At 49.4% G+C, this 70,961-nt stretch overlaps 1 protein-coding gene and 1 long non-coding RNA gene across 5 annotated transcripts; one reads left to right on the top strand and one right to left on the bottom strand.

Moving 5' to 3' along the window:
* Positions 1-38,215: 38,215 nt before the first annotated feature.
* On the bottom strand, positions 38,216-59,251 carry Map2k3 (mitogen-activated protein kinase kinase 3). 2 transcript variants are annotated; one of them, XM_040748789.1, is made up of 12 exons: positions 59,147-59,251; positions 48,997-49,063; positions 48,592-48,640; positions 47,682-47,795; positions 47,355-47,474; positions 46,113-46,229; positions 45,303-45,354; positions 44,133-44,260; positions 43,707-43,784; positions 40,774-40,913; positions 39,833-39,878; positions 38,216-39,270 (listed from the first exon to the last, which is right to left on the bottom strand). In XM_040748789.1, the coding sequence occupies exons 1-12, from the start codon at positions 59,172-59,174 to the stop codon at positions 39,187-39,189; spliced, it is 1,023 nt and encodes a 340-aa protein (XP_040604723.1). In that variant the 5' UTR covers positions 59,175-59,251; the 3' UTR covers positions 38,216-39,186. The 2 variants fall into 2 exon arrangements, with proteins under 2 accessions (XP_040604723.1, XP_040604722.1); XM_040748788.1 differs by lacking the exon at positions 59,147-59,251 and adding an exon at positions 58,232-58,419.
* On the top strand, positions 58,486-67,669 carry LOC110340459. Of its 3 annotated transcripts, none has more exons than XR_005878241.1 (3): positions 58,486-58,930; positions 65,985-66,132; positions 67,175-67,669. It is a non-coding gene; the product is annotated as an uncharacterized LOC110340459 (long non-coding RNA). The 3 variants fall into 3 exon arrangements; XR_005878243.1 differs by having other exon boundaries at positions 67,140-67,669; XR_005878242.1 differs by lacking the exon at positions 58,486-58,930 and adding an exon at positions 59,205-59,293.
* Positions 67,670-70,961: the final 3,292 nt, after the last annotated feature.

The following is a 70,961-nucleotide window of genomic DNA, read 5'->3' as shown; positions in this document are numbered from 1 at the left end:
CTGATGCAGACAGAAACCATAGAGGGGTTCTGCTTACTGGCTTACTCTTCATGGCTTGCTCAGCTTGCCTCCTTATAGAACCCAGGATTGCCGGGCGGTGGTGGCGCATGCCTTTAATCCCAGCACTTGGGAGGCAGAGGCAGGCGGATCTCTGTGAGTTCGAGTCCAGGCTAGACCGACAGCCTCCAAAACAATACAGAGAAACTCTGTCTCGAAAAACCAAAAAAAAAAAAAAAAAAAAAAAAAGAACCCAGGATCACCAGCCTAGGGATGGCACCACCCACAACGGCACCATCTGTGAGAAAGTATTTAAACACGTGAGCCTGTGGATGACATTTCACATTTAAACCACAACCTATGGGTAGCTGCACCAGACCAAGCCAGTCAGCATTCCAGCATGGGTGGGAAAGGGACTCCTGAGGCTCTACAGTAAGCTGAGGAGCTACTGGGAATTGCAGGGGAGACATTTTTTTCTTTGGGAATGTGTCCACTGATGGGTGACCCACGCTCTGATAGATGACCCCACACCCGTGTGCATGCAGACAGTGGAAATTGCACTCCGTGAGTTATAAAAATGAGAAGGAGAGGGCAGAAAGTGGGAAAGAGCGTGTTGGAAGAGTCCAGGGCAAATAGAAGAGTAGGAGATATGATCAAGATACATGTACAAAGTCATCAAAGAATACATTTAAAGCACCCTTTTAAAAAGGAGTCAGACTCTAGTGACCCAGTCTTCCCCTCCATGATCCCACGAAGGGAGAAGTAACAGATGAAGGTCCTTCTGGGTAGTGGTGGTGCACACCTTTAATTCCAGAACATGGGAGGCAGAGGCAGGCGGATCTCTGTGAGTTTGAGGTCAGCCTGTTCCACAGCACAAACTCCAGGTCAGCCAGGACTATTGTAATTTAAGAAAAGCAGTGTGCACAAAAGCAACAGGTTCAAGCAGAAGGGTTTTTATTAGGGGAAAAGGATCATTAAAAAAAGGGCAAGGGGAAGGGGGAAACTGGCCTCTGGGGACAGGAGCAGGAAAGAGGGGGGACAGACAGACAGAGAGAGGGAGAGAAAGAGGGAGAGAGGAAATGGGAAGTAGGCAGGGACCTTTTAAAAGGGAACATAGTGAATGTGCACAGGCGGTGCTCTTAGGGGCTGCAGCTGAGGGTGTATCCTGTCAGAACCCCAAGGACAGGCCAGTACAGATGCTTGAATACTAACAAGGACTGTACAGAGAAACCCTTTCTTGAAAAACCAAAGAGAGAGGAAGAGGAAGAGGAAGACCCACATAGCTGCTCAGCAACTGCAGAGGGGATGTCAGAGCTCATCCTTCACCATTCCAGGTCTCAACCCCTTCTCCAGCCTAGGAGCAGGGAGCTTGGCCCTCATGGGCAGAGTCACCAAAGGGCCTGGAGTTGGACCAGCTCAAAGGAATGTTCAAGGTAAGGAACTGACCCTCCACGACACCATGGATTTCCAAATTGACCCTGTATGTTCCTGATGCAGTGATGCGAAGTGACATGATCAGGTGTGACATCACCAAAAGTATCCTAGTATCTCCACTGGTTACTCCATGTGGGGCCTGGAAGATCCATGCGTCGTCCCCCATCCCTTTTATCTCCACAAAGAGGCACTACCCTGCAGTAGGCGGGACATTAGAGTTAGCCAGCCTTGGCCCTGCCACCTTCTGTACCATCAAATGAGCTCTGGTCTGACAAAAAGAGAACCCAGGCTCCCCCATCCTGGAAGAGTGACCGAACACACTGGTAGATACATGTGATGTCAGGGTCATATGGAAGCCTGGCACCTGGCACTTTGTCCCTTCCCTGATTTCTCACACCCAGGAGATTGGGATGTTTTGCCTCAGAGACAAGAGTTCATTGAGGAACCAACTCCTAGTGCCTGGCAGATTTCACTCAGCCCCTCAGCACTCACCAGCCATAGGCTGGATGCCTGGTTCAGGAGGCATTTAAGTATCTATGCAAATGTATTCTGTGCCTGGTGTTCTTGTGGACTGCCCAAATTTAAGGGCCAAATGGTATACCAGGGCTTCAGGAAAGGCTGAGGAAGAATGCCAGGCATTCAAGAAAGGGTAAGGATAGAGGACACTAACTAAAATCATGGAGATGATGACATTGAAGGTCTGGTGTTTGCCCTAAAGACAAGATAAGCCTGTTTTTGAAAATCCGCTGTCTATAGGGTCCCTGCAAGGATGAACCATGGGCTCTGGCAGGAAGGAAGCACTGATGGAGGACCCTTTATGTCCCTGACTTGGCTTCCATGCAGACATTCAGTCCTCCTCCCTTAACTTCCCAGCATCCCTGGTCCTCAGGCCTTGGACTGGGAGTATAGGAGGAGGATTCAACTCCATTGTGGACAGTCCACAGCTGTCAGAGCTGGATTTTTTTCCCATAAAGCAGTTTTACTTGAATAAACCAGAGCAGAGATGAAGCCACAGCATAGCCACTCTCAAGCCAGGCCTCTGAGTGTCTGCTACAGATCCAAAGTTGTGGTTCTGGTACTCAGGCCATCTTATGGGGCCCTTCAGCTGGCATGGCATGGTTTTGGGGCCCCATTATTCAAGGCCTTGCAGTCCCATCACCATCACCACCTGGCTCTGCATGCTATTCTATCACTCTGAGGGTCATCAGCCAGAAATGGAGGATGGAGAAGCATAGGGCTCCGTCTTGTAGATGTTCAGATGCCGTATCTTGGTTAGGATCTGAAACGCTAGTCGATTAGTGTTAGGAACACGGTGTGAGATGAATATGGTGGGACCACACTCTGTCCTGCAGCCTCCTGAACTCTAACACCAGCACCCTGCCTGGACTAGGCACCAGTGGCCAGGCCAGGCCAGGTGAGCTGCAGCCCGGTACCCAGGTGGCTTCTCCTACTCTGGTGCCATCACTCACTCTCAAAAACAGTCTGCTAGTTGAAATTGTAAGGCTCTCCTGGCAGCTAAGTCACCAAAGGCAAATTGACTGGACCAAGTCCTGAAAGTCCCTCCAAGGAGCTGAGCATTGCTAATCGCTCCTGGAAAGCTAGTTTCCCAGAACCCCCCACGAGCGTACTTTCCCTAGGTGTGTGGTCACACTGATCTTCCCTGAGGCCCTCCCGAAGTCCTCTGCTTGACCTCCTTTATGCTTCCTGGGTCACTCACCTCTCCCTGTCTCCACTCACTCACCTCTCCCTGTCTCCACTCACTCACCTCTCCCTGCTCTCCATCACCTCTCCCTGTCTCCACTCACTCACCTCTCCCTGTCTCCACTCACTCACCTCTCCCTGTCTCCACTCACTCACCTCTCCCTGTCTCCACTCACCTCTCCCTGTCTCCACTCACCTCTCCCTGCTCTCCACTCACCTCTCCCTGTCTCCACTCACCTCTCCCTGTCTCCACTCACCTCTCCCTGCTCTCCACTCACCTCTCCCTGTCTCCACTCACTCACCTCTCCCTGTCTCCACTCACCTCTCCCTGTCTCCACTCACCTCTCCCTGCTCTCCACTCACCTCTCCCTGTCTCCACTCACCTCTCCCTGTCTCCACTCACTCACCTCTCCCTGTCTCCACTCACCTCTCCCTGTCTCCACTCACTCACCTCTCCCTGCTCTCCACTCACCTCTCCCTGTCTCCACTCACCTCTCCCTGTCTCCACTCACCTCTCCCTGCTCTCCACTCACCTCTCCCTGTCTCCACTCACTCACCTCTCCCTGTCTCCACTCACTCACCTCTCCCTGTCTCCACTCACCTCTCCCTGCTCTGCACTCACCTCTCCCTGTCTCCACTCACCTCTCCCTGTCTCCACTCACTCACCTCTCCCTGTCTCCACTCACCTCTCCCTGCTCTGCACTCACCTCTCCCTGTCTCCACTCACCTCTCCCTGTCTCCACTCACCTCTCCCTGCTCTCCATCACCTCTCCCTGCTCTCCATCACCTCTCCCTGCTCTCCACTCACTCACCTCTCCCTGCTCTCCATCACCTCTCCCTGCTCTCCATCACCTCTCCCTGCTCTCCATCACCTCTCCCTGCTCTCCACTCACTCACCTCTCCCTGCTCTCCATCACCTCTCCCTGCTCTCCATCACCTCTCCCTGTCTCCACTCACCTCTCCCTGCTCTCCATCACCTCTCCCTGCTCTCCACTCACTCACCTCTCCCTGCTCTCCATGCTAGTGTCGTCTAGAATCATTCCTGCTGAAGACATCAGCCCAGCGTGAGGAGTCCTGGAATGTCTGGAGTACACATGATGATTGATGCTTTATTACTGGGTCATTCAGTACTTCAGGATCCTAGGATATGTTCCTGTGGATAGCAATAATCTAGGACTACAATATGCAATGGCATTGGACCCAGGGAGGCAGCCTGAGATTCAACAGAAGGAGTCAAGTGGGTTGGCCAACTCACCCCTACCACGCAAACTGGGTAGAAACTCTCGGAACCATCACCCCACTAAGGATTCAATTTCCTCACCTGTGCAGTTACTGCCTGCAAATGCCATAGCCGAGGGCTCTTACGATTTCCCAAGAGGACCACCATTGCCTGCCGGACCAGGTTGTGAGTAGTGAGAGGACAGAGATATAGTACCACACTGCCAAGCTCAGCTACTCAAGGATGTTCACTAATCCCTTAAGGGTCAAACCAGGATTGGTGGCTTTGATACCAAAAAAGAATTTTGGGGCTAGCCAGTGTGATGAAGCAGACTTGGAGATTTCATTGAAGAGAGTGTATGAAGGTATTTTAATATAGGCATGTCTTCACTACTTTTCTGTTGCTGTGATAAAACACCAGGACCAAGCAATTTACAGAAGAATGAGATTATTTGGGACTTATAGACTCAAAGAGTTAGAATCCATGACTATCGCAGTAGGAACATGGCAGCAGGAAGGCATGGACTGGGGCAGTAGCTGAGAACTCACAACCATGGAGCAGAGAGAGCTAACTAGGAATGGCATGATCTTTTGAAACTTCAAAGCCCACCTCCAATGACACAACTCATCCAACAAGGCCACACCCCTCAATCCTTCCCAAACTGTTCCATCAACTGGGGACAAAGTATACAAGCTTATGTGCTTATGGAAGCCATTCTCATTCAAACCACACATTCCACTCCTTGGTTCCCAAAGGCCATGGCCATGTCATAATGTAAAATACATTTAGTGCAACTTCAAAGGCCCCCATAGTCTTTCATAGTCTTAGCACTCTTTAATTAAAAAGTCAAAAGTCTCTTCTGAGACTCCAAGTAATCTCTTAATTGTCAATCCCTACAAATTCAAAATTAAAAAACAAATTGCATGCTTCCAACATATAATGGTACAGAATATATACAGCCACTACAAAAGAGAAGAACTGGGGCATAGTAAGGAAATACTGAATCAAAGAAGGACCACAACTCAGCAGGGAAAACTCCAAATCCTATACCTATACATAAGAAGTTTTAGATGGCCGGGCAGCAGGTGGTGCACTCTTTTAATCCCAGCACTCAGGAGGCAGAGGCAGGTGGATCTCTGTGAGTTCGAGACCAGCATGATCTACAAAAGCTAGTTCTAGAACAGCCTCCAAAGCCACAGAGAAACCCTGTCTTGGAAAAAAAAAAAAAGAAGAAGAAGTTGTCGTTGTTGTTTTGGTTTTTACGAGACAGGGTTTCTCTGTATTGTTTTGGAGGCTGTCGGACCACAGAGATCTGCCTGCCTCTGCCTCCTGAGTGCTGGGATTAAAGGCGTGCACCACCACCCCCAGCAAAAAAGAAGTTTTTAGATGGCTCCATCCTCCGGCTTTGTTGATTACAACATACTTCTCTCTCTTAGGCTGAATCTATTTCCTGTCTGTAGCTACCTGCTGTTTTTCATTATAGGCCTATATAAGAGAGATTACTAATAACCATAATACAGGGCTAATTTTACATTATCTTGAAACTCCTCTGCAAAGGAAAGTAATCCAACATTTTTCAATTTACCCTCTGATAGATTCTTAGGACATGAGCAAAAGGCAGCCATGTTATTTGCCTAAATGTAACAAGAATGGCCTTTAGCCCAGTTTGTATACCCTCTGAAACATTTGAATTGGGCCCCCCATAGTCCACATTGCTGTCAGTACTATTGTCTTCCAAGCTCCTACTGGGATGGCCTGCTAAATAAACCCTGCTGGCAGAGTTCGGCAGTTTTCCTGTCCAAGGTCCTGAAGACTTCCACAGTCATCCAAAAATCCCAATGTGATCAGGCCTGCCACAGTAATAACCCACTCCATGGTAGCAATGTCTGTCTTAGTTACTTTTCTATTGCTGTGATAAGACATGATGACAAAGGCAATTTATAGAAGAGAGAGATTATTTGAGGCTTACAGTTTCAGAGAGTGAGTCCACGAGCATTGTAGCGGGTAAGCATGGACTGGAGTGGTAGCTGAGAGCTCACATCTTGAGACACAAGCACAAGGCAAAAACAGATGATTGGGAATGGCAAGGACTTTCTGAAACCTCAAAGCCTGTCCCCCATGACTCCAACAAGAACACATCTTCTTCTTTTCTCCCTTGTAAATGGGATTACAGGGAGGGTTGGTGATGCCTTAGATGGAGACAGATCTAATCTGAGAAGATGCACAAGGGGTTCAGTGTACATCCTTTCTGCAGCAGCTGTGGAGTTGAGTGGGCCTGATCCTGAGATGGGCTGTGCTGTGCTGCGCCGTGCTGTGGATGGCAGAGCTGGAGAGCTGGGCTGTCTAAGGCCTTTGGAGCAGAGGATCATGCGTAGGTCCCAGACGCTGAGCTTTACACTGTCGGAACTTGACTATAGTTGTGTCCTGGTTCTCCCCTCCTGGAGTAGAAAGTACGTGATTTCTTTTGATTTTACCGAAACCCACAGCTGAGAGACTTTGAACTTTTAAGGAAACTGGGGAGTTTCAGAGAGACTTTGGGATTTTAGAAAGACTTTAGATATTTTAAAGAGACTGAACTTTTTAAATATTTGAATTTTTAAAGACTGTAGGACCTTTTGAAGTTGGGGTGTTTTATTTTGTGCAAGCGATGTTGGTATATAAGATCTCTGGAGCAAACGAGAAAGGAAGTTTGTGGTTTAATAGTGATGTGTTTATACATCCAGTTCACACAAGCTAGACTCATTTGGGAATAGGGAACTGCAATTGAGACTATAGCCCCACCAGATTAGCCTCTGAAAGACTGATGGCATTTTCTCAATAACAATTGATGTGGGAGGGGCCCAGACCACTCTGGGTGGTGCCAACCCCGGGCAGATGGTCCTGGGTCCTATAAGAAAGCAGGCTGAGCAAGTCATGGGGAGCAAGCCAGTAAGCAGCACTCCTCCATGGCCTCTGCATCAGCTCCTGCCTCAGGTTCCTGCCCTGCTTGAGTTTCTGCTCTGACTTCCCTCGGTGACAGAGTGTGACCTGAGACCTGTAAGATAAAATAAATCTTTTCTTTCCCAAGTTGATTTTGGTCACTGTATTTATCACAGCATTAGAAATCAAACTAAGACATCCACCTAGATATCCACTACAGAAGCTGGCAGGGAGCTGTGACAACATTGTGCTCCTGAGCAGCAAGGAGTTGGTAGGTGAGGGTAAGGTCTCATATATTGAACACACCCCACTAAGGGAGACAATGCATATATAGTCAGCAAAGTCTATCTAGGATTGTTCTCACAGGCCCCGCCCAGATCTTCTAGGAAAACTAGTCTCCAGTAAGATGAGTTGTGTGTCACCTGTGACTTGGCCTTCCTGGGGGTGGGGTCCCCATTGAGGGGCCTGACACAAGTGGGGTCCAGCTTCTACTTGTCTGTGAGTCACTAGGCCAGGCCCACTCCCCTTTGATCTTGATTTCCCCTTTTGGACGTTGTCCAGGGGGCTTCAGGCCTTGGCTGGAACGCCAGGTAACAAAGGGAGACTAACAGATGGAGAGAAGTGTACAGCGGAGGCAGCCCTGGGGTAGACACATTCAGTGCAGGGAGCAGGGTGCAGCTTTCTGACTCAACAGGGCCCAGGGAGGGAGGGAGGGCAGTGGGTCTCCTTAGGATTGTTGTAAGACTTCAGTCAGAAAGAAAACAATCCCTCATAACATCAGGACTGTGACCCACAACTCCATTTGAAGGTCTCTGTTTAGGAGAACTAAAACACATATTCAGAGAAAATGCGGGCCCCAGCTTTGGTAACAGAGCCATGCATAGCAGCCAGAAAGCAAAATAAGCTCCGTCTATCCATGATGAGGCACGAGGAGAACATCGTGTCTGTCTACAGGGCAGAGTCATTCAGTCTTGGAAAGGAGTGAGCGGTGTGCTCACCACAAAAATGACAAGTGTATGTGGTCACGCTGTGTTGCTCAGCTGGAAGCAGCCATTCCACGAGTTGTGCATTCCAGCACCCTGAGCTGGGTGTGGTAGCACACGCCTACAATCCCAACGCTCACGAGGTAGAGGTAGCAGGGAACTGAGTTCCAGGCTAATTCCTGCTATACACCAAGTGTGAAGTTAGCCTGGGCTACATGAGACCCTGTCTCAAAACAGAGGCCAATGACAACTAAATTAACCAATTAATTAAAAAGTGGCGAAGGCTGAAAACAGACGAGGCAGAATACCAAAAGACCCACCTAGCATGTGAGAGACCTGAGTCCCAACTCCAGGGCTATAAGGACAAAAGAAGGGGAGGGCTGGGAGGGGAGATGACCCACCAGGACCATGGCAGCAACAGCAGCTTAATAGTGAAGCAACCCGACCCCCTCACACACCCACTCACCTTCACACGCTCATTCACTCTCACACACACCCTCACACGGAGAAAGAACCTCCAGGGTGGGGGTGGGGCGGTGTGCCATGTGCTGGGGGCGGTTTCAGCCTTGCCAGCCACACTTTATAAATTTTGCATCATCTTGGCTATGAATAGCTCCTTCTGCAGCAAGGCAGACAGATCAAAGGGAGGAGAAGGGCCCAAGGAAAGCTGGGGGAGGGTCAAGATGCACACTGAAACGCTACAGAAGGTTTTGGAGCCAGAGGGGGGGCGGTGTGGTGAGATGGTGTTGGAGGAGGGGAAGGTCTCCCTCCCACCCCACCAGGTGTACTCCCAAAGCCAGTAGGTAAAGCTTCACAGAAGTCCCCAGCAGGGGCCTGGCGAACCCGTGTGCTCCAAAGGTCATTTCATAGGGAGCCTGGAGTCATACTTGAGCTGACCTGAGCCCCAAACCTTCGGCCAAGTAGAGGTTATTTTAGGATGAGCGCCGTGAGCTCCTTGGCCAGTCAACGGGAATGCATGATGGGGCACAGGTGGCCTGTCAGAAAGCTGTAACAGGCAGTGTGGGCGCGAAGGTACAGGCCGGGGGTCAGGAAGGCCAGGCAAGACTGATGGCTTCATAGCCACTTCCATAGCATCTGGGGCCGGGGAGCCTCGGTTCAAATCCTGGCTCTGTCCTTTCCTAGTTGTTTGGCTTTTGGCAAAATAAATGATGTCTGTACCTCAGCCTCCCCAGGGTTAGCTCGGAAGAAAGTCACAGAAGCGCCCGAGCTGGGCAGTGGTCAAGTGAAGCCCCCGCTGATGTCTACCTGAGGCCTCCTCATGCCAGCCTAGGTTACCACCCCACCTGAGGGAACCAGCATAAAACACTAAGCTGGTCCTGTACCAGGCCACATGAGCACACCGTCACGTGTCACCAGAACTACAGCCTGCCAGTGACAGCCAAGGAAGCCACTGCCAAACAGCCTTCCCCACCCAAGGGGCGCCCAGTTTTGGGGACACACCGCCTGCCGCTGCCAAGTCACCAGCTACACCACCTTCTCATGTCCCCAGCTCGGGGATCAGGCCACTCTCAGCCTTTCATCCTCCTCACTGGACTGTCGCAAGCATCAGCGTTCCCAGCAACCTGGGTTGGCGACACCTGTGATGTGTCTAAAGCCCGACCACACTCTTCGTCTGTACTCTGAACAGGTCCTCTGAGGGAAAGGCCATTGCTATCCCTGCTCCTCCTGTGAGCTCAGGGGAGGTGGGCAAGGCTTGGGCCTCACCATGAACCTGCAGTTATGGTGCAGGTTCCACACAGGCCCCCCTCTCTCGGCTCCTTTGCTGCCACTGTGATATCCTCCAGGGAACAGTTCCCACAGTCAGACTCTACAGTTGCCTTTGGTGGTCTGGGTTCAAAGTGAGGCCACATGAGGAATCCAGCCCCTCAAGGGACCAGTGATCACCATCCTGCCACTCTTTCCTGGCCTCCTAGGGGCTCCACTTAGGAACTTCCTCCAAAATGAGATTTGACCTCCCTGAGGCTCCTGAGACTAAGGAAACAGAGGAACAAGTCCAGGAAAGCTGACCTTAGAGTCACAAGGCCCCGTCCAGAGTTTCTCAACACAGAAACCAGCTCCTAGGCGAGCAGACTCCCTGGCCCACAGAGCTGCCTGGTAGACTCTGGCCTGTCAAGCTGCCTGTGACTTTTGTGAGTCGTCACCCACGCTGGGGTGGGCTTCTCAGTGATGTGCTGTCTTTGCATCATCCCTGCTCCTGAAAGTGATTCTTACTCTAACTCTTGTTAGTGATCCCAGAAAACCCCCGATTCGTCAAGCGGGACTTGAGTGGCATTGCTGCTTTGGTCTGTTGTTGATGCCCTGTGTGGGGCGAGCACACATGTAAGTCGGGAAGATAGGCCTGCCTCCCCACAGACCTTTTCTCCTCCCCCTGGCCACGTCAGGGGCACCTTCAGAGATGCGTGTTTCAGAGATGGCTGGGAAAGATGGCTGCACTTTCACTCAAGGCTGGCCCTGATGCTTGGGACATTCGTGGCATGTTTGTCTTAGGAGTGCTGTGACAGTCACTTCGAAGCTCTGTGACTCTGGACACCTGGTTTAGCCTCACTGTTTCCATTTCCCCAGTTTCAAGAGAGTAAACACTAGCACTGGCATAAACAAAGCAGCTGTCCTGGTGCCCGTGGCCTCATGTCTGATCAAATGGGTGGGTGTGAGCAGGTTGCTGGTGTTGCCCTTCCGAAGCCACACACCTTTTTCTTTGAGACAGAGTCTCGTTATAGCTTAGGCTGCCCAGGAACTATGGGATTTCAGCTGTGTGCTAGCACACTTGGTTCCCAGGGATGACCATTGTGACTCATCGTGTGAGTTTGAACAAGCCACCTCCTTTCTCTGCCTCGGTTTCCTTATCTTCAAGACAATTGTAATACATGCATAACCCTAGAATATCATCATGAAAATTAAAGTATATAAACTGAGAAAGGTGCTCAACAGACAATCACAGTCCTGTTGTTGGGGACACCACCATATTCCCTGTCTCCGTCTAGGGCAGGCTCCAGCTGCTCAGCTCAGGTGGAAACTTAAACCTCTCCAGGCATATTAAATACTTCTCTGTTGATGTGATGAAACACCATGACCAAGGCATTTGGGTTTTGGTTCCAGAGAGAAAAGGGTCCATATGGCAGAGGGACATCACACCAAGTGGCAGGCATAGCAGGACAAACAGGAAACTGAGAGATCACATCTATGAACTCTCAAAGCCCACTCCCCATGACATAGTTCCCCCAGCAAGGTTGCACCTCCCATAGCCCCCTCAAACAACACAACCAACAGTCAACCAAGTGTTCAAACACCTGAGCCTGTGGGGGACATTTCTCATTCAAGCTACCACGCTAGCTGACAAGGAGCAGCTGAGGAGGTGCCTTCCTCCCCCCACAACTGACACACAACAGTCGCATCAGAAAGGAAAGTGAGGCTTGGAGCTCAGCCACAGAGTGGCTGGAGAGGGTGGACGCAAGGTCCTGCTCCAGCACATAAGTCGGGCTGAAGTTTCGGATGTGCTGTCTAGAGGACTTTTGCTTTCTGGGCTGTCACTGTATGACATACCCCTGCAGTAGCTAAGCCTTCAGTCATGTGACCCACTCTGATAGTCCATGACAAGCTCACATACAATCCTCAAAGCCTAGCCAAGGTAATTGCTTTCTATTCCTGCTTTTTTCTTTAGCCCCAGGCTGAATCGGCTCCTAGGAGAGGCTTCCAGGGCCATGCTACTCAGGGCTAGAAGCCCAGGGCAAACCAGCTGGCTCCACCATCCCATGAGAAAGAAGTGTTATGATGTCCACCTTGCAGATGAAGAAACCGAGGCACAAGATATAAAGTAGTAAACAGAACCTAGCCAGCAAGAGGCAAGAAGGTTGGAATGGTGTCCTGCTCCAAAGCAGGTTTGCCCCACTCAGAGAGAGGGACACTGTGGTGCCATAGTCTGCTATTTCCTAGGTCTGCACCCAGCTCACAGAGCAACCTTAGCTGCCATCCTTGGTCACATTACCACCTCTGAGCTTTGGTTTCTCATGCTGGGGTCTTGGCTCATGGCTGATTCCCTCACAGAGAATCGCTGTCCCTGAGACGAAAGGACAGAGTCATGGCGCAGAAACAGCCCTTCCACTTGGAGCACCGGAGGAGGCCTGTGGCTTTTTTTGGCATGGGGTGATCCCACCTGAAAGTTGCAGCCAGTCTCCCTCTCTGATGAGTAGAGTCACCTTCCCAAGGTGGGGCTGGCGATGGCAGGCTGGGAACTTGTAGGAGAACTTAGCAGGTGACCCTGAGCATTAGCGTACTTCTTATCAAGTCCCGCACCCTGTAGTCTGACCAACCAGGACCACCAGTGCCTACAGGCTCACTCTCCCAATTTTCTCCTGCGAGGAGGATGCGCTGGGCCTCCGGCATCCTCCCCTGCCTCTTCCTCATGAGATCTTGCCCTGAGTGCGAGAGCTTCCCCTCACCGCCATAGCCCTTGCTGCTAACATTCAGCATCACTCAGAGTGCCCAGCCTCAGGGCCGTAGTGCCCTCAGGTAGCCATGTGCAGCTGCTCCAATTCAATCAAGCCACACTGCCTCAGCACAGAGTCAGTGCCTCAAGTGCACGTTACACTTAATTGCACAACAGCAATGGGCCTGGTAGATGCTGTGGGGAGGAGACTGAGAGCATCTCCATCAGCACAGAGTTCTTTTAGACAGATCTGGAAGGTGAGTCCTGACTAACCCAGGCATTAGAAGATTGCACTCACAGATGTGAGGGCAATCTGGCTGCTGCGTTTGTCATCCCATTGACTGGTTGATTCTGCTGACTTGGCTGGGTCAGAGTGTTCCCCCCTGTCACCTCCAAGTGTACCTCTCTAGAACTTGCCTACCTGGTCAGAGAGCACAATCTCCCCAACAGAAGAGGACTCTTCTTCCGTCAAAGACACCCTAGTAGCTGTGCCCTCTGCTAGAACCTCCATACTCCAGGAATCACTTCCTCCATTACCAGTGGCTAGTGTATGGACACCTTCAGGCACACAGGGTTAGGGGGGAGTAGTAAGGATGGTCCTCCTGAGCCAGAGAATAAGAAAGAGAGATTGAAGTCTGTGGAAGGGCATGACAACTGGAAATGAGGTAGCAAATTTGTTAACTATAAGGCAAAAAAAAATGTCAACACATGGAAGATGGAAGCAACCTGATTCTCCCTTAAGAGAACCATCTTTAAAATCAACCATCCTTCCTTCTTTCCTTTTCTTTCTTTTGAGACAGTCTCACTATATAGCCCTGGCTGGCTTAGAACTCTCTATGTAGGCCAAGCTACCTGAAATTCATAGAGAACCTACCTCTGCCTCCAGAGTGTTGGGTGACACACATCTTTAATCCCAACGCTCAGCTCAGTTTTTCTGCTTATCCAATGTTATTTCAAGTTTTCACATAGTTAGGGACTATGTCCATGGCTCTGGTATTTACTGCGATTGGGAGCTCTTTGCCTGGTTCCTACATGGAGGCTTTCCTTTAGTCTTCCTGTGTCTCCCGTCCTGCTGCACTGTCGGCCGGGTTCTCCGCGGGGTGGCCTCACCCTGATGTGTGCAGGGGCTGCCTCCAGGCATCTCTGCTCAAGTTGAGCGTGCTCTTTGATCACCATCCTTTCTGAACTTCTAGTCATCTTCTCTGCTCCTTTCACTCCCATCTTCTGTCTGTAATGGATTTCCGAGCTTTGGTTGGCTCCATTTAAATGGCTTTTCGGGCTTTGTGGCATGTGTTGTTACAACACCTTCTCCATTCCTCCCTCCTTCTAGAAGGACTCAGGCTGGCTTCCAACTCTATCCTTCTGCCTCAACAACCCCCTCAAGCACTGGGATTACAGGTGTGCACCCCCACACCCCACTGTTTTCATTTTGTGTGGGGTTGAGCTGCAAGCATTGCAGATCGTCTTTATGGAAATGGGTTTTCTGGACTCTCAGGGAAGGGCAAGTCAGAATCAGCTGCAATCCACTTTTCTGTAGTACTGCTGTTTTATTCCCACCTTTCCTTTCACGCATACCTCCTTCTCTACCTTCTTCCCGCTTTCCCAACTGTGTCTCTCATCTTTTCCTTTCTAGTTTAGTTCTTATGTGCTCCACTGTGCCCAGTAAGTATCTCACTTCCATCTGTCTCTGTGTGGACCTGCCCTGGGGACTCTTGCTGGAGTATCACTAAGTGCCTGGGGCCTGCACTGACCCAGTCCTCCCAGCCTTGAGCGGACTCTGATGACCACACACACGGTTTCCCCTAATGTCAGCAGTGTGTGCCACTAACCTGGAGCACTTAAGACCTGGTGCCCCTCCTCTGTTTCTTTCTTCCACTGCTCTAGGTATCTTGGAAGACACATCAGTATAAGAGAAGGAAGGAGCCGGATGCTCAGCCCCAGATGCCCATCCCACCGCAGGGGACTGTGCAGGGGCAGAATGAACATCTCTAATATGAGCCATGAGGGTCTTTGGTTAATGCAGTCTGACCTAGTGTTGCTGACACAGAGCTTCTGGGGGTGTGGTTCAGTGGTAGAGCACTTGCCTCCAGCCGCAAAGCTCTGGGTACCACCCCAGTACTACAAAAGATAACACAAAACAGACAGAGCCAAGAGAGTGAGCAAAGCTGACTTAGGGTGAGAAATATTGCCATCAAGATTCTCACAGCAGCAGCCTTGGCCTGGCTCTGGTAGGGACGACCAGGACAATGACTGGGCTTGGCTGAGGCCCATCTCACAGTGATGCTGTGTCCAGTGATTACCTAGAAGGCAATCAAGTTAGCCTTGAGTTCCTAGCTCTACTACAGAAGGAACTGAGTGAGCATGGGTGCCTACAACTCTCAGCTGCATTGGGGGAGACTTGAAAAGAATCAGAAAGGAACCAGATAAGTCAGAGATCCACCAAGATGGGCTTGGGAAAGAGATTGTTTCTGCTGATGTTATTGATAATGATTCTTGGAGATTCTGGGCCTCGGGAGATTGGAATCAGAAGACAGTCTTACCATGGTCTCAAAGACATAACCCCAGAAGGACTGCAGATGGTAGAGAAAAGCGTTGAGTGGCTTGCAGATCGAGTGAAGTTGCTTCTGAAGTCAGTCAGTGCCGGGTTGCAGTGCTGATGGCTTCTGACCTTGTGGAAGTTTGGGGATTCTATGTGAACTCCAAGTAGCATCTGCCCATAAAGGACCAGATGAAAGCAGAGAAATGAAGGGATGGTGTATCTACTGTATTTGTTGCAGCGGCAGGCAGAAGCAATGGTTTGGACCTGGTGATGTCTGGTGTATCTACTGTATTTGTCACAGCGGCAGGCAGAAGCAATGGTTTGGACCTGGTGATGTCTGGTGTATCTACTGTATTTGTCACAGCGGCAGGCAGAAGCAATGGTTTGGACCTGGTGATGTCTGGTACTATTGTATATCCAGTTAGCAGCTGTCCCCAAGCCCCATCACACCAGACTAGGGTGCTCCAGTTGTGTGGTCATCTCTTCCATTGCCCAGTGGTCTTGGCTATATACTTGTACTTTCTCCAGAAGAATTTGTCCATATGTAAGTTAGACAACCATTTGATGTGGGCCAGACTTTGAGCAAGCATATTGAACATGCAGAGATCTTTAAAGGAAGCTGACAAGAAAATCAGAGAATTCAATTTGTAGAAAAAAATTTTAAATTTTAGGAGAAAAGTTGCATATTCCTAGTTTGGATGAACAAGAAAGGAATTCAAGCAAAATTATTTCACATCAGAGAAAACAATTTACTAGTGAACAAATGGTCCTCTAGATTTATGGGTTGACAAACTGTCAGTGAGTGTTTGTTAGTAATATTCTAGCTCCAAATAGTGGTAGGTGCCCATAACCTCAGCACCCCAGAGGTTGTCCCCATAACCTCAGCACCCTAGAGGCTGTCCCTGTAACCTCAACATTCTAGAAGTTACTTCTAGAGGTGGCTTCTTCCCCAAAGACAGACAATAGGCCTCATGGGAGATTCACTGGGTGGCCAGACTGCCTAGAGCAGGGTCCCAAAATGGCTCAGGATTTAGAATATCTAGAAAATGTCTGGCAGGAGTGTCTCTCTGTTCCCTGGGCTACGTGGAGAGGATACGGGATCTATTTTCCTTTGAGGGTTTCTGTTTTTGTTTCTGTTTCCCAAGACAGGGTTTCTCAGTGTAGCCTTGGCTGTCCTAGAACTTTGTAGACAAGGCTGACCTTTGCCTCCCGAATGCTGACTTAATAACCTGTCTTCTTAGCCCAGAAGGCTGTGGGCAGAGAGGAGCCTTATGAATTGACTGACAGTGGATGTCGCCCAGGGAGCCCACACGCTGGGCTGTTACTAAAGGCTGGCAGTTTCAAGAACCAGGGTAGGTCCTATGTGTGTTTCGGGATGGGCCGGGATAGGATGGAACAGGAGTGGGTCAGGTATTCTGCCACTCGGGAGTCACAGAATACTGAGTGTTACACAGCTCAGGTGGAAAGGTATCCTGGAACTCAGGAGCCAAGGACCACCACAGGTTTTAGTAAGCTTAGCAGCTTACAGACCAGCCTCAGGGAAAGGCTTCCCCAGTGTATCCGCTCAGGCAGGACAGGGTCTTCCTGCTGGGCATGTTCACCCAGTGTAGCAGTTTTGCTCAGCAGGAGGTTTCTCCAGCGAAGTTGCTACAGTTCAGCTCTGCTCCTGGAGAGGCGAGAGCGGAAGCGGAGTGTAACAACTCCGCTCTGCCAAGTGAAGGTTTCCCGGGCAAGTGTTACAGCCCTGCTTGCTCTGCTCTGCTCTGCCCAGGGTCACCTCTGCTCCATCGCAAAAGAAGATCTTCACCCAAAGCTCATCCAAGGGGTTTATTGCGAGGGAAGAATCCAGAGTGGCAGAGGACAGCCGGGTAGTGTGAACAGACACAAGCTGAACAGACACAGGGTTTATATAGGGCTTCCAGGGTGGGGATTGGTCAGATTTTAGTGCTGAGCTCAGATTGGCTAGAGCTCTGCTCAGGGATTGGTTAGTTTTCTGCACAGGATTTGGGTCAAATTTGGCTCTGGTTTCAGGGCCAAAGTGTGTTTCTTTCTCTGGTCCTTTTTAGCCTTTTGGCTCCAATTTTAGGGCCAGGGTGCATTTATTCCACTGACTCAGATTCCCGGGACAAAGTGTGTTCTTTTGGCACTGGTTTCAGGGTCAGGGTACATTTCTTTAGGTCTGGTTGCAGGGCCAAAGTGTGTTTCTTTGGCTCTGCTCAGGTTGTGTTTCTTTGACTGGTCCCTTTTCCCTACACTATGTGTAAGCAAAACCAGTGGGAAGAGGGAAGAACCTGCATTAGCTGTGTATCTGTCTCCCCTGCCACCTTCCAGCCTCCTCGCTGTTGAGGCGGGGTCATGTGACTCCATTCATAGTGACCGCTCCAGGCTGGGACAGTTGAGGGGCCAAACTGCTGCCTCCATTATTGTCTTCCCTTGTAGAGGGCCATTGTGGAAAACCTTTGTTGAGTCACAAGAGGGAAGAAAGTGTCACCATGTGGAAAGGCCTCAGATAGTCAGTTACATCAGGATAAGACTGGAAAGCAAAACTTAATTTAGTTCAGCCTTCAAAACTGTGGGTTTCCTTATCAGAGTCTCTGCACCTGCACAAATGTGTGCACCTAAAGGAAGCCCCATTAATTATGTTATTTTATAACAGACTTTAAATTTTAAAAATCCTTATTCTGAGCATGATAATTGGATACTGGAACAATGTAAAAAACTTTACGATTTAACTTAGTTGGAGTATTGGGGGGCAGTGGCAGGAACTAAACCCAAGAACTCTTGCACGTGAGTGCTCTAGCTGCACTCTCATTGAGAAGACTCGGAAGTTGGAAGGGACACTTGCAGACGGCCGTGGACCCGGCACCACATCAGGACACAGAGGGCTTCCTTTACCCCGAAGGCTCCTTCTGCATACTTGCCGATGATCCCTACCCTGAAAACGTGTTTCCTGCCACTCTGGTTTGCCTTTTTCAGACCGGCATGTGTGGCAGATCCCACAATGGGATCTTCCTGAAGAGCTTCATCTCAACCCTGGGGAGACAGATCCGGAAGTCCCGCCTCTTCAGTGCTGAGTCCTATCCCACACCGTGGCACACAGCAGTGTGCTCATCACTTAGCTGCTGATACTTAGGCCGTTTTCTCCTCGTTTGTTGTAAATAGAGCTCCACAAACACTTCGTCTCAGCTTCATGCAGTCACGCGCTTCTATTTCTATGGGCTGAGATTACGTTTTCTGGTTGTACAGTCTATGTGTGTTGGCTTGAAAAGAGGGTGCCAGAACGCTTTTCAGAGCTAGTGCATCAGCTGCGCTCCAGACAGCGATCTATCAGAGTACTGTCTGCTTTTGTCACGAAACTAAACTCTAACCCGTTTCCTGCTAACACAGACAGGTCTCTGGAGAGCATTTCGGGGACTTTGATGTCTAGAGCTGTCCCCTGCTGCTTACCATTTGGGTCACTTCCATTTTTTTCCTGATTACAGATGCGACTTTGAAAGATGTCTTGTATATGAATTTTAGTGTAACATGACAAATAAAAGGACCCAGTGACAGATATTGGGGTTCAACCTGAAGATCAGGGAAGCAAAGCAGCCGAGCTACCAGAGAGCTCTTACCTCTAACAGGACTGAAGCATGCCTATACTCAACGTGGCTGGAGAATGAATGCCTCCTGTCCTCAATGTGGCTGGAGAGTGAATGCTCTCTACTGAGAACTTGCTCCCGTCTTACATGCCTTGCTAGTGCTGGGATTAAAGGTGTGTGATCCCAGGTGCTGAGATCATCTTTGTGTGAGCTGTTTCTCTTTAGAACTGGACCAATCTTGTGTAGATCTGGGTGGCCCTGGACTCACAGAGATCTGTCTACCTCTTAATCCTGAGTCTTAGGATTGAAGGTATGTACTGGTTTCTGGCCACCTCCTAGTTTCTGGCTGATAGGATTAAAGGTGTGTGCTTGGCTTCTATGGCATGTGGCTGACTTTGCTTTCTGAATCCTCAGGCAAGCTTTAATAAATCATAAATAATATAACACTGCATTTAGTGCACATCTCTGGCTTGGGATTCCTTTGAGAAAGGATGAATTGTTTATTTTTCAGCCTTCTCAGATGGGCCAGCATACACTAGAATGGTGGTGGAGGTTTCCATCAGTCGGATTCGTAGGACACACATTTTCTCTTGCTTTCTTTCATGGTTTTGTGTCACAGTCCCTGCTCTGCTTAAGGTGCATTTTATTCACAAGCACATTAGCTGTTTCATCATCCAACATGTCAACCTGTGCACTGTGGCTTCTGTCTTTGGTGTTATGCTTCTCTACCCAGAAGCTACGAAAACAGTCTGTGTGGTTTTTTTTTCAAGGTGTCAGCTTTCATATTTAGCACTTTACATATTTATTTCTAACTGTAAAATACATGAGACATAGCAAAGAGAAGATGGTATGTACACAAGTTTACCAGATAATAACAAGAGAAGAAAGGAAAGAAAGAGTAAAACACTCCCAAAGTATTCATGGAGGAAAGGAGTCACAGGGGACGTGGGATTGGCACCATCCCCTGCCTGAAGATGGTAGAAGGAAGCAGAAAGGATGCCCCTGACCTTCAAAGGGGCAAGTTTTGAGGGCGGTGTGGGGAGGAAGTTGAGGGTGTACTTGCAGTTTCAACAGGACCACTGTGACACTATTTCTTGAGACCTTATTTGGAGGTTCTAGCAGGGGAGCGCAGCTACTCGTATACCCTTGACCAAAGACCGGCCCTTCTCTATTCGGGAAAGGTCGTCCTCTTCGACCGAGGGACGCACATGGAGCGGTAAGGGAGGAAGGGAACATCTGCCTAGCCAGCCAGATCAGCCAAATCAACCCTGGCGATCAATGGGGTGACAGATGTCACAGTCAGATCGCCCTCACATCCGTGACACTATTTCTTTAAGCAAGAGGTGGATCCTCCGGAGCTTGGTTTAAACAAGACATTCATTTCATACACTTTTTGAATATACATGTTGTGTATGACATATAAAGATTGTGTAATGATAAAATACACATGACAGTCAACCCAGCATTTTAACTGTTTTAAGTATGTGGTTCTGTGGTGTTGGATATATTCACAAGGCTGTGTGGCCATCCCTACCTTCATCTCTAGAACTCTCTGCTCTCCCTATCCTGAAGGTCTGGATTTATTACACACATATCCAATAGTTCCTCCAGTCCCAACTCAACCTTTCTGTATCCACAAGTTTGAAACCTCTATCAGTCTCTATGAGTGGAATCGGATCGTGTATATATTTTCCCAGTGGGCTTGCATCAGAATTTCCATTTTTTAAAGGCTAAGTAACATCTCATTGACTATATAAATCATATTTTATCTTTCTATTGGCCAATACACTCCATTAGAATTTTAGAGAAATTTTTAAAAATTAGCTTCTCACTTCCCCATATGACTCTCTAATTTGCCAGGAAGATGCATGGTGTGGTGCGCAGCAGGGGTTGGAAGTCTCCTTTGAGTCTCTCCACTTCTGAGTGTGGTGAGACCTTTAATCCCCTGTAAAACGTTTCTGTTGTTTTGTTTTAAGCCTATATTGGGGTGCTGAAGAAATGGCTCAGCAATTAAGAACACTGATTGTTCTTCCAAAGGACCCGGGTTCAACTCCCAGCACCCACATGGCAGCTAACAACTGTCTGTAACTCCAAGATCTGACACTCTCACACAAACACATATGTAGGCAAAACATCAATGAACATAAAATAAAAATAAATATATTATTTTCAAAAATATCTTGAATAGAAAGGACATGGTGGGGCTCCTAAAATAATATATGCATTATTCCCAAATATTAATTGATCAAATGCTACTTGCCTGGCACATCTCTAGGACTGTGGTGCAGCTCTACAAAGGAGAGATAAGGGCCCTTCTTACTCTGCTAGGCACTAGTGCCAGGGCCACCGAGACAAGGCAAATTGTGTGCCAAAGAAGGGAGTCACCACTCCAGCTTTCTGGGGTGTGCTTAAAATAGACCTTCTGGAGAAGGTCTTCTTTGTTCTGAGACCTAATGAGCATAGAACTTGGGCTGGGAGCACTAACCAGGAGCACTCAGAAGCAGCACTAATTCGCACCCTCCCCCACCCTCCCACCCCCCACACCCCCCCACACCCCACACCCCACCCCAGCTTCACCTATTAGAGGCTTGGTCCTCAGGGTTAGAAGAGGGGACCTTGAAATTATAGGTTATTGATCATTGAGGGAGCTGTGAAGCCATGTAGTTCTCATGAGACCTGGGTAGCTTTGTGAGAGGGTGGGAATAAAGGGTCAGACTGACCCTTCCCACTCTGGTTTTTAGCTGAGAGGCCCTCACTGGGCTCAAGCAGATATTGATGCCATGCTCTTGAACTGCAAAGATGTTAACTAAATAACCTTTCATATATATATATATATATAGAGAGAGAGAGAGAGAGAGAGAGCGAGAGAGAGAGAGAGAGAGAGAGAGAGAGAGAGCCCATTGTGTTGTAACAATGGAAAATAGACACTCACATTTATCTTAGTTATGGTTCTATTGCTGTGAAGAAACACCATGACAATGGCAATTCTTATAATAGAAAACATTTAATTGGGTGGCTTACATTTTCAGAGATTTAATTCATTATCATCACGGGACATGGCGGCATGCAGGCAGACATGATGCTGGAGAAGGAGCTGAGGATTCTACATCTTATTTTGCAGGCAACAAGAAGTAAAACTGAAACACTGGGCATGACGAGCATATATGAGACCTCAAAGCCTGCCTCCACAGTGACACACTTCTCCAACAAGGCCACACCTCCTAATAGTGCCACTCCCTGAGTTTATGGAGCCAATTACACTCAAACTACCACATATTTACTCTAGGACTGTCGGTTGTTTCATAGTTTATCAGTCAAAAAGTGTTCAGCTGCAGGTAGCATAATCCCTCAATTACAATGCTATGATCATAAAGACATCTAATTGCCTCCTATCAAGAAAATTTCAGCCAGCACTTGGGAGGCAAAGGCAGGCAGATCTCTGTGAATTCAAGGCCAGCCTGGTCTACAAATCAAGTTTCAGGACAGCCAGGACTTTTACACAGAGAAGCCCTCTCCCAAAAAAAAACAACAAAAAAAATGCCTTCATAAGATCAGACTGCAGGCATTTTTCTTGATTAAAGACTGATGTGGAAAGTCGCAGCCCATTGTGGCTGGGGCCATCCTGGGCTAGCGGTCCTAGAATCTACAAGAAAGCTGGCTGAGCAAGCCATGAGGAGCAAGTCAGTAAGCAGCATCCTCCATGACCTCTGCGTCAGCTCCTGCCTCCAAGCTCCTGCCCTGCTTGAGTTCCTGCCCTGACGTCTTAATGATGGACTGTGATGTGGAAGCATGAGCCAAATAAACCCTTCCCTCCCTGAGATGCTTCGGTCATGGTGTCTCATCGCAGCAACAGTAACACTAAGACACCCTGTCTCAGAGAAAGAGAAAAGAAGAAAGAAGGGAGGGAGGGAGGGAGGGAGGGAGGGAGGGAGGGAGGGAGGGAGGGAGGGAGGGAGGGAAGGGAACAAAGAAACAAAGAGAAAAGAAAGTAAAAACGGACCCAGAACATCTCATAGAAGGATGATAACCAAAGAGACATTCAGTGATGCCACTGAGTCAGGGAAAGACCACATCATGAAGCAGGAAGAGCAGCTCCTCAGGCTCACCTCCACCCCATCCCACAGCAGAAATCCGGGGAGGGGGCAGCATCTTCTGTAAAGGGACCAAGGGGAGGCAGGGAGCCAGACTCCAGCCAAAGTGTCCAGTGTAAAGGCTGTGTGCAGAGCCTCGTGGGAACCCCGGACCCCTTGTCCCGTGAGCTTCAGAGGACACCTGAGAAAGTAAATAGCCTGGGTAGTTTTTATTGTAAACTCAGTGCTTGGTTTTCTAGATTTGATTTCAAAATAATGTAATTACAATACATATTTATTTTTATTTCTTTTAGCTCTGAGTAATTTTATTTTTTCTTTTAATTTTATAATTTACAATATATCCCGACCACATCCTCCCCTCCCTCGGCTTCTCCCAGCCCCCAACACACACCTCCCTCCTTCCCCAGACCCACTGCTCCTGCTTCCCTTCAGAAAGGAGCAGGCCTCCACAATACATATTTATAAAGGGTGAGCACTGAAAACAAGAGGAAGCAGATGGGCCTGTGCACCCCAGTTTTGCCAGCACAAAGAAGAACTATCCCAAGGGACTTCTATGAGCCATAGCCTGGCAATACATCTCGTCTGCCATACACCCTGGCATTAAAAAGAAATCCAGAGGCTGGCAAGGCAAGACGGTTCAGTGAGTAAAGGTGCTTGCTGCCAAGACCGATGACCTGAGTTCAATCTACAGGACCACATGGAGGAGACAAACAACTCACACAAGTTGTCCTCTGACCTCCACCCACACGTGCACATTCACTGCCCCTCCGTGATTAATGACTTCATTAGTTGATGCAATAATCAAAAGAAACAGAAAAAATCATCTGCAAGTTCTCCATCACTTCTCCCGATTGTTGTCTGTGTGCCTTGGGCTCAAGAAGACAGTTTTCTGATTGTCGCCCCTGTGTTACTGTGATCCCAGAGGTTAAATAAAAACCCAGCGGTGCTGAATGTGGATCCAAAGTTGAACTAATGACTTTAACCCATGACCTATGTGGTAGCTTTCTATACTACTAGTGCCCAGACTTCAATTTCTAATCACAAATTCCCACTATCAAGACCCAGAGAGATATGGCTGAATCCAGCCAATAGGAAGGATTCGAGATGAACCTGCTTCAGCACTTTCCAAACCAGACAGCAGGCAGGCATGTGCAGAAAGACCACCGCAGTCAAGGCCAAGGGCTCGAGGACTGGTAGGAAAGCTAGAATAATCCGAGCCTCCGTAACAGAGATTATTTCAACCAATTAAAAACACAAAATATCTTTGAATTCTTTTTGTTTGTTTGTTTGTTTTGAGACAGGGTTTCTCTGTATTATTTTGGAGGCTGTCCTGGAACTCGCTCTGCAGACCAGGCTGGCCTCGAACCCACAGAGGTCCGCCTGCCTCTGCCTCTGGAGTATTGGGATTAAAGGCGCGTGCCACCACCGCCCGGCTCTTTGAATTCTTGAGTTCAGTTATTTCTTAACTTTTGGGGCCACTGGGAGAGCAGTTTTAGAGAACTGTGGGGTGAGCCAGAGAACCACGAATTCTGTCTTTCCTCTACCAGCCACACGATTAGGTAGCTAAGGAGCGCAAATGTGACTAAGGGGTGACTGCTGCCTCTAGGACTATTTCAACCATAAATACAAAGGGAATGATAGCGTCCAATCCATCATTGTGCATCTCTAATTGATTTGAGATTTATTTGCAATCCACTAATGAATTAATGAAGACAAGTTGTGACCATCAAAACATGAAGAGGTCTAGGTCAGGCAGCCCTGGCAGCCGGAATCCCCCGCCCTGTCGTCACACTGGCACCTCCACAGACACTTGCACTCTAAGCCAACAAGACACTCACAAACACTGCTGATGTCAACTGCAGCTAAAGAATTCATGTAGAAACTCTACCTTCACGCCCTGCTACAAACCAAAGCCAAATTACCATGTCTAACATCAACCTATGAGTCAGTACAGAGCTACTCTGCAAAACCAGACGAGGTGACTGCTACACAAACGCACAGACAAGCACTGAGGAAGAAAACCCATGACATTTCTAAAACCATGTTCAAAATAATAACCCCTAGGAAACTTGGGGAAATTCAAGAGCGTGGAGGCAGATAACTCAAGAAACCGAAGAAAGCAACTGATGACTGGGGGAGAGGGGATGGGGGGAATCAACTCAAGAACAGAACAGACATTGTAGGAGCCAAACAGAACTCTAGAACTGAAGAGTTCAATCAATGAAATAAAAAATACAATGCAGATTTCAACAATAAAGCAGACCAAGCAGAAAAGGATTTCTGAACTTGAAGGAGAGGTCTTTTGAAATAACTCAAACAAAAAAAATAGTAATAAAAAATAAAAAGAATGAAGAAAGCCTATGAGACTGTATATTTTGGAAATCTATTCCACCTGCTGCGAGTTCAGGAGAGCCCAGAATTTCTATTGTCTTTAATATGCCAGCTAATAGCTGTAGGACATCCTGGCCTTGGTGGAGAATGATTCCTATCTAAATAGCAATAGACTTGGCCAGGGCGCATCTATACCCACCCTGAAGGCTAGTGAGACGTGCTGGTGTGGGGTGCCTGAAGGCTTGAGTACTGCTGCAAAGGAGTGTCTCTAGGATTAAGGGAAATAATTGCTATCTGCCCTTTATACATGATAATAGAAGTCTTCTGTCATTGCCCCCACCTTTGGATAGTTACCTAAGATGATGCATCAATAAACTGGGGGCCTTCAGTATTAACTGATTGCCCTCCTGCTATGATCAGATGTCTCTGTCTTTTCTTTAACATCATGGGATAGCTAGCCTTCCCTCCTCCACACTCCCCCACTCAGGAATGGACCCGGGACTGTTCAGCTGCTTCCAATTGCAGCCCCGAAGACATCAGTCCACAATAATTAAGTAAACAAATGCTCACTTTATGGGTGTTACATGAGCAGAGGAAAGCATGGGGAAGCTATTTCAAAGCTAATAGCTAAAAGCTTCCCCAGCCTTTGGGAAGGTATAAACATGAGAGATCAGCAGACTCAAAGGATTCCAAAGAGAACTTACGACAAGCCAGCTCCTCCACACAATACGGTACAGTCCAAATGTCAAAAGGGGGTGGGGCTGGAGAGACGGCTCAGCAGGTAGAGCACTTGTTGCACTTGCAGAGGACCCGGGTCTCAAGTGGTGGCTCCTGAACACTGTAACTCCAGTTCCAGGAGAGCTGACACCCTCTTCAGACCTCCTCAGGCACCAGGCATGCATATGATAAGCATACATACATGTAGGTCAAACAATCATATGCAAAAACAAAATAAATAAGCCAACTTTTTTTAAACTTAGAAGGAAACAAGGAAGGTGTGTGATGGTTCGAACGATAATGGCCCTCATTGGTTCACTGAATACTGGATCCCCAGTTGGTGAAACTATTTGGGGGAGGACTAGGAGGTGTGGCCCTGTGGGAGGAGGTGTGTCAAAAGTCCACACCATTCCCAGTTAGCTCTCTGCCTCATGCTGTGTCCTTAAGATGCATGCTGTCAGCTACTACTCCAGTGCCATGCCTGCCTGCCTGCTACCATGCTGCTACCACGATGATCATGGACTTATCCCCTGAAACTGTGAGCCCCCAATAAACTTTCTTTCATGAGTTGCCTTGATCATAGCGTCTTATCACAGCAACAGAAAACTAAGACAGAAGGATAACTATGTAAAGACAAACGGATAAGTTCAATAGGAGAGAATGAATTACAAACACATTTGCACCGAGCTGCAGCAACCACACATAGGGCAAATACCACAGTAAAGGCAAAGGTGGATGCCAATATGATTAACAGCTGGAGATTTCCACACCACACTTTCATCAGACTTACGACATACTGCAGACCAAGTGACCCCAACACACAAACAGAGTGTGGCATCCAGTGGTCAGGATTCCCATTGTCTTTGTTAGCACATGGACAATGTATGCTTTGGGTCACAAAACAAGTTGCAGAGCTAAAAAGATGGCTTAGTGGGGAAAAATACTTGCCGTGCAAGCTTGATAACCTGAGTTAAGTTCCCAGAACCCATGGAAGAAACGAGAACTGACACCAGTACACAAGTACTATAGCACTTACACACACACAGTCTCTCACACACAGTAACTTCATACAATTTTTTAAAAGAAAGGGCACAGCTTTAATCCTAGCACTCAGAAAGCAGAGGGCAGGTGGATCTCTGTGAATTTGAGGCCAGCCTGTTCTAGATAGTGAGTTTCAGGCCAGTCAGAGGTATATAGTAAGACCCTATCGAAATAATTAATAATAATAAATTAAATTTTAAAAGAGAGAACTATTTGGAAAACTGAGACAGGAGCACTACAGAGTAAATCCCAAGGCCAGCCTGGGCTTCAGAAGTAAATCCTAAGCCTGATCTGCAGGAGGGGACCCTGTCTCGAAGAAAAATTTTTAAAAAATCAAACCCAAATTTAGTAGAAGAAAAAAATCACAGCAATAAATAAAATAGAGCCTAAAATAAATATAAAAGATCAATAGCAAGTTTTTTTAAAAGATGAATAAAATCGAATAACCATTAGCCAGGCTCACAAGAGCAGAAGAGGGAGGGACTAGCCATATAAATAAAATCAGAGATGAAAAATGAGTCAACAAATACCACAGGAATACAAAAGACTAACCCTTAAAGACTACTGCAAGAAGCTATGGACCTACAGATTTTAAAACTAAATAAAAGGATTACCTTTTGTACATACACAGCCAACCCGAACTGAAGCATAAAGGTAAAACTGGAGGCATCATGACAGCTAATGTCAGAACACAATACAAAGCCATAGAAAGCAAAACAGCATGATGCTGGCCTGGATAAAGGGATATACAGACCATTGGAAAAAGTATAAAATCCAGAAATTATTTCAGGCACTTTACAGTCAACTGATTTTCAGCAAAGGAGCCACAAATACACAGTGGAGAAAGAATATCCTCTTCCATAAATGGTGCTGGGAAAATGGAATACAGAGACAGACAGACAGGGAGTGTGAAACTCACAGATATCAACTCAGAACAGGTCATGAATCCAAACCAAGTGAGGACTGAAGCAGGACAAGCCAGAAGGGAACCAGAAGAAAGTAGAGCAGGAAACTTCGAGACACTGGCAAAGACAGTGTTTTGGAGAAAACCTCAAATGCGCAGACAACAACAGCAAAAATAGACAGATGGGATTGTGTCACACTACGAAGCTGTGAATGGCAAAGGAAACAATCAGCTGGGTGAAGAGGGAGACTGCAGAATGACAGAACATATCTTCAAACTATTCATCTGGAAAAGAATGAATAGAAAAGACAACAACAGCAACAAACCAGTCTGGGTTTGTAATAGGGAATAGACCTTTCTCAAATGAAGAAAAAACAAATAATCAACAACAATTTTTAAAATGTCCAGCCTGGCATGACCACCAGGGAAACTTAAACCGAGGTTACAGTGAGACAACATCTCATCCCAGGGAGAACAGGTATTACTGAAGAGACCAAAGACATTGATAAAACGCCAACAAGGATGCTGGCAGAATGGTGTTAGTGCAGTCACTGAGGAAAACAGCAAGGAGGCATCTCAAGACCTGAAAAGACAACTACCTCATGGCCCAGAAGTCCCACCGCCGAGTACATAAGCCATTGCAATTGCAGCTTTATTCACAATGCCCCTGGAGTGAAATCTACCGAGATGTCCATGGGTGGATGAGTGGTTTAAAAGGTGTGGTCTGGGGTTAGGGACTGCAGAGACCGCTCAGCGATCAAGAGCACATACTGCTCTTTCAGAGGAGCCCATCCAGTTTTCAGCCCTGGCATCAGGCCACTCCCCCACCACTTGTATTTTAAGTTCCAGGGGATCCAAAGACCTCTTCTAGCTCCCATGGGTATCTGTACTGGTGTGTATGTACACATACAGAGCTTTAACAAAAAACAAGTCTTTAAAACTTATTTTAAAAATAAATAATGTGGGCCATGAACCTAGTGGAATATCATCAACCACTGAAGAGATGTCAAATGCAGCCAGCAACATGGATGGAACTGGGTGTTATTAGGTTACTGAAATAACCCAGACATAGAAAGACAAACTGCACATTCCAATTCATTTGCATAAAGAGGCTAAGAGAGTTGGCCACATAGTAGAGAATAGAGTACAGATCCCTGGAGGTTCTGCAAGATGGGATGAGGGATATGGAATAGACAATGAACATCAAAACACCGTTAGAGGAAGTGTCAGGTGCTGTGGAACAAACAGGACTAGAGGAGAGCTTGGAGGCTCTCACACATAGAAACCAGGTAGGGAGACGGAAATGCTCACACTGCACACTGCATGAATGCACCCAGTTTAAGAAACCACAAGCCGGGAGTTGGTGGCACACGCCTTTAATCCCAGCACTCGGGAGGCAGAGGCAGGCGGATCTCTGTGAGTTCGAGGCCAGGCTGGTCTACAGAGCGAGTTCCAGAACAGCCTCCAAAACAATACAGAGACACCTTGTCTGGAAAAACCAAAAAAAAAAAAAAAAAAAAAGAAACCACACCCACAGATGTATATACAATGTATCAAATAAGGACATGTTTAATGGAATAGCTATTTGCTTAATGGTAAAATAATGACTTTGTTGCTTTTTTGTATCATGTTATAATGAAGTACAGCCCATTTTTGGTTGTTGTTTTTGGTTTTTTAAGGCAGTTTCATGTAGCCCAGGTTGGTCTCAAACTATCTCTATAGCTAAGGATGACCTTGAACTCTTGATCTTCCTGAATCTGTCTCTCAATCACTGCAATTACAGTCATGTGACACCACACCTGGCTCTGAATCTGGTCACACTGTAGACTCTAACAATGTCCAGAAAAAAAAAAAAAAAACGGGTTGTGGGTATCTAATACCCTAGTTTTTCAACAGATAAGTTTTAAGGAAGCACACTCAGAGTCGTGTCTGGAAAACACTGAGCAGATGTGCCAGCAGCTGCACTGGGAGCCACACCAGGGGCCTTATTTCACGTCTTTTACTAATTTTGACATTTACGAGACAATGAGAAATTTGAACAGAAACTAACTATTTGCCAATAGTGAGGGATTGTTGTTACATGTATGAATACTAAATAATGCTATTGTCATTTTTAAAAACCCTAATCTTCCAGAAATATACTGGAATATTTGAAGATTAAATTATCATGTCTGAGATGAGTGGCATGGATGTCCAGATAATTTAAGAGGAAGTGGATGAGGCCAAAAGAGCCGGGACAGAGTGTGATGGAGTCAAAGCTGGTGAGGTCAGTAAGTTCACTCTGTGCCTCTCTCTCTCTCTGCTGTTGGCTACATTGAACCCTTTGCTAACAAAAATTTACATGTCTTCATGTGTAAATTATTATACATGAAGTTTTTCTTTTCAAATTACTTAATATATTCTACAGTTCTTTAAAAATCCATTTTTCATCCAGGCACAAACTTCTCTGACCCTGCAGAAGGTGGCAGAATTGGTTCAACCAGGCCCTGAAGCCATATGCTTGCACAGATGTGGCCCTCACAGGCAGCTGTGATTTCCACTCAGGCATGCCTTTGCTGTGACACATTAGTCCTGAGTGCACAGGATGTCCATGCTGGAACACCTGGAGGAAGGGGACACAACCAGCACAGGTATGATATACTATGGGATGATGAGGAGTCACCTAAGACAATCATTAGTGAATAGAATATTCCAGGCTTCCTGTGAGGTGAGGAAGCATGGTTGTGAGCCCCACATGAGTCCAGTTCTGCCAACCCCAGAAGAGTGAGTGGAGGCCGAGCCCAGCCTCTCAGGACACACCTGTGGTTCAGCAGAAGCTGAGCAGTTAGGGAAGCTGGTGCACACTCACTATGCCTCTTCCATCCCTAGGCTTCTGGAGAGCTAAAGAGATGGCTTGGTTGATAAAGTGCTTGTGGAATTTGGATCCGGCAGGGCACAATGTTCCTGCAGGCTCGGTGCTGACAAGGCAAAACTGGAGGATCCCTGGAGCTCACTGGTCAGTCAGTCTAGCCATCTGGTGAGTTCCAGATTCAGTGAGTGACCCTATCTCAAAAAATAGAGAGTGATTGAGGGAGACACTCAGAGTTGGTCTCCAGCCTCTACCCCGAATACCCTGCCACACCCACACACAACAGAGTCCTGTAAACTCCCTAACCTCCAATGCCATTCAGGGTTCTGTGTCAGCCACATTACACCCTCAAGCTGGCTTGGTCATTGAAGCCTTCACTCCTGCTCCTTTTCTGGGGTCCCCAGCCCCTCACAAGCCACTGTGTGTTAGATGTCCTCTCAGAGTTGGTGAGACTGGCTGACCAATGAACTCCAACGATCCTCCGAGTTTTGCCTTGTCAACACTGGGGCTGCAGACACATACAGCCATGCCTGGCTTTTTACATGGCTGTGAGGATCCAAACTCACAAGGCTGGGTTTCAAAGTGAGGGTCTCTCTGCCCAGGAGAGACCTGGCCATGCCTTGTGCTGGGACTTGAGACACCAGAGACCTCCCAGAATGCCCCCTGGGAGACACTTCCTGCATGGCTTCCCACAGAGTCCTCAGCATGCTTCCTTAAACAAAGATAATCTCTCTATGGAAAAAAAAAAACCTCCCTGCTTTAAAGTAAGATTCTTGTGTTCTCCCTATGGAGATATGGGCAGGTTCCTCCTATTCCTGGGGCCCTCTCTTGTGGCCACAGAGCCCCAGGAGGACAGCCCGAAGATAGCTACAAACAGAAAGACTACACTTCCTAGCCTCCCTTAGCCATGTGACTAAAAGATGACCAAGGGGCTGTAAGCCTCATGATATGCCCAACTTCTAAGAGAAGGGGACACTGATTTCTATCTCTCCCATCTCGCCACACACAAGGTGGGCGTGGCCTTGCAGTCCCCTGGGATGTGTGGATTCGGGAATCAAACACTCAGGGAAAGGGAAAGCAACCCAGCAGAAGGGATGTAGACAATAGCCCTGTGCAACTCCCACGCTACAAACCACCGATTCTCCAACTAGTGAGACAGAAAAAAAAATGCCTTTTATTTAAACCATCGCCAAGCCTAGACTATACCTGTAGCGGCCTTGCCAGAGAACCTGTAAGGTGGCCACACTCCCTAGGGGCGTGGCTTCAGGCAGATGGAAGCTTGAGGCCACGCCCAAAGGGAGTGTGGCCACTGTTACAGGTTCGCTGGGGAGACCGCTACACCATACCCACTTTTCTAGCTTTACTGACCCACCATGGTACCCAGGCCCACAGTTATCTTCAGCTGGGTTCTCCCAGAAGCAGAACCTGAGGCACAAATCCTTCAGACACAGGAGCTTCACTAAGGATCTTATTCCAGTGGGAATCAAGGGAGGAGTCAGGGCATGTAGAGGGAGGACCACCTGTATTCTCCTGAAGCTGGGCTCTAAAGGACCTTGAGTTTCATCCTGTTGTAAGCCACCCCTCTAAAGTTGTTTTGAGATTTGGAGTTTGGAATTAGGTATGGGATCCCAGAAACACGGTGTCAACAGGAACACACAAGGAACCCAGAAGCCTCATAATCGGAGCCTATGTGATTGATTGCTGCTCACCTTGACCCCCAAAAATGAGCATTCCCCTGGAACCCTCAGTCAGCCCAAGTCATGTCAATTACCTGCCTCCATGGGCAGGACACCACAAGGCCTGCGATTCAGCTGCGGGGTAACCTGTGCTGACAGTACGTCCCATCCCAGAACTCGCAGGGACTTGCCCAAGTCAGATAGCATGGAGAGCTTGGTGGGCAGGAAGAGGGTGAACAAAACTACAAAATGGGTTAAGCTGTGAGGAAACCCCAGGGGGAAAGACCCCAAACTCTGCGGGCTGGCTGGTGTGCAGGTCATGGCCCTGGTGGCTGCTCTACCAGACCTTAGAGGTACCGTCTCACATGGTTCCCATTACACCAGGACACTGAGAGGGTTCGCTGTGAATCCTTGAATAAGAGGACATAGAGTATCTGGACCTGGAGGGGAGAAGCTGGCAAGAGGCGCATGACCAGCACAGTCATCCTTGTGATGAATGGAACCCCTGCAGCTCAGAAAACCGGAAGGACAGCACAGAACACAGCTACCAAGACCTTTCTCGGTGCCTGCGGCTGCTTCTGAGAAACATCAGTTCCTGGCTGACCTGCTTCCCACTCCCACAAGCAGCACTGGCCCAGAGACAGCGCTAGGCAGAGTGGCTAAGAAGCTAAGCAACCACGTCTGGGGCAGGATAGGGACCGCAGCGCCTGATGCAGGTAGCTGCTCCTGTAAGGGGACAGCAGAGCCATCGGAAGGGAAGGATGGGTGGGTTTCACTGGCAGGAAGAGGCAGGTGAATCTATGTTGGGTAGGCTGGATGCCCAGCATCCAAAGCTTGCTCTGGGAAGGCACACTCCTGTGTGTGGTCTTGGGTGGGCAATGTCCTATCTCCCACTGCAAGAACTGAAAGGACCAGACTCAAGTCTGGGATTCTGATGCCTAATATCTGGGGCACAGGCCAGCACACACCCTTGAGCCCCTGAAAGCCAAGGTAGCCCTTTCATCTTAGGCTGGACAGAAAGTCTATCCAGAAACCCTGAAGGCTATTCTTGACAGGTAGGCTAGATGAGAAGTGATGGAGGGAGTGATAGCACAAGTGACTCTTGGCCTGCATCCTGTGAGGCTGCTTCCCCAGGTTGAGGCCACCTTCAAGGCAAGCAGCACAAGGCCCCTCAGCTGGCAAACCATAGTCCTGAGAGGCATGGCAACTCACTAAAGTGAGCCCCAGCAGTCTGGAGACCTGGTCAAACTTCTGTCCTCATTCCCATACTTCTGAAGGCCTGCCCTACTTGCCCCAGCAGCCTATGGGACAAACACTGAGATTAAGACTCAAAGGGCAAGCCTGGCTCCACAAGAAGGCTTCAGTTAGCAGCAACTATGGAAAGAACAGTGGACTGGGGTCTGAACATGAACTAGATGGACAAGCACAGTTGGCTGCCGTTAGTGGGTCTTTGCACTTTGTAGGGTGTTGCTGGAAGTTACTACGGTCCTAGAGGATCAATATTTGAAGGAGAGGTTGGTTTGGAGCAGAGGAAGTGAAATTTCAGAAAGACACTAGGACATCTTCAAGGTCAGGGTGGGACTCAGGGCTATCTGCACTGGGGAAGGAGAGCAAGGGATACGGAGTAGAGTTCTGAGGGCAAAACGACGTCACCTGTCTGAGATAGGGACACAGCACAAAGCAATCCTGGCACATGTCTCTTACTCCCAAACCCTTCCTTGGAAATCAAGTCTACTCCCCGCTTAGCCCACAGGGGCCAGTGTCACCTGTCTTTCAACTCCATGTCCTCTCAAAGCCAGTGAGTGCCCTCCCACCTGGGAGCATTTAAATTCAATTTAAATAATTCAATTAATCAAATGGAATGGCTGAGTTGTAACCAAACTTCATTAGTTGTAATGATCGCAATAATTAATTGAATGTAACCAGATGTTTCTCCCTGGGGAGTGATGACAAGAAAGGTGGAACAGTAACATCTGAGATGCCAACTGAGTTGGCTGAAAATGGGCTCACGGCTCACAGCCCTGCTTGGCTCTCCAGAGGTAAAATGCTGCCTGCTGCACAGTAGGTGCTCAGACAGCATCTACCATGTCCCACAGAGAACACAGACAAACACCCCTGCTGTAGATATTTCATTCTCTGTAGGAGCCATGGGCAATAGAGCACCATGGAGATGAACAAACAGAGCAGCTGCTCCATCCCCAACCAGAGATGGCAGCTACTGCTACCTCCCCAAGTCAAGTCTCCCATGTTCCCTTTGGTATTCAAAGCAGACCATAGCTCCTCCTGTGCTGTGGGAAGTGACTGTGGCTGGCTAAACCTGGCTTGGTAGGTAACCCAACTGCAATGATGCAGAGGTTGGATCATGAGGACATCTGGTTTCTGGGCCCTCCCTGGTTCTGTTCTGAGTGGCTAAGAACCTGTTTAAGCCTCTGTGAGCTTCTGGAGAGCCCTACTGAATGTAAGGCAGCTAGTGTATATGCATACCTTCCCATGTGCTTCGGGGGCTACAGAAGCAATTGCTTTGCATGCCAGAGTGTGCAAACAGTCCTCCTCCTGTTGTGGGCTTCAGGAAGCAGAACAGAGCCAGAAGACAGACTAGGACTCTCTGGAAAGCTTATCTTGGTAGAGTGATCTCCCTGGCAGGGGTGAGGAGCTACAGAGGTAAAAACAGATACTCAAGTCTCCATGGATGTGGGAGTGGCTGGGGAAAATCTCAAGCACCCACTCATACCTTCCTGCTGGGAGATGGGGTAACCTGGATCCTGATGCCCAGGTATAGCCCTACCTACAAAACAGCATGAGGTAGAGGAGAGGGAGCTTCTGGAAGCCCGTGCAGGTTTTCACAACTAGAGGGGAGAGGAGCTGGCAGGTTCTGGGCTTATGGTACTGACAGCCACATAACCAGGTGAACAAAAGACTTCATCCAGCCCAGCCTCTGGCATAGAATTTACTGACAGCCACATAACCAGGTGAACAAAAGACTTCATCCAGCCCAGCCTCTGGCATAGAATTGGATCATCCTCAGTGTGCAAGGAGACCCCGCAGGAAGTCAACATGGTGGGCTGACTCCACATGAGGGCTGTCCAGACCCTATAGCTCTGTCAGGACCTTCATCTAAGTCTGTGTCTCCCATCCCACCTTCTAAGCTCACGCATGCACTGAACCAGGCTCCAAGAAATGAGACCCTCCTGGTCTAGTCCCAGAGGCACAGACGGGACATGGATGTCAACAAATAACGCTTAAGGAAATGAGGGGAGTCACAGGTAGTCGGGCAGATTTTGGAGGGGTCTCTGAGCAGAGGAAAGTGTTGGGGGAGGAGAAGACAGTGTGTTTGTGTTGTGGAAATGAAGCTGGGAGTAAGGAGCAGAGTGGTACCAGGGCCAGCTGCTATGGGGCATTGCAGGACACCTGGAAGAGACTAGCTGTTTTTCTTGTTACTGTGACAAATGCCTGACAAAAGCAGTTTAAGGGAGGGAGGTGTGGCCCTTTGCTCAGTTTGAGGGTGCAGTCAGCCCATCTTGATGAGGAAGCCACGGAGGCTGGAACTTGAGGTAGTTGGCCACAGTGCGCCTTCCACAGTCAAGAGGCAGAGGCTGGCCACAGTGCGCCTTCCACAGAGGGAGAGATGGGTGCTGGCTCCTCTTGCTTCCTCCTTTTCATTCAGTCCAGGAAGCTACAATAGATAGAATGGTGCCACCACATTCCACATTTAGGGCAGGGTCTTCCCACACTTAACCTAATCTAGAAACTGTCACAGACATGCCCATTGGTTTGTCTCCTGATGACTCAAGAAGTCAACCGTCAGTAGTAACTATTACTGGGAAGATTTGAGCAGGAGCTGCTGTACGGTTCTGAGGGAGGAGAGACAGCTGGTGTTTAACGCGGCTGCCTGCCCTGGCCTCCAGTAAGTGCCACTGTCTTGGCAAGCAGCAAGCAGCTCTAGAACAGGCCTAACTGCTAGAGTGTTCCAGTTGTTTGGTGGCCCTTGTGGTGTGACTAAAACAGAAAAGCCTTGATATCCATCAGTTCAGAAACATTAACCCCACCTAGAAATGCCCCCTGGTCCCACCAGCTGCCTGATGGCAAACAGAGACAATGGGTCTCTATAGGGCTCTAATATGTTCCTAGTCCCCTGACCCTGGGAATTCGGACAAGAGGAGCCTGCCACGAAGCAAGGAGCAGGACATTCACGGTAGCCATGGGGCTGTACTTTGAAATGCCACTGTGATTTGCATACTGGGTGGCAGGTTAAAGGTCTCCAAATAGTAAAGGGACCGAAACACTGTTTGCAGTACTATATGCTGTAGAGGAATATTCTGTGAGATGCTAGCAAGCCAGATTTCGGCAAGCAAGCTGTGAAGTGCTTGGTAAACCATTAAGTCCCCTGGAAACCCACGAGGGGGTGTGCAAATTTTTATCTACTTTGCAGAACCTGTTCGGTTAGCTGCTGAGCATTCTGTAGAGTGCGCTGTCCTCTAGAAGCAGAACGGTTTACCAGCTGCAGAACCGGCGCCCTCAGATTGCCCTGCATCAGCTAAACTGAGCTTGGCGAGCACCCTGCAGAACCTACAGAGCCTAGAGGGGTTGGACTAGGTCGAGGCTCTGCCTCCCCCTGGCGGCCAGGGAAACGCGATCCGGCCGCGCCCTAGACTAAGGACTGCCGCGAGGAAGGATCTGCGCATGCGCAAAACCAAATGCACTCCTGCTTTATCCTGTGGGTGTTCATTATACTCCACGCCCGGCCAGGAGGGTTTCTCTTTCATTATTTATTCAACAAAAGTTGACCAAGTCCCCTTACAAATTGGCAGTTTTCTCTCACAGAGATACAGTGGCGAGTCACATCTGCCCTGATGACGCTGAGCCTGGTGGGCCACTGTCCTATAAGACCTCCCTAAGGTATTGACAGGAAAATGGGATGGGTGGGGCCGGCCCATGCAGACCTCTGGGATGAGAACCAACCTTGTATCTAAAGGTAAGAGACTCGGTGAAGCTACGAAAGCTGAACCAGGGTCGTTATTGCAGATTCTATGCTCTCTCAGGCAAACTGAAGCCCTGCCCTGCTGACTCTCCCCCATAGTCCACCTATGCCTTAAGTCACACTCCAATCTCCTGGCTTGGGCATGAGCTCCTCCCGAGTCAGTAATAACTCTCCAGAGGACTATAGCTCTGGATCTACATTTGTCAAGCTGGGAGAAGCTACCAGGTCCTACTGCCCCAAATACTATATGGACACAAGTCCTTTAGGATGTTAACCAAACACCCGAATCTGTAAGTGCCTAAGACCACACACACATTCCTGCTTACAGGAGGATAGGGGCTGTGAGGTCTCTGTCCCAGTCCACACCTCAAGAAGCACAGGGCTATACTGCCTAGCAAGAGCTTTATACCAAGCAGCACCTGGAAGCCTTCTTCTAGGTACCACTAGCTGCCCTGGGCCTCAACTGACTCTGAGTCAGTGCTGGGAGCTCTCTGGGCACATGGTCTCATCTGTAGGAGGAGACAGCACAGTGCAATCAGTGTGGAAGCGGCCACTTGCACCCAGTCCCTCTCTACTTCTGGCTATCAGCAGACTTTGATGGTACTGAGTCAGTAGGGATCTAGCCTGGATAGCCACGGAAGGAACTGTGTCCTCCCCTGAATTTGTGGCCAGCCAAGTACAAGACCTTGGTGAGTTGGCAGCCTCCAGATCACAGGCATGCTGTCCTGGCATAGTCCCAAAGTAAGGATTCTGCCTAGGGTCCCACAACTCCCCAAGAAAGAGTAGGCTTGTCAAAGTCAGTCTCACACAGGTTTTTTTGTTTGTTTGTTTGTTTTTTAATTAAAACAGCAATAGGTTCCTGCCCAGAGAAAGGCTGGGATAGGCAGGCCTTTCTTCACAAAAATATATTTTATTTCTTTTTTTAAAAACACCTCCAAAGTAAACCTATTAGCTCCCATGAGCTGGACACACTTGGAGAGTTGATATGGCTCCTGTGGTGGCCTTGTGCAAAGAGCTTGAGCCATCCTGTAGACTCCAGCCTGAGCACAGGGGTAGCTGTGATCCTGCTGGTACCTAGGGTTAAGTGACCAGCTTCAAACCATGCAAGAAAAACCAGCGACACCCACAAAGCAAAAGGCAACAAGGATAATAGTTTAAAAAGAAAGGCAGATACCACTAGAGGTGGCGGCTAGGGGCTAGGTCAGTGTGCCCCCTAGAGGCCATTGACCAGTGCTGGGTGAAGGCCTTAGGCAGCTCAACACATCTCCCAGGAAAGTCTTAGGGGATTCACATGGCTCATCCCCATAGTGTGTCCTCAGCACCCAAGACAGGATAGAGACGTCCCTGATCCAGGCCAGTGTACAAAGTTCATTCAGTCGTGATTTAAAATATATATACAACCTGGGTGGCATCCAGGACAGTGCCAAGGCTATGGCCTGTCCACAGAAGCACCAGCTGCCTCCTCTTCAAGAGGCAACAGCATCTGCGGGGAAGGGGGGTACACAGGCCCCTCTAAATTCATCCCTTGGGTGGAAGCCTGAGACCCTGGGAGCAGCAACAGCAGAGGCACTATAAGGCCCACACGGGCCTGGCTGGAAGCCCCCTGAGGTCTGATTCTTTGGCACTTGGGAGAGCTAGTTGCCAAGCCAGATAGGAACAACCCCCTCAATTTCTCCTGGAATGCCCAGGACCAGAATGGCAGTAGCTTATGGCTGTAGGTAAGTGCTGCCCCAGCAGAGGGGTATGGGATGCTGGCAGACCAGTGAGATCCCAGGTCAGTCCCCTATGAATCCTCTCCCAGGATCTCCTTCACAAAGGCAGCAATGTCCGTCTTCTTAGTTTTGTGCAAGGTGAAGAAAGGGTGTTCCTGGTAGGAAACAGAGGCACAATTTCTGGGGGTGAAGGGGTACAGGAGGAGGTATAAAGGGGAGGTCCCCCCAAAGCCTGATCCACCCCCAGCATGGTCCTCCTGCCTGACCAACTCCTGCTGATCCTTCTAGGACCACTACCCCTAGAAGCCCTCCAAAACCATCAGGTCTTGTGATGCTGCCCCACCCTCCTGTAGTAGTTCCCCCTCCACACAAACATCTCTTCTCAAGAGAACCAGGCCTCTGTTCTACAGATCCTCCACCCTTCCTTCATCAGTAAAAAGTCAATATCCATCCTTCCGGTCTCAGTTCAAATGGCATCTCCTCTAGGAAGCTTTCTCTGATGCCACAGTGACTCCTCTGCCCTATTGTCACAGCACTGTGCATCTTTCCACACGGCTTGGGTTGAGTGTGTGAGCAAAGGAGAAACTATAGAAGTGTGCACAGGAACTAGGCACGAAGAGCTGCCCCTCCACCCTCGATGAAACCCTCTTCCAGATAGCCCCACCCAGCCACTACACAGCACAGGGGGCAGGGCAGGCGCTTCCCATGCACACTCACCATCAGCTCCAGGTAGCTCATGCGCTCTGCAGGGTTCTTCCTTAGGCTAGGAAAGAAGGCAGTGAAGCCAGGCTCACACGGAGGAAGCGAATCTAGACAGGCTGGGCTTGCCCCCATTAAGCAGCATACTCCTGGGGCTCAGAGAAGGAGTGAGACTGTCTGGGGGTGCCACAAAGTGGCTTGGGATCCATGGGTGCAAACTAGTCTTACAGCAACTTTCCCTGCCTCTTGGAGTCAGTTGTCTCCATACTGATCCAGACTATGTCCATGACACCAACCCCGAAATGCTCTGCCTAACAATCACATACTAGATCATCCTTTATCAGATGGGAAGACTTCAGTCAACGGCTCTGGAGCATCAGGGTCCAATCAGAAAGGGTCAAACTAATCAATGAGCCTTTGCTACTGGCCTCATCTGCTTTCAGCTTGTCTTTTTTTCTACTAAGAAACTTTGTCTTGTTTTCTGAGCACCTCTTGGCCCACAACGCACAAACATTGGTTTGCTCTCACTAGTTTCTTCTTAAAAATGTATTTTCTAAATCTCTTTTGTAACCCCAGAGTTATTTACAAGAATCTGCTTTTACTTTCCATGTGGTTACTCAATTATGGTTAGAGAACAGTCTGTATAATTGCTTTTTTTTTATTCTTTTGTAACTTTAAGCACGATTTTTATAAAGCTTCCATGGACATTCTGTAATTTGGTAAAAACTTCTAGGCACCAATGAAAGCAGACTTCATTATGCACTTTAATCTTCCATAATATACATTATCACACACACACTGTTCCTCCCTTCTTTGAGTCTACCCGATACATCCTTTTCAGGGAAGTCTAAACTGAAACCTCCCACTGGGGCTCAGGTTTTGTCCACGCTGTTGTCACTACATCCTCCCTTTTGATACCATGTAGCTCAAGGAGGAGAGGACACAACCCAGACACTTACCACTGGCTAGTGAAGTCCACAAACTCAGGGGAGAACTTGTCAGCTGGGAGCTGTGGGGATGGTTCCTCCACCACCTGCTTCAGCTGCTGGAACGGGGTCCCCCAAGACTCATAAGGGAATCGCAGAATGGCCATCTCAATCTGCAATAGGGGCAGCAGAGTGAGCAGGCTACAGACATCATATGACCCACACTTTGTACCCAGAAGCACAGAGTGGAAGGGACCAGTGGTGCTGTCACTGACTGCCCTCACACCTAGCAGTAGGCCAGCTACTGGGATGCCAGTATGCAGGTCCTCTGACTAGACTACGTTTGATCACCACTGTCTTTTCAAACAATCTAAAACTGGAAGATTTTCATCTAACAACTTGGGTTCCAGACAGTGTGCCAGACATGAGGAGTGCCAGCCACAGACACCTTCTCACAAGGCAGCGGTCAGCAGAGTACCTCACTGTGTCCAGTCCTAGTCCCTAGTGGCCCCAGCCACTCCCTCTCCAATACCTCCCTACCACAGACTTTAGTAGTCAGGGCCACCTATCTAGCTGTTGCTTTTGATAGTGGGGACAAGAGAGTCAGACTCTCCTGTGTGGATACCTCCTCACTGGTATGGCAGGCTGTAACCACCATAAGGAATAGAAGAGACGCCATTCAGACAAATGCAACTGGCACCAGTTAGAACACTAAAAACAAGCTCGGAAAGGGCTTTCCTGTCAGTCCCCAGGCCTTTCCAGCCAATATGAGAACAGCATGCTGGGAGGAGAGTGTGTGTCACCTTGTGTGTCTGTCCACAGGACAGAACTGTGCAGACTCAGTACTGCCACAGCATTTCCAGAATCTACGGTAGGGCCTCTCTGCAGACTACGCAAGAGAAAGCTCAGTGGCACCCATATACCTAATTTAATGATAAATTAAAACTGCCTCATCAACAAAGATGCATAAGGCATCTATCACAGGAAATTATTTACAAGAAGACTGACTAGCCTCTGGAGGCAGCCCCTCTGTAACAGCTGAACTGTCTGGGAGACCAGTGGAAATGGTGACACCACTCAGATCCTTCCTGGCTGAGAACCTTCCTGAGTGTGACCTGTGTATGTGAGGGTAACCCCTTGTGTTCTGAGACAGAAAATGTGTGTGCCCAGAGCTCCCCAGGCCAGAGCCCACTGAGGGGAATACTGTGCGGCTGCTCCCTGGTATGGCAGCGTTTTAAGTGGAAATGCTGGGCCAAAGATAAACATGAATGGTGGACCTAAAGGAATAGGTTCTAGAAAATCTAGAAGACAGCCTAAGCCTTGCTCCTATTTCTGCAGCCTGAAAAGCTATTGTAAAACCTTGGTCTCAGCCTTCAAGATAAAGCCTCTTTAAAAATAACAAACTGGCCGGGCAGTGGTGGCGTACGCCTTTAATCCCAGCACTCGGGAGGCAGAGGCAGGCGGATCTCTGTGAGTTCAAGGCCTGGCTGGACCAATAACCTCCAAAACAATACAGAGAAACCCTGTCTCGTAAAAACCAAAAAAAAAAAAAAAAAAAAAAACTGTCCTACTTGAAAGCCACGCAATAAACCATGGGAAGTCTCAAAACAACTAGATATGAGGTAACCAAGAAAATGGGCAGCATATTGTGGTAACCGTGACCCCTGGTGGTCAGAATGTCTCTTTTTGTTAAAGGTCATTGCAACTACAGATACATTGTTCTTGCTATATCAAGAACTAAGGTACCAGGGCATTTTCCGCACACAAGTGCAGTAGAAAAGTGCCCTATCTTCAAAGAATTCAACTTCATTGTAACATTATTCTGGCTAGTTTTATGTCAACTCCACACAAACTAGGGTTATTTGGGAAGAGGGAACCTCAATTAAGAAAAGCTCCCCACCAGATTGGCCTGTAAGCAAGCCTGAGCATTTTCTTGATTGATGATTGATGTGGGAGGCCCCAGATCACTGCAGGTATTCAACTCAACCTCTGGGCTGGTGGTCCTAGGTGATGTAACGACACAGGGCCAGCAAGCCAGGAGCAGCAAGCCAGTAAACAGCACTCCTCCATGGCTCCTGCTTTATTTAGTTCCCACCTCCAGGTTCCTGCCCTGACTCCCCTCAGTGAAGGGGTATGACCTGAGAGCTATAAGCCAAAATTAACCCTTTCCTCCCCAGGTTTTGGTTATTATGTTTTCTCACATCAATAGGTGAATTAAAACTCTTGAGAGGCAGTTCAAGAAGGCAGAGGTCCATCCCTACACCTGGACCTAGATTTATCTGTACAACTCAATCCTAATAGCCTGGCCCCTGTCCCTCCCTCCAAGTCAAGGATCCTTTCAGCCTTCACAAGACCAGGATACAGAGCCTCACCCTACAGAACCTAAGCATGGATAAATACAACAGGAGCCTACAGCAACAAGTTCCAGGTATGGGGAAAAACAAAAAACTCAATTACTTTTTTTTTTTTTTGAGTGTTGGAAAGGTATTGAGATAGGGTCCCCTCAAATTCACTATGAAGTTGAGGATAACCTTGAACACCTGATCCTTCTGTCTCTGCCTTCCAAAGTATCACATTACAAAAGGGTGCTACCATAGCGCAGGAGGGTGCCATTGTGCCCAGCTAAGAGTTTAACTTCTTGATTTGGAAATCACTTGCATGGCAAGAACTATACTTAGCACCCACTGGGATTTCTTGCTCTACACCAATGGCTGTAGGAGAAAGGCTGACATTACAGAATACAGAGAACATTCATGATGGTTAAACTGAACCATCAGGAAAGTGGTTCTGTAACTCCCAAATGTCCTCTTATACAAACAGGAATGTTTGATGACACATGCTTTTTCTTCTTGGACACTGAAACCAACTCTTTTTCTGGGATTTAAACTACTTGGAGCCCATAGACACCCCCCAACACAGACACACCCCACTGGACCAGCAAGTGCTGCACCCAACCCAGACAGTACCATGGTGATGCCGAGGCTCCAGACGTCAGACTTGACATTGTAGCCCTTCTGATTCAGCTCAGGGTTGATCCTCTCAGGCTGCAAGAGAGACTAGAGGACTTGAAGACCCAACCAGCCAAGGCTCCTTCCCCAAACCTCTCCTCTTCTAGTCCAAAACAGAGTGCCATTAGGTTCCCCTGCCCGTAAGCTATAGGCCAGCAAGAGCCAAAGCCAATCCCTGCCTTCCCTCCAGGCCCCCCAGTCCTAAGGAAAACAGGGATCACAGGTTCTACAGACTACAAGTCCATCCAAACAGGTATCTTGGAGTGCAGGTAAATGGTGTCAGGGTCCCTATGGAGGAGGGCACAACTGAAAAAAAAATCCATCCCACTGCATAGAGGCAGAATCTTGTCCTGTCCTCTACCTAGCCAGGATGCCCCCACTTACAGCCATGTAAGGCTTGCAACCAGCATCCATCGTCTTTGCCACAGAGTCCACCAGGTAGCCACTGATGCCAAAGTCGCACATCTTCACGTGTCCCTCCTTGTTGATGAGGACATTGGATGGCTTCACATCTACAAGTAGAGCATACCTTTTTCAACCTATGCCAAGTGAGGTGCTGCCCCTCCAGTGGCCTGTGGTCCAGCAGCAGGCTCCCCAATGCCCCAAGGGTAGGGCAAGGAAGCAGAGGCAATGAGATGTGCAGCAGCAGGCCCAATCACATAGCTAGACAATGAGTCAGAATGTACTCAGCTTATCGCTACCAAAGAGAAACAACAGAGCCCTGTAGACACTACCTAGAGACTACTCATGCATACTACCTGCTATAGACACAAATCTAGCAAGCAGAAGGTAGTGATGGGTGGACAATGGTGCGGGTAAAGGTGTGAGGATGGGGGTGTCTGTGTGTGCAAATGAGGAGTCCCATGCCCTGCCTCACAGGAGACAGGAACCTCAAGCAAAGGTCCGTGTGGATGTGCAGAGATCAAGATGCACAGAGGAGGACAGGAAGGTTCCTTGCCAAAGGGCCAGCAACGATGATCTGAGGACAGAACTGGGATGAGCACTGACACTCACTAAGTGCAGTGCAACAGGTCAGGGGAGGCTGATTTTTTTGTTTGGTTGGTTATGGTTTTTGAGACAGGGGTTCTTTGTGTAACAGCCTTGGCTGTCCTGGAACTCGCTCTGTAGACCACAGTGGCCTCTAACTCACAGAGATCTGCCTGCCTCTGTCTCCCGAGTGCTGGAAATAAAGGCTATGCCACCACTACCCAACAGGAGGCTGATTCTTAATAACTATAACCCTGGAGGGCAAAAACCAGACTAGTGGCCACAAGGGCAAAAGGAGCCCAGAAAAGCTCAGGGTGGTTATGTGGTGGGTAAGAGGGAGCTTGGATCAGATCTCCAGAGTGACATGCTACAACCTAGACATTTCACAGCACATGAACTGCACACATGAATGAGAAGTAAGCAATGGAGCCCAGGAAAAGTGGGGATCCAGTTAGTTCCTCCTGTTCTGAGCACCGCAAACCCAAATGAAGAAAGTGAGTCATGCCCCACCAAGTGTACCACAGTCTGTCCCTCCCTGAGCCTCGGGGGCTGGTGGAAGACACTGACCTCTGTGGATCACAGACAGCTTGCTGTGCAGGTGCTCCAGGGCCCGCACGATCTGAATGGGGTGGGAGAGGCAGAACTGCTGTTATTCCAGGTAACACCATTGACAATAAGATAGCAAACATTATTCCCTCTAAACACATGCCAGCCAATCACCCAGCTACTGCCCATACCCCAGATGTGCCCATTTGGCTGTCCTAGAACAGACTTGATAGATTCCTGCCCTTCTTCTCACTCCAAAAACTCCAAACAGTGCTGCCCAAGGGCCATCACCATGACCTACCAGGCCCCCAGGTTTCTCTCACTCACTCAGTAGAGCTACCTCTGGGGACCAGGAAAGAGAGGAGCCAGAGGCATGGGATGGTTTAAGTGCTTCCAGGTGCAAACAGGATTAAAGGGCATCCTTGATTCTACTGCCCCACCCCCCCACCCCCCACCCTGCACCCCCCCACGCCTCACTCCCTGCTGTAGCAATGTTCAAATCAGAGTTGCTGCACTCCTCTAAAATACAGTAGACTCATAAAGCAAACATTTCCCTAACACAGCCTGGACCTCTGAGAGCTACCATGGGGTGTCTCAGTATGAGGCAGTCCTAAGCTCCTTTCTTCAAAATGGGCAGGAACCTGAGAGCTGCATTCATGGACTTGAAGGCAGGGAGTGGCCAAGCCTAAAGAGCCCCAGCCTGGGGCCTCTCCAGTAAGGTAATGCTCCAAGGCTTCAGAAGTGCTGAGCCTGCAGGCAGGGGACAGTTGCTCTGCCAAGACTCAGTCACCAGCAGGTTCTGTGCATGCTGCAGAGAGCCATGCCACTTACAGACACAGCAATCTCGCCCAGGATATCCTCCGGAATTGTCATGTTCTTCTCCAGCACCTTCCGGTAGAACTTGTCCAGGGAAGTGTCCATGAGTTCCATGCAGATCCACACATCCCCCTAAGAGAACGGACAGTGCTTAGCTGATCCACCAATGCTACCCAGCCCTGGACAACTTACGGGCTCCCAATGGCCCCCAGCCCTGAACAGCCTGGCCTTGAGCATCAGGTGCAGTCTCCTAGAAAGGGACATGATGAACCCCCCACTCCCACACGGATCTCAGATGTTCCTGAGGCCCCTACCATCCCTGCCTGACTTTCAGATTTACCTTCCTGTCCCCTCACCATGCAGTTCATGACACCCTTCTCCACCAGTGTCACAGTGTTCCCAGGGAAGCAGGAGTCTAGTGTGTCCTGGGACTTTCAAGTAAGGACACAAAGCCACAAGAACCAAATATCATCACTGGCAAATGACCTCTCCTGTCCCCAGCAAACCTGCATAGCCTTGGGATGGCCTCCAGGGGAGGTGGCTCAGCCCAGGACTACCTCAGCACAGAGCTGGCTGACACTTGCACAGGGTGCTCAGCCCACCACATGAGAAGAACGAAGTGGGGTCTGAGCCACCCCTGAGACTTGAGAGAGTTCCAGAGGAAAGCCAGGGCAAAGAAACATCACAGACCACTCAAGAGCTCCAAGATGGCAGGTCATCATGGGAAGTCCCTGCTCCATCCTGACTCTGGGGCTAACCTCACACTGTTCCCAACACTGGCTTAGGGGACAGCTCTATGCTCTTGATCCTATTGCTCATACACGGCATCACCCTCCAGTCCTCTACCCCGACACACAGCCAGCCCTCGGCATCTAGAACCTAGCCCAGACACTTACCTCTCCACAGCGCTTCCCCTTTGGGCTAACCCTGCATGCCCACCCAGGTGCTAGCAGAAAGCAAACAGCCACAAATAGAAATCTCAGCTGCTACTGTGTGCCAGGTCCCAGACAAGGCCCCTGACCACAACCTGAAGAGACCTGCTCAGACACCTGCTTCATCTTCAGCCGAGGAAACTGAGGCACAGAGTTGGCCAGGAACATGGAAGCTTGGCTCCCAAGCCTGTCTCTCAAGATCCCAGCTGCCTCAGGTGGCAGGGAACTCGTGTGGCTCTTCTCTATCCAAGGTCCCAGCAAATGCACGCAATAGGAGTGGCACGGCAGCAGTAGTTGGCAAGAGATGGGCAGAGACAGAGCCTACCTCTCTGAAGAGGGCACCATAGAAGGTGACAGTGTAGAAGCAGTCGACCGTGCGCATGTTGATGTCCAGGTCCATAAGCAGGCGTTTCTGCTCTTGTGAGTTCACGGTGGCCCGGATTCGCTGCAGGAGAGATGCATGCCAGGGCCATGTGTAGGTCACACCCCTACCCAGTACGTGAGGGCCAGGGTCTTGGGAAATCCATGGCCTGGCCTGGTCTGAAAAGCTCTGCCTCAGTGCTGGTGCCGACCGTGAGGGACAGGACCACACGGCAGGCAGTCAACCTGCAGCTCAGTCCATGCCACTCCTGGTAGGGTTAGCCCTGCTTACCTTCACAGCCATGATGGTGCCACTCTGAGCATGCCGCACCTTCTCCACCACCCCATAGGCGCCGCGACCCAGTTCTGAGATGGTCACCAAGTCATCAGCCTCCACCTCGAAGTTCTTAAGAGGTGAAAAGGAGAGGTGATTAACGATCATCAAGAGACTGGCTCTTCTCCCTCACCCAGGAAAAGGAGCAGAGGACAGGCCAATCAGCTCTGAGCTTGAAGGAGCTATATGTTATGCTGTGTGACCCTGTAGAAATCACTTAGCCAATCTAAGCCTGCTGCTGATCTCTATAAAATGGATTCAAAACTAAAAACTTAAGAGACTTTGAGAGAAGTCCTTCCCACTTTCACACACATCTCAGCAGAGAGGGACATTAATCAATCATCTACTGAACCTTTATGAGAGTTCCCTCCCCTGAATAAGATACGTGGGATTATGCAATCAGACTAACAGGACACCGGGCAGTGACAGGGGCTGAGTTGGTAGGATCTGCCAAAAAGAGGCTCCCAGTATGCTTTGCCCTGGTACGTATCCCCAGGTCAGGCTTCTCAATGGCAGGCAGTCTTCCTAGGCACTCAGAGGCATGTACAATATAGAGTCTAGAGTCTGACCTGAGGTCTGAGGTCCCGGGAGCCTGCATGTCTAACATGCTGTCTCCTGGTGATCTCCAGTAGGAGATTCATAGCCCACCTTCTGAGGTAGGCAGTTCTGGGCTCCCCATGGCCTTATAAATCAGGTGGAATGTACTTCTCCCAGATAGGAGGTCTAAGGGCAGGTGGCCCAGGGCCACAACCAGCAAAATGGGAAAGAAGCTCTTCCCCAGAGCCCAGCTCTGTCTACCACCATAACCACCTCTCAAAGGCCCTGTGGAATGAAGTAGGAGGCCTCCCAGGGTCCAGTCTCCACCTACTCTGTCTCCGATGGTGATGAAGGCCCGGGAGTCCAGGTTCCGGGGTGGTCTGTAGAGAAAGCAGATCCATAAGCTTCTCTAGGACAGGAAACAATAAGGGGTGTGAGGGGGAAAAGTATCCTGGTCATTGGGGCAGCTTACACAGACACCTCATTTCATTGATTATTGAAATTAAGTGTAACCGTATTGCCAGGCAGCCCTGACAGAGTCCCCAGGATAAGGACTGGGAAGGCATGGAACAAACAGCCAGTGCTCCTGAGTCTCCATTGGAGCCACCAAGAACAGGATGAGAGAAACAGCTCTCTCAGCTACCTCTGACCCCTGTGTCCCTGCTTCTTACACTCTTGGCCTCCTTCAGGAAGGCTCTCCAAGTCTGAACAGGTGAGAAACTGAAGGCATACTCACGTGGGGTTGGGCGCAGGTGGCTTAGACACACAGGTTATCCGTAAATCCTTTTTCCTTTTGGATTTTCCTGAAGTGGAGAGAAGACAGGGATCTGGTCAACTCTTAGTCCTGGCCTGGGAAAAGCTGGGGACAGAAGTGACTCGGGCTCCTGGTCCTCACTATCTGCCCCTCCAGACATAGATATCAGAGAGTCCGTGTGATCAGTGCCAAGAGGAGCCTCAGGGCCTTGAGGAATGCAGAGCATGGTCTCTCTCAGACTTGGGAACAGACTCAGGCCTTCTCCCCACCACAGTGGCAAAGCCAAGCCCCACCCTCCTAGGAACCGCCCTGCAGCTGGGAGGCACCAGACAGCTGTGCCTATAAGACAGACACACTCAAATGCTCAGCTATGCATGAGTTTCCAGGCCTCTTACCACCAGGAATGGAATGTAGTCTGCCCAGTACCAATGTTCCCAACCACACAAAAGCTCATGTCCTAGGTCTCTTATGGGCTGAGCTGTTTCTTTGAAAACTTATATGTTGAAGTCTCGACCCAGTACCCAAGAATGTGGCCTTATTTGGAGATTAGGTTTTTTTTTTTTTTAGCAGAGTTAATTAAATCAAAATGAAGTCATTGGGGTTGGCCCTAACCCAGTGTGACAGGCCTGGTGAGTGTGTTAGTGTGTGTGCCTGTGCATACACACATGCATGCAGGAGATGAAACCTAGCACTGTACGCCTGCCGTGGAAGAAAGTGCTCTTCCAGGACAACTGGTACCCTTGTGATAGAGGAAATGGGTACAAAAAGGGCAGTCAAATGAGGCACAGAAGATGCCACCTCTAAGCCAAAGAGAGGCTTGAAAGAAAGCAGGTAGAGCCTTTCTGCATGGCCCATGGGAACTGCCCACCCTCCTCGCAGATTCCCACTGCAGAAGCTGCCTACTCCACGACACTTTACAGCAGCAGCCCTTGCCGCTCGGCACCCATCTTTCCACTAAGGTCAACCTTGGTGAGGGAGTGACAGCCTGAGCTCCGTTCAGGTCCCTACTCACTGTACTTCCACTCCCTGAGCCTCAGTCCCCTCACAGGTCACAGCAGAACAGACACCCATGGGAGCGATGGGGGCTTAGCCTGGTGCACAACTTGAATGGGCTACCCCAGGATCTCTCTCACTTCTAGGGCCACAGGGCTCAGCACCCATCACTGGCAGCATGAACTGACTCTCTCAGCCACAGCTTCTCCAGACAACAGAGGCACTGATCCCCAAACGGGGAGAAAACTCCGGGGAAAAGCAGGATAAGAAAGTAAGGTTCAACAAGGCTCAATGCCACACGGGATGGAAAAGCACCGATCAAATGCCTGCCCTTCGCAGAAGCTTCCTGCAAACTGCCACCAGCTCACTCTGGCTACCTAGCCCTACAGCCAGGAACTGTCTGCCATACCTGCCACCACCTGCCCAGGAGACCCCAGTCCCTGAAACCATGTCTAATCCAGATTCTGGCAGATCCAGCCATAGCCACACACAATCAACAGCTTGGGATGTGACTCGGGCAGTAAGGCCTGTGTGTTCAGGCCAACTCAGAGTGAGTCTCAAAAGTACTGACAGGAGACCCTGATGGGCAGCTGGGCTCACTGCAGACCCTTCTGAGGAGGTTCTCCCTATACTGGGGGGACAGGCCCTGGGTCTCATGCACCTGTGGGTTCAAGTCTTTGCCAGGTACAACCTCTGGCTACACGTGCTAAGGTTGGAGTTAGGCAGCTGCAAAAACTGTGTACCTAGATTGGCCTGTGTACAAGTTATCTCTCTGCACTTTGGCCTGTACTATCTAGTTTCATTCCTGATATGAGGCCCTTTGCAACCAAAATATAAAGTGTTCTGTAACAAAATGCACAACTCTGCTTGGAACATCTAGAGCCACAGCCTGAGCCACAGCCAGGGCAAACCTGCCAAAGTGGAGCTCATAGTGCTACCTGCCCACAATACCTGCACTTTCTGCTCTTCTGTGTCTCCTGCAGTGGATTTGGAGGTGTTCTAAGATGTGCCCTTTCCCAGACCTCAACTGTCCCATCTGTCAAGGTCATGCCCACACCTGCAGTTGGGTATAGTGATAGGTTTCTCTCGTCTTCTCAGGCTGGGCAGCACACAGCCAACTACCCTACAGAACCAACAGCCTATGTTTGCAGTGACCTGAGCTACTGATGCAGCTATGCCAGCTGTCAGAGGGAATGGGCAAGGCCACCATGGAGACAGCCCAGAAACAAGCCTCAAGCCACCAGACACTGCTGGCACCATCCAATGCCAATGTCAGGGCTGGGCCCAAATGGTCAGGCAGCCTGAGGCTACCCAGGTGTGGCCCAAGGTGGTGACTGTCGCCACAACAAACAGAGGCTCTTGGCCACCATGAGCAAACCACAAGCCCGCCTGGATTGCAGGGTCCTTTGTGCAGGCCAGCCTAGTCCCAGGCTCACATAGCTCACTCCAACCTCATAGTGGCTCCTCAGGCAAGAAGTGAAGAAACTGAGGCTGAGAGGGATTCAGCCACTAACCTGAGAATTCTACCACTGATATCGAAGCACCCACAGATAGTGAGAAATTCCGGCCCCATCTCCTCCACTTGCACCACCGTCCCCCTCACACCTCCCTGAAGGAACCACCTTGCTCGCCACCTTATTCCCTTTGCATATACTATTCTCTCTGCCCTTCCACCCCATCTAGTCTAGTACCTGGCCCTTCCAGCTGATGGCTGCAACTTGGTCCCTTGCAGTGCCTGAGTCCTCTTGGCTTCTACTGCTACTTCTCACAGATACTTTCCCAGACAAGCAATTCTGGAGCCACTTGGCTGGGTTCGACTGTCATGCTGCCATGCACTCTTTTTTTTTTTTTTAAGATTTTATTTATTTGTTTGTTTGTGTATACAGCATTCTGCCTGCATGTGCACGTGAAGGCCAGAAGAGGGCACCAGATCTCATTACGGATGGCTGTGAACCACCATATGGGTGCTGGGGATTGAACTCAGGACCTCTTGAAGAGCAGCCAGCACTCTTAACCTCTGAGCCATTTCTCCAGCCCCTTGCTATGCACTCTTAGATAAATGATTACGCCTCTCTGGGCACCAGAGCCTCAGCATGATGTGGAAAGGACTGGAAGACCCAGTAGTGCCCAACAGAAGATAAGGGGAAGCTACCTGAGACCACCATCCGCGTTACATCCCCTTCTCCATAGCTCCATGAGGGACAGTTTTTCACTGATCCACTGTACAAGTCAGGCAAGAGGAGAGATGGCTTGACAGAGGGCATTGAGAGCATCTGGTGGGGTGTGGATATGACCCCGAACAGGCTGGCTTGCTCTAACATCCAACCATCAGCAGGGATAACCTGAGAGCATGCCACTTGGAGAGCCCTGCACCCTAAGACAGTAAGCCCCACCCCATCATTCTCAATGATAAAAGTGACATTTTTGCCTTGTTTACTTTCCCCACCCCTACCACCAGTGCTTAATATGTCATCTGGTTTCTAGGACAACCAAATTGGGAGCTAATGCTGCTGCTTAAGTGTCTGTCAGGGGCAAGACGTCCCATCTTCCCTCTCAGCTGGCCATCTCCATCCAGCAGTCTTCTAGACAAGAAACAAGGCCACCCACAACTGAACAGGGAAAACTGACGTCCAAAAAGAAATGGACTTTTTGGTAGCAGCTTCCCCTTGGTAGCTAAAATGTGCTAGCTTCAAGTGCTTGGAGGTCAGCTGAGAACCTGATACTGGTTGGGGTTGCCATAGAACGAGTGAGCCGGAGCCTCGGGGCATGGCAGCAGGGCCAAGCACAGATAGGAAAGGGAAGAGCCTATTGCTGCCAAGGGCACAGGCCCTACCAATGCCAGGGCCCAGTATTGGCTTCACAGGTCAACACGAGCAAGAGTCCTTCTCCTCTGACCACACCTCACTGGGTGAGACCCTCTATCCTGGGGGCTGCCAAAAATGCCCATTTCCCTTTGGCTAGAAATGATGCCTGGCAGCCCCCACACTCCCACTCCCATGGCAATTCAGTGAGTCATCGTGTGCCAGGCCGAGTACCGGCCCTTGGCTCCCCCAGACACAACCTACTCTTGATTATGCCCAATCTTGCTGCTAATACCCAGGATCTTTTGAGGCCCCGTCCCCAAGAAGCCTGGCCTGTCATTGCACACTTGCTGACTCAAGACAAGCTTCTGAACTTGGTGACATCTGCAATGATGCAGGTGACAGATGCCAAGGTTGTTCATGTAGCCACACAGGTGGGCACCACACAAGTTAGGGCAGCCAGAGAAAGACTCACCCACATAGACTCTGAGCTGCCTAAACCAGCACCTCCATCAACCAGCACGCAGAACTTCCCTTCCACTGAGGTCCAGTACAAACGAAGCCAAAGCCAAAGTGAAGAGGCATTGAAATCCTAGTCAGCTAACTCAGGCTGCCTCCCATTCTCATCAGTGCTGCCCTGTAGACCAGGCTGCCCTGCATCTGTGGGTATGCAGCCTGGGGCCTGGGCTCAGTAGGACAGAGAGCTAAACACATCTCGGGCACACCAAAGTTCAATTTTATTTATATATTTTGAAACACTCTCGTGTAAGAACTCACTCTATACTATACAGCTGAGAATAACATCCAATTTTTCTTTTTGAGTCAGGGTCCTACTATGGTCTCTGACTCCTAAGTGCTGAGGGGTGTGTGTGTGTGTGTGTGTGTGTGTGTGTTCACCAGCATGCCTAGCTGCAACACTGAACTTCTGATCCTCTTGCCTCCACCAACTGAATGCTAGTAAACTCAAATTTTTAAAACAACTGAAGGGGCTGGGGATATAGCTCAATTGGTAGAGTGCTTACCTCCACCTCCCACGCTTCCCTCACTCCTGCTTTCAATGCCACTGAACAACTAAACTGAAGGACAGGGACAGATCTGCAGAAAGGCCCGACCACCTCAGTCTGTAATCCCTTCTTCATTTCCTCAGGGTGCCTGGGCAGCAAGAGGAGCCTACAGCTGTACTCCAGGAGGCAGAGGAGATCCTAGAACAGTGGTTCGCAACCTTCAGGGATCAAAAGACCCTTTCATGAGGTTGCCTAAGGCAATCAGAAAACACAGATATTTACAATATGATTCATAACAATAGTAGAATTGCAGCTATGAAATAGCAATGAAAATAATTTTATGGTTGGGGGGTCACCACATCATGAGGAACTGTATTTGAAGACTGAAGCATTAGGAAGGTGGAGAACCACTTTCCTAGAGTGTAGCAAGCTCTAGTTCTCTAACCAGAGAAGTCTTGTGTCACAGATCCTATGAGTACATCATCAGAGGCTATTTATTTGCCTCTAATGAAAAGCAGCCACAATCCCATCAATTAAATAATAACAGATGCCATTTGTTTGGAAACACTATCTCCCATCTTTACTACCACCCTGCGGGGTGAGATGCTTCCTCTCACTGAATAGAAGAGGACTGAGGGGCAAAAAGGACATGCCATTTGCCCAGGTGAGGAAGTAATGGGGTCAGGACTGGATCCTAGGCCCATTATACCATAGCTGCAATAACCAGAACCTGACACCTGGCCACTGGGTAAGGCTATCTGCATCCATACAAGCAGGGCTTGCACCTTCATTTTGCTGGGGGGGACGACCAAAAAGCTGCTTCTCTGAAAGATGGGCCATACCCATGGGACTGAAACCTATACAAAGTACTGAGAATGAACTAGAAGAAGCAATTTGTTCAATGTCACATTCAAAATGGGCAGAGTGGGGATCTGACCCCAAACAGTTCAGTCTGGCTGACCCTGCAAGGTCACTGCTCCTGCCTTTCCCCAGGCCCTGTTCCCTGGGCCAGGGGCAGTCAACAACAGCTGCCACCTACTCCTCTGTGGTGAGCAAGAGGAAGTTCCTGGACAGGACAGGAGGGCCCGCCCAGTATCCCAGCCCAGCTCTAGAACAGACCACCTGTGTGTCCAGTTCAGGACCAAGGGCAGCCTACAGGGTCAGGTATGTAAGCCCCCACCACTGCCTGCCAAGCATTGCCCCTTTAAGCTATAGGCAGTGACTGGCATGCCTGTGGTGAGTCAGCATCCAGCGCCTGCTGACTCACCCACCGGAAGCCTGGCTGCCTCTCCCCACACAGGCTGACTGGGAACTTTACTGCCTTCAGGCCCTGAGCCACAGGCTGGCTGATAGAGAGTTTCCTGTGCGTCACACTAGGACTCGGGGAAGTCCCCAAGGTGCCACCCTCTAGTCTTTCCAACTCCCAGGACAGGAGGAAAGCTATAACATAGCAGGCATGGCAGGACAAGACATTCAGTGCTCCTGTAGCCTTACTGGGCTGCCAGAGGCACCAGCCACCAATAAACTACAGAGATAACACCCCCCACAGAGTGCCAAAGGCCATCCCCAACAATATATACAGTGTTCCCCAATGACAAATAGGACATGAAGACCCAGACCACCCTGAGCACAGGTGCCCTTGGCCTCTTGACTGCAGCCAGTGGCCCACTAATGAGCAAAGTGGCAGGGGGAGTCATCAAAGCTGAGGGGCTACGCGCCACTCACATTTGGAGAGAACTTCCCAGGCTTGGGCACAAAGGACAGGCTGCCAAATGTCCAGTGGGAAGCTCACAGATAAAATTCCCTGTCAAAGGTCAGGTGCTACCACTCCCTGCTCTGTTCAAAGTCCTCAGCAAACAGGCTGGCAGGACGGCTCTGCAGGTAAGGGTACTTACTACAAGCCTGATGACCTAAGTGCTATGCCCGAAACCCACATGGCGGAAGGTTGATCCACATGGCTGAATGAAAGAACTGACTCCCACAAAGTGTATTTTGACATCCATGCTGCGGCATGCATGTGTAAGTTAAGGAAAATTTTATCTTGAGTCTTCTGCAAAGGTGGAAAAGAGTCCCTGCAGTCCACACTGGTGCAGACTCACCAGGGCCTGCACCTGCACCTTTGCATCTACTGCAGGGTCACACTGGTGGAAGCATCCACTGTTAAAAACTGCATGCACGATAGGTGGCCCTCGGCTTCAGCAGGCCTCCAGGTCCACTGGACATGGGGGTGATGGTCAGAATGACCGTGTCCCACTGCTCCCCTAAGCACCTCATCTAGGAATGAGATGGAGGGAGCACTGGGGAGATCAGCTTATAGTCCTGCTGTAGCCAGGCTCTGTCCACCACAGCTGTGTAGCCTCTGTAAATGTTTAGTGTCCCTGAGTGTCTATTAATGGGCAAATGGGACTATGAGGAATAAACAGGGCAATGTTTAGCACGTGGTATAGCACAAAAGGCTTGGTAAGTGACAACTCAAGAGTGTTGGTGGATGGATATTGTCACTCCACCAACACAGATGTCTCCAGACTCCCTAAAAGGCTACAGGGACCCTGGGCCTTGGAGAGAGTCTAACTTGCACACAACCCACCCAATATCATGTTACCTAACCTACAATCTGCAAATTTATACTGTCCCTCTCAGAAGAAAGGCCCAGAGAGTCCAGTGCCAAGCCTCAAGTCACCATGAGGGTCGACAGTATCCCCGGTCAATGCTTTGCTATGTCACCCACAATCTCTCTCCCCTGTAATCTACAACTGCAACTTTTATTTTAATGCAGCATCTCTTGCCTGGAAGAGCTGAAATGCCTCTAAAACAAACACTGCTTCCAACCCTTCCTGACTGGAGCAGCATCTAATTTCCTGGTTCTCAAGTTCCACGAGGTCTGCATGCAAGTCCCTCCCCAGCCTCCTCCCCCAACAAGTGCCTCCCTAGTTACTCAGAGAAGTTGGGCAATGGTCAGGGATCTGGCCTCCCACTTATGTAAGACGCAATTACCCCGCCCACTGGGCTCCTGCACAGCCATGGAAGCCAGCTGCAGGGGACTGGAAAGGCCCCCGCCTGCCCAGGACAGCCTGCCCAGGACCAGGACTCCTGAGGTCGAGGTTTCCTAGGTCAGAAGGAGAAAAGGCTACTACTGCCCCCAGCATCCTCTAAGTGCCCGCCATTCCTGTCATCTCTGCTCTGCAGCTGCAATCCAAAGCTGGGCCCTGACCCCACAGGGCTGAGCCTTTCCAGCAGGAAAAGTTGGAAACAGTCAACTCCCCCCAGCCCCCACCCCGTGTACCTACTATGTGCCTGGTGCTACCCGGGGTTCTTGGTCATGGCGACCATGATTGCTTCAAACCATCCTACATTCAATCTCCCATCACACCCCTGGTATCCATTTCATTAATAAGGCCTAGATGTGTCAAGAGAATGGCCAGGTGAGGCAGTGGCAGGTTCAGAATGCAGAGGACCAACCCATTCACAGCTGGAGGTCCAGTTTGGAACTCTTGTCTGCAACCCAACCTACTTAGTCTCTGACATGTCAAAAACATGTTCCTCTCTTCCTGGAAAAAAAAAGAAAGAAAAAAAGAAACACTCTTGCCCTCCAAGTCTTGTCCCCCTCACTTCCCATGACAAATGCTGCTGCTGCAGCCCACGCAGCACACTGCCACCTCACAGAAATTTCCAAGAAAGCCGGTTAGTTACTTGGAGAAGACAAGCCCCAGCCTTGTACAGTTAGCCCCTGACCCAGCAGCAAGCCCAAGTACCAAACAGCGGGTCTGAAGGCAACAGACCAAGAAACAGTAAGCGCAGGAAGAGGTCGACTCCTAAGACTGCAACCGAGTCAACGAGCAGCAGGCAGCATGGGCTGAGGAGCGAAGTGGAGCCGCCAGGAAGTTCTACAGAGACAGCCCCAGGGAGGAGTGCAGACGGCCAGTGTGCAGGCCAGCAAGGCATGGGCCAAGGAGGGCTCCCAAGGATGGATGAAGCTGGAGGAGAGGAGGAGTTCTGAGTTCAAGACTAGGCAGATTTCCGGCATTGAGAACACAGCCCTGGGGCCCAGAGGAGAGTAAATTGCAGCCTGGACACAATCCAGGAGCCTGGCCTGAGGGGGCTGGTGCATCCCTAGGACCCTCTAGCAGGGTATCAGTGAAATCCCGGCTGAGTTCAGGATGCAGCCCGGAAGCCTAAACGAGGAGCTCACGGTTACGCTCCAAACTTGGAGCGGGGTAAGAAGAACGAGGTCCTGCCTGGGTGCAGTCCACAGCCTAAGATCCGGATTCCAGTGAGGTCCCGTGAGGTCCCGGGCTTGAGCTGGACCCAGTCCTGGACTGGAGTCCCATTGCCTATGCCCGGCCCGGAAGGGAGTCCAGTGTCCCGGATGGGCTCGAACTAAGTGTAGCTCGGGCCGCGCGGTAGGGCGGGAGCGCCTACCTTTGGTCTGAGGCAAGCTGGCTGGCGGGCTCGCGGCGGGCGACTCCATGCTGTGGACGGTCGCAGCGGAGAGCACTAATCTAGAGGACAGCAGTCTACACCGAGGCCGGGCGCGCTCATGGCTGCTGGCGGCAGGCGGCGGACGACAGGCGATGGGGAGCGGAGAGGCGACGGTAGCAAGCGTCCGAGGCGGGCGGCGCCACAGCCACACTGGGCAGCGGCGGACGCCGGCCGACGGCGCCACGCAGACCCCGCCCCTCGCGCTGATTGGCCTGCCTGAAAAGGCCCTTGCCTATCAGACGCCGACCGGACTGTCACGCACAAGCCCCACCCTCCGGGAGCCGGAATCCAACTCTGCTTTCCCTTAGTCGGGTCCGGCTCCGCCCTCTTGCCTATCAAGATGACAGCCCTACCCATTCGAAGTATGGTACTGGCGTGGTCCTGGGTACCCTAGCCTGTGCCCCTCTACGGCACAGCGTGTGCGGGTCGTAATCTGGAAAATCTCAAGCTCTCAAGGATGATCGGGCCGGACCGAAGCGGCTAGTGGAGTTAAAATTGCTCCTTGAATGAGACTGGACTCCTAAGTGACTGCGCCGTTCCGAGGGTGAGCTTTCATGTGCTCCCCTGTAGAGAGCAGCGACCTCGGGCCTGCCTTCTAGGGCAGCAGGGAAAACGAGATCCCGCGGCGGCGCGTGCCGGGTGAGTGTTGACCAACTGTGGGAAAGAGTTCACTGCGCCTTGCCAAGCGCGCACGAGCACCTGACACGCCGGCTCTTAAGGAGCACCGGAATTCAGCGGCTAACCTGGTGGTCCCTAGTAACAAAGTAACTTTTTGGTTGTAACATTGTAGCCGCTCTATTCCGAGGGCTAGGGGTAGTCTCAGATAAAAAGGTGTCATTCCAAACATCGAAATACCTTTGGCCAACCTTGAGTGGGGTTCCATCTCGGCCGTCGGTCGCTGAGCCTCTGTCCTCACACTAACCGGGAGTCTCTGGGATCGGATGGAAAGCCAGGCGTAGTGAGGGCAAGAAGCGCAAGGTCAAGGAATCAGTCGGAGCCTGAGTGAGTCTTAGCTCTCTGGCCAGCACTCAGGGCACCAATGCCTTGCTTGCATACTTGGTTTCTACCGCACCCCTCCTCCCGTGCCACCCGCCTCCCCCCATTAGGAATTCCCCATTAGGAATCCTGACTGTCTCATCCCCTGCCGTACCCCAAGGCTTAGCCCAGAGCCACGCACATAGTAGGTGCCTAAGAACTATTTGAGGAATGAGCAGAGGAAGTAGAAAAGCATGCCACAGACATGGGTAAAGTGATTCTAGTCCCGTGCCAGCCTGCCAGGCACCAGGGTGACTCAGACAAGGTCCTCAAACAGGAGGAGTTTAATGGGTTAGTCAGACAACTTGACAAACAGCCCAGGAATCACAAACTCCATGTGGAGTGCTATAAATAGATGCAAGAGTCCTAAGAGGAGGCCCTACTTCACCTGGGTGGGGTCAAGGAAGGTGACCTTCATGGACTAGTAGCCAGGCAGAGAAGTAAGAGACCATCCTTGGAAGAACAGCAAAGCCAGTCCTGGGAGTGGAGTTGCTCATGAAGCCAGGCTAGGATGCACCTCCAAGCCAGTCAGTTGCTGGAGTAAGGGGCATGATGGAAGGCCACTAGGTTTTTTTCTCTCTGGCCACCTCTGGCAACAGCATCTGTTGCACTCCTGTCTCTAAGAACAGTTAAGCTGGGGAAGTATATGACCAATTAGAAACTGACCAGAGCATTGGACCCAGCTCCCAATGGGCTGCCTTTTACAGCCCCCCTCTGCAAACTAAGGGAAACTGAGGCTTAGGATGGGAAGGGTTCAGCCTGTGTTAGCATGTGGATGTTTGAGGTAGGCAGGACCTGGAGTGATGGTTGGAGAAAGTGGGGGTCCAAACCCAGTGGGGGTGGCAACCTCATTCATTGAGCACATACTGTGTGCCTAACATTGTGGGGTCATTACTGAACAAAACAGGCACAATTCTGCTCCCAGGAAGAAATGGACTTCTGGCCTAAGTTAAATGATAGGGTATCTCAGGTTGACAAACTGTCCAAAAAAGCAGAAGAGAAACATTGTGTCTAGAGGTGGGGGTGTCATTTTAATGAGGGCGTTCAGAAAAAGCCTCCCTACAGGTGATACAGAAGCAAAGACTTGAGGTAAGAGAAAGGGTAACCATTTCCATCAGAGGGAATAGTAGTGCGGAAGTCCCAAGGTAGCTGTGTCACTGGGGTGGTCAGAGCTGAAAGGCCAGCTTCTCCCTAAGATGCAGCCCTTGCAGTGTTGTCCCCATGTGCTGACCATACACCCCAATCACGCCTGAATACCCACAAAGTGCACGTGTTTGTATGCATGTAGCATGGCTGCACAGGAGCAGCAGTCATGCAAGCTGTGTGTATGTTCAGTGCCATCTGCAGAGCCTCCAGGGCTTCCTGACCTGGGGGGATTCCTTCTAGTGACCACACCTCGTGTGGCTGTGCTGCGTGGGTGTCCTGCACAGGATAAACCATCCTTGTCTGCTCTCCAGCTGTGCTAGTTGCTGCAGACCCTCCACAATGCTTCAGAGGAAGCTCTCTGAAAAAGGGTTGCCCAAGCTCCAGACACTTCCTGTTCCCTAGGTAGGGAATTTCCAACACTCTGGCCCTCTTGACATCTCTAGATGCTTCCCAACCAAGCTTTCCTTCTTGATCCTGCCTTTGCGAAGGCTGTTGCCTCAGTCAGGAATGCCCTCCTTGCATTCCTGATACATTTCCACCCTTCTCCTTCGGCCATGGGAAGAGCCACAGGGGAGACTTCATAGTAATGCTTTCTCCTCGGGACTATCCGCCCAAAATTAATGACATGGAGACTTATTATTAAGTGTGAAAGCTTGGCCTTAGCTTAGGCTCTTGTAACTCAAATTAACCTGCTCCTATTACGCTATATTTTGTTATGTGGCTTTTACCTTTCCTCGGTACAGTATATCCGACTCTCCAAGTCTGCTGGTGTAATCCATGTGCCTAGACTCCTCTTCCTCTTCCTCTCTCTCCTAGAAATCCCCTGTCCTCTCCTGACTAGCTATTGGCTGTTCAGTTCTTTATTACACCAATCACACATCTTCACATGGTGTACAAATATCCCACAAGACTTACTGCTAAATATGTTTTATTTTTTATTTTCACCTTCTGTATTTAAATGGCCACCATTTTGAAATATTGAGTTCCTACATGTGGCATGATGCTACCAGTACAACAGCAAGCCCCATTTTGCAGCCCTAGTGTGTGCTTATCCCTCATGAGGACTCCTTAGGAGGCAAGCTGTAAGGAGCAGTGCCATACTTGGCTACTGACCTCCACAGTGCACAGAAGACACTCACTGAACACTTGGAGCACACACCTCCCAAGGAGGTGCGCATTTCATGGACACAAAGAAGACTAGAAAACAAGAAGAAGACCTGCACATACACAAGACTGCTGCAGTGGCAAGGCTATTGTTCAAACTCCAGTCTGGCAGATCATGACACTTTCCCCTGTCTTTTTCTGCCCATGCTCTCATTAAAAGGCTTCACAGTGCTCTTCTGAACCACACGGATTTCCCTAAGTTTCTTCCATGGCTTTCTAGAAACACAGTAGCACCTTGTCCTTGGATCTGGACTACCCAGGTCCTTACAGGGTTGTGTGGAGCCCTCTGACTGCATCAAAGAAGAGTTCCAGGCCGAAAGATGTCCAACATGGCCCTTCCTGCCTCAGATACAGAACACAAGTATTTATTGTCACTCAATCTCATGCCAGGCCTCATAAGTTCACACGTTGGTGAAGATGGCATAGTTGGAAATTCTTCTCCCAGATGAGGAGACTAAAACTCAAGTGTCCTGGCCAGGTCTCACAGCTGGGAGGGAGGAGGCCAGATCCTAACCCACATGATCAAGGATGACTCCAAGTATCATGAGGGTGTTTTCCTGCTATCTGGAACCCAGGACTACCAGGGTGTTCTTATTGGCAGGATTTGGTGAGAAGCATCAAAAACAGACCAGTTGGGCTGGAGAGGTGGGAGGCTCAGCGGTTGAGAGTGCTGGCTGCTCTTCCAAAGGACTGGGGCTCAATTCCTAGCAACCACATGGTAGCTCACAAGTCTGCAACTCCAAGATCTGGCAGCCTCACACAGACATACATGCAAGCAAAACACTAATGCAAATAAAAATAAAGAAATAACTCATAAAAAAACCAAGGTCGGGCAGTGGTTGTGCACACCATTAATCCCTGCACTTGGGAAGCAGAGCCAGGCAGATCTCTGAGTTTGAGAGCAGCCTGGTCTACAAGAGATAGTTCCAGGACAGCCTCCAAAGCCACAAAGAAACCCTGTCTCAAGAAAAACAAACAAAAACAGACCAGTGACTTGCCCATAGTCACACAGCCAAGAAAAGAGGGGCAAGGCAAGAGTACATTAGCACTGCATCAGCTTCACCACATGGGCAGCCTGCACAGGGCTGCCCTCCAACCTGAGCCACAATGCAGCAGAGGAACCTGGAGCCAACCATTTGTCTCTGTCCCATGTGCACATATGATTTTGTGTGTGTGTCTGTCTGCCTGTCTGTGTGTCTGTGTCTTGGAAGATAGCATCTCAAGACATAGGCCAAGATAGCCTTGACTTTTTTTTTTTGTTGTTGTTTTTTGTTTTTTGTTTTTGGAGACAGGGTTTCTCGGTACTGTTTTGGAGGCTGTCCTGGAACTCACTTTGTAGACCAGACTGGCCTCGAACTCACAGAGATCCACCTGACTCTGCCTCCCGAGTGCTGGGATAAAAGGCGTGTGCCACCAACGCCCGGCTAGCCTTGACTTCTGGATTCTCACGCTTTAGCCTCGCCAGTCCTTGGACGGGTCTTTCTTTCCCATCCGCAGGCATCATTGCTTCTGCCCCTCTCAGACACCCCCAAGTTGCCTGACTCCTTCCACAGCTTAGCTGCTGCTAGGAAGTCGTGGCAGCTGGGGACACAGGGGAAACCAGAACACCTAGCAGGCCTTCTCACAGGGCCACTGTCACCTCCACTGGGACTATCACCAAGACTACCACCATTTTATTCGGTGATAGTCAGCTGCCTGTTGCTCTCACAGCTTAGTTTGCCCCCTGCTCAGCCGTCACTGCCACTGCTGTTCCGCTGCCTCTTGTTGCCTCTCCTGCTGTCTTCTGGTGTATAATCGCCATTTGCTACTGCCTCTGCTTTTTATCTCTTGAGGTGTTACCAGCCCAGCCCACACTACTGAAAGCAAGGGCAGAAAGATCACCTGGGCCCTAATTTAACGCCAGGGATGGTGGAGCACAGGAGACTGTCTAGAGAGCCTGAGTAGTCTGCCGGTAGTTGTGCCTCTCAGGGCCGTTTGTGTGGACCAATCATAACCTTTCCTCTTAGCACCCCCTCAGCCGTCCCTCAGGAGAAGACCGGGGGAATTGCGCCCCTTCTGGCCAGAGTGAGAATGGTTGCAGAGTCATACAGCTCTCAGAAACAAAGGATAGCAGAGTCCGGTACAGTGGCTTAAGTCGTACTTCAGTAGAATGCTTGCCTGTCATGCAGGAGGCTCTGGGTTCAATTCCCCAGCACCAGGTATGGTGGCACATGCCTGTAATCCCAGTGCTGGAGAGGTAGAGAAATTCAAGGTCATCTTCTGCTGTGTAGAAAGTTTGAGACCATCCTGAGCTAGAGACCCTGTCTCCAAAAAAGGGTCTGAATGGGGCTGGAGACATAGCTCAGAACTTAAGAACACTGACTGCTCTTCCAGAAGACCTGTGCCTTCCTCTTGCCTGGGATCCAGGTCTCAGACAACACCTGTGCACCTGCTTCGTATTTCCAATGTGCAATTGCTCTTCCTTGTGTCAGGAAGAAAGTATGTTCACATGTTTGACCTTTGGACTCATAAGGTTCTGAGAAGAACTTGTCTGGATTGATTGGGGTGGGGGTGGATTGACGGGAGTCTCCTGGGAAAGTGAATTCCTTCTCCTGGGACCCAGGGCTCCGATGGGTTGAGGCATTTATCTGTTGATAGCAGAGAGGACTCTCAGAGCAGTGCCTACCTTGGCCTCCCGATTTACACTGTCCTGATCCTGTTTATTTGTTGTACTAAGGGCTGTCCTGAGCCTCAGATTATTTGCTGTTTTGAGGATCTTGAGCCAAGAACTGACCAGTTTTAGGAACAAATGCTGTCCTTACCCCTCAGGGTAGAACCACACCTCAAGGGAGGGGCTGGTACCAGAGGAGCAGAAGGGCCACTGTGATAACAGGGAGGGTCCCATAGAGGCAGAGGGGTTGATAGCTGACAAAAGTTATAACCATGAAGTCCTTTTTCTTTTTTCTTTAAGACAGGGTCTCTCTACAGAGTCCTGGCTGTCCTGGAACTTACTATGTAGACCTGACTGACCTTGAATTTACAGAGATTCCCCTACCTCTGTCTCCCAAGTACTGGGATTAAAGGTGTGTGCCACCTCACTGACTAGCCAAGAGTTCTTTGGTGGATGAGGGGACTCTCCCTTTCACCAGCTAGTCTCTTCTCCACTGAAGCCAGAGGAGAGTTTCCCACAGGCTGTGGCAGGTGTGCTGCCTGGTAGAAACAGGAAAAAGCTGCAGCTCATTCGTGACGGCTGTGTGTATGTGTGTACATGTGTGCATGCATGCATGTGCACTCATATGTGGAGGCCAGAGGTCAGCACTGGATATCTTTTTTTTTTTATGGTTTTTCGAGACAGAGTTTCTCTGTGGCTTTGGAGGCTGTCCTGGAACTCACCCTGTAGACCAGGCTGGTCTCAAACTCACAGAGATCCGCCTGCCTCTGCCTCCCGAGTGCTGGGATTAAAGGCGTGTGCCACCAACGCCCAGCCAGCACTGGAAATCTTAATAGCTCTCCTTTTATTTCAAGACAAGGTCTCACTAGATATAACCGACCAACCCTAAGTCCCATCCTGGTGATTTCTCTTTAAACTTTATCCATCAAATATTTGCACAAGAAGTATGTAATATTCCAGCCTGGTCTACAAGAGCTAGTTCCAGGACAGCCTCCAAAGCCACAGAGAAACCCTGTCTCGAAAAACCAAAAAAAAAAGAAGTATGTAATATTTTCAGGATATTTTTAAGTATTTAGGATTTAAATACCAACATAACTGATTAATATAATTAATGTTAATAGTGCTTTAACATAAAAAGATGAAATATAGATTCTTTAAGCCTGCCTGTTCTGTACAGCTCAAATCCTGTCACTTCCGTGTAACCTTCCTGAGTCGCCAACCCAAGATCTTCAATGGCAGGTTGGACCCAAGGGACTCAATGCCTTTTAGTGACTCAAAACCCCAGACTCAAATGGTGTCTACTGGGTATGGGGAAGGAGATGGGATCAAAGCAAATGTTAGTGTTGCCCTTATTTTATTGTGCAGGGTGAACTGTAGGCTCGGGCTTGACCCAAACAGTTTCTAAACCAGTGCTGCCCCAACAGCTTCTTCAGTCTCTGGCAGGTCACAACAGCAGGTGTCTGTCTGTTAGTTAAGGAAGAATTCCTCAAGTCACTGCCCAACTTATGCTCTTTCCTGGCACAAAACACCCTACATTTGGTAACACAAAACAGCTAGTATAACAGGGTGGGTCTACTCTGTCCCCCAAGGTCCAAAGTCCCACTGGGATTTACCCAAAGGCCCCATCACCTGAGCTTCCAGTAATCAGGCAGGAACCCCAGGGGCCTTGTAATGGATGACTCTCTGTGGTGTGTTTAGCCAGCATCTAGGTGGCTCCAGGAATTTGCAGCGACCATGGCTGTCTTTGTGCAGACAATTCCTCCTCACGCGTGTGAGCAGATCTGAGAAAGACAACCCCGGAAAGGGCCGGTTAGGGCCAAGATCCTTTGCATGGGAAAAGAGACAGGTAAGACCAAACTGCCCTCTACACAAGTAGTCATCCTGTTTCTTTTGGGAGATTTGTGTAGATAACAGTGATGCCAGCTTTGGGAGGGGAGGACAGCATAAGCACTTAGGATAGGGGCAGAAATGGAGACCCAGAATGAACTAGAAGAGGGAAGGAAAGGGGACTTGGGTAAATTGGGACTCTGGGGACTCTTGTCATCACAGCAAAGATGTGACCACACCATTCCTGGACCCTCTGAGACCAGGTTGTACATGAAAGGTCCCACCTGAACCAGTAGTCAAGCTCTGGGTCTCTAATGCTCTACTTTTAGTTTGTCATGCAAAGAATCACACAAGGACAAGAACTTCACTGATATGTGACCATTCTGGAAGAGTCCGCTGTGTGGCACCTGCTAGGTGTTCAGCAATTGTCTTTACCCACAGTGGGTCTCCATATGGCTAGGCAGGAGTGGGTAATGAGAATGATGCCACCAGTGCAAGTGCTTGGAGCACATCTTGGTCCCATAATCGTCACATCTTTGAGCCTCAGTGGTCTCTTGCGGCAAAAAGGAATCAGGAATGAGGCAAGAAGATCTAGCTGCAGGTACCTAGCTAAGGCAGACTGCCTGTGTGGGCTAGAAGCTGGGGAAGACTGTGGCTGTGTGGCTCAGAAAGGGCAGGGGCAGGGAGGGCAATATTCCAGGACCTCCCTTCCCTCTCATGAATAGCTCTAGCAAACAGCCTGGGCCAGCTGACAGGTTCTGATAAATGAGTGTCATAAACAACTATAGCCTTAGGCTCCACTGGAGGCTGTTGGCTTCCTCAAGAAGGTCTAGCTGGAGGGACCTGAGTGACAGGCTTGGGGGTACCAAGAAGAATTGATAGACAAATGCCATTGGCAGTTCTGATCTGAGGGCCCATGCCCCTAGCCACAGTGTCATAATGGGGCAATGAACTAACTGTGGCAATATTGACAGTGATTATAGCACCCACTTACTAAGTGCTAATGACCGTGTTTAATGTTCAAAGCAAGCTGAGAAAAAGATCTTCACAAAACATTTCAGATGCAGGACTGGTATTAGAATATGTGAAAAGCCTCCTACAACTGGAGAGTGAGAAAGCCTCCAGCCAATGAAAATGCATGAAGGGTTTGAACAGATACATCCCCAAAGAAGATATGTGTGGATGGCAAATGAATAGCCTCATTGTTGCTTGAGGTCCCAGCAGGCATTGCCCCTCCTTCAGCTACCACAGTGTGGACCATGCTGTGCTGTTACTGCCACTATGTAAGCACAGACATACCAAAGCTTACTTTCCAGTTCCTGTTTACCGTGAAGACCTGGGACGGTCAGCCGCAGTGACCAGATCCCCAGGCAAGACCGGCAGCCCCGTGGGACTACATGGCTCTTCTTGTTGGACCCCCAACGTCTCCCTGGTTTGAGCAACCCCTCACTGTTCCTGCATCCTGAGGGCCCAGATTCTTCTATATTTTTTGGATGCTGCTCTTGCCAATAAATATGTGGGACAGGCCAGCTGCTTGATGTCCTTGCTTGTCCACAGTTCAAGGTGTCAGATTCTGGACTCAGTCTCACTGGGGTCATGTCCCAACTGCCACCAAGAGGCCGGTGGAAAATCTTCAGTTGCTATCAGGCCATGACCCTCATCTCATGGCCCCAGACTCTCCAGTAGGCAGGCAGAGCTGATCAGGTAACACACGGGAAGCTAACCATGAGACGCACTGACTCAATGCTGTTTCTAGCGCCTTCTCCAGAGAGGATTTCTGGGGAAGAGAAGAAAAAAATATATAGCAACAGAGTCACTCAGAGATGTGATAATTTGGAGTGACCTAGGATCCACAGCTGAGACAAAAAGGTTCCAGTTATAATTTTCTAATGTGTTTACTTATTGTTGTATTACTGGAGATTTGAGCCTAGGGCCTCCTGTGTGCCATGCACATGCTCAGTAACTGAAGTACATCCCCAGCCCTCTCTAATTTCTTTGATTTGAGGCCAGTCATGAATTTGTGCTTCTCCTACCTCAGCCTCCCAAGTAGCCAGGATGACAGGCCTGCCCCCTCCCCCAGGCCCAGTGAGATGCTGTATTTAGACATGACCCAGGCTGCTGTCCATTGGAGCCTGTACAAAATGAATGACTGGAGCCTTGCCAGCATCAGATGGCCACGTTCTGTCATTGCAGAGCACTTCATAGCAATGGAAGAATGGGGACAAGAAGGCAGTGCCACTTTGGGCGGGCCTCCAGGAAAGACTGCTAAGGGATGGGTTTCACTTTAGGATTAAATGCTAAATGTTAGAGGAACAAATGTAGATTTGTACTAACTTGTATTTACGGGTGTAAAATTCTGGAAGATTACATAGGGACAGGTTTTTTTTTTAATTCCATTGCATGTGACTAGGGAGAGCGGAGCAGATGACAGACAAAATGGGAGGCAGGTTTTCCTCAGTTCTGAACCTGCAGGGAGCCTTCATGCACACAAGTTCCCGATCTGTGCTGAGCATGTACAGAGTTTTTTCCTTGATATTATTTTCTAAAAGGACAACATAGCAGCTATTTCTGTAGCATTTACACAATGCCAGGTAACAGGTCATCTCTATAATAAAGCAGTTTTTATGCAAATATGAGGTCAATCATAGTTAGCTTTGACTGTCAGATTGACAAATCCTAAAGTCATCTGAGAGGTACTACCTCAGTCAGATTGGCTTTGTGGGCATGGTGTCTGCAAGGGAGTATTTGTGCCAGTGTCTCACAGATAAGAAATGTCAATGTTTTGTTTTGTTTGTTTGTTTTGAAATATGACTTTGTGGGGACTGGAGAGATGGCTCAGCAGTTAAGAGCACTTGCTGTTCTTACAGAGGACCTGGGTTTGACTCCCAGCACCACATGGTGGTTTGCCTCTATCCTAACTCCAGTACCAGGGGATCTGTTTACTGCTCTAGTGGCTCTGGGATGGAGGAGAATGGAACCAACAAGTGAGACAGACTAAAGTCCTATCCAATAGTCAACTTTATTCAGAGCATCAGACAGTTTATACCCGAGGGTTAAGAAGAGACATGAATAAAGTGTACAGTCACAAGGGCAAGCTGCACATGGCGGATGTAAAAGCACAATCCAATAACAATTCTGTGTTTCTGAAGAAACTGAAGTCACAAGAGTCTTGCTTTGGTTTCCTGAATTTTTCTCCCAAGTATTTAGAAATCTCTTCACACAACTCCATTCTTGGACCATGTTCCAGGCAGGGTCCGAAGCACTCTCCTACTTTCCACAAACATCGTGCATAAACGTGGTGCACAGACATATATGCTGGCAAAACACTCATACATATAAAATAAAAATAATAAATCTTGTTTAAAAATTTCTGACTTTGTTACTTTGCTAACCAGATTTCTGCCTTATAACAGAATGTCCAGGATAATAAACATATGAAGAGGTTGGGTTTGGGCCACAGCTTTGGAGGCCCCTCATTTGGGGCCTGTGGCAGTACATTGTGGTAAGTCACTCACCTCATGGTCACAAAGTAAAAGAAGACACAGTGACTTAACCTACTTTTTAATAGACCCTACCTACTTAAAGGTCTACCAACTCCCAATGATGTCAAGCTGCTGGGGAATGGCTTCCAACCCATGGGGCTTGGAGGGAACAGTTCAGATCTAGCCTATAACAATGAAAATGGTAAGCCGGGCGGTGGTGGCTCACGCTTTTAATCCCAGCACTTGGGAGGCAGAGGCAGGCAGATCTCTGAGTTCGAGGCCGGGCTGGACTGACAGCCTCCAAAACAATACAGAGAAACCCTGTCTCAAAAACCAAAAAAAAAAAAAAAAGGTTCACAGTTAAATGAAAAAAAAAAGGTATAAAGCAGCAAATATGAGCCAGCTCATGCCTATGATCCAAGCACTCAAGAGCTGAGGCAAGGTTGCAAGTTCAAGGTCAAGGCCACCCTTGGTCTTATAGAGATCCTATCTCAAAAACCAAGCCAAAATAACAAAAACAGAAAATTTAACTTGATTTCATTTCTGGAAAAACTGTTTGTGCCAAAGTCTCTGTGTGAGCAAGCACTTTGCCCCATTTTTGAGCACATCCCCAGTCTAGAACACAAAGTTGCAGCTCAGAGAGCACAAGTGGAGGGGGCGGGGTAGGCGAGTGAAACAATGAGTAACAAGGTTAGGGTGAAACAATGAGTGACAAGGTTAGGCTGCTCTCTAAGAATATATGGCCACATTGGACTTGCTAGTAAATTTAAGAGGAACTTTTAATATTTTCCTACTTTTTTCTGAGCTTTTAAAATGAGCATCCCACATGCTTCTAATCAGAAAATAAAAATAATTACAGAACTGAGAGGTGCAATGGGAATGAGGGGCTCACTGGAAAAATGTTGAGCTACTGAACAGTCAGGCCTCCGCCATCCCACCCATACCCATGTCACTTAGACCCAGCAAAGGTGTGTCTCCTAGGAGGAGAGAGGACATGGGAGCTCCAGGACAAGAGCCAAGAACACAGACAGCCAGCTCTGCAGGAGCCTGGTGGAGGGACAGAGACCCAGAGATAGCCTGTAACTGACCTGAGGCCACACAGCAGGCCAGGGACAGATGAGCCAGGCTTGATCAGGCCTTGGTCTCCAACATCAAGATGCCTGGACACCAGACAAGTTTATGTTCCTTAGCTCAAATGAAGGAAAAGAACAAAGATTTATTCAATATGGCCATGGCCTATCAGAGGTGGTGCACACCTTTAATCCTAGCACTCAGAAGGCAGAGGCAGACAGATCTCTGAGTTCAAGACCAACCTGGCCTACAGAGAGAGTTCCAGGATAGCCAGGACAGTTACACAGAGAAATCC

Source organism: Mesocricetus auratus, unplaced genomic scaffold, assembly GCF_017639785.1.
Source record: "Mesocricetus auratus isolate SY011 unplaced genomic scaffold, BCM_Maur_2.0 Super-Scaffold_100007, whole genome shotgun sequence".
NCBI classification, from domain to species: Eukaryota; Metazoa; Chordata; class Mammalia; order Rodentia; family Cricetidae; genus Mesocricetus; species Mesocricetus auratus.
The sequence above is the reverse complement of the archived record's forward strand: the minus strand, read 5'-3'. Positions and strand labels throughout refer to the sequence as shown.

Bases quoted from the DNA above. Each gene is read 5' to 3' on its own strand.
- Map2k3 (XM_040748788.1), bottom strand. From the start codon at position 58,280: ATGGAGTCGCCCGCCGCGAGCCCGCCAGCCAGCTTGCCTCAGACCAAA. The intron at 44,261-45,302 runs GTCAGTGTCTTC...CTCTACTTGTAG, and splicing joins GCTGTCTGTGATCCACAGAG to ATGTGAAGCCATCCAATGTC. The intron at 40,914-43,706 runs GTACTGTCTGGG...CCCCTATTGCAG, and splicing joins GGAGCCTCGGCATCACCATG to ATTGAGATGGCCATTCTGCG.